Raw genomic sequence first — 72089 nt, forward strand, 5'->3', positions numbered from 1 at the left:
CAAGTCCCAGGCCGGCACCCTGGTGCGTACTGCAGGTCTTAACCTCGAAGTGCCACGGAGGAAACGAGTAACTAGAGGGTGTTGCCCCAATGAAACACCACCCAAAGGAGTGTGGTAAACTGCTAAGGCCGCCACATACACCTTTAATGTGGAGGGAGCTAACCCAGCGGAGAACCTCTCCTGCAAGAACTCCAGCACCGCGCTCGCAGGGCAGTTAACTGGATCCCACAGGCAATCTCTGTGCCATAAGGTGAAGAGTCTCCACTTCAGAGCATACAGTTTCCTCATGGAGGGAGCTCTAGAGTGTAGAATGGTCTCCACAACCTCGGTCGAGAGGCCAAGCCCACAGTTTCCACAACTCTGGGCGAGGGTGTACGAAGACACCGCCCGCCTGAGAGAGAAGGTCCTCCCTGAGCGGAATCTCCAGGGGAGAGCCGTCGAGGACAGACACGATGTCCGAGAACCAAACTCAGCCTGGTCAGAACGGGGCTACTAGCAGAAGACACAGATGTTGAATTTAATATCTCCTTCTTCGCCGACAAATGACAGGATCCACTTGCTGGCTTGGTTTCAAAGGATTTTGTCCATAAATATCCATTTTATCGAGCACATTTTGTTCTCAGACTTCTGAAGTATTCAGATATTGTTTTATGAATTGAGAAACTACCCCAAACAATTTGGTGTGTGAAATTTCAGACTGAATCACGAATCGATTCAGATGCTTTCACAAAGCCATTTGAACAATTCATTGAAAATAACCTCAGTTACCTCTGGTTTTGGAACTGAAAGTTGAGGATATCTTTTTAGTAAACTTACCTGGGTATGTCGCATAACCTCCTTTTTGGAATACCCCCCTGAAGTGGTGGTGTGTAATAATTGCAATTAATATTTTAATGTTGAAGATTAGCGAGGAGGTAGCCTGTCAATTTATTATGCTTCTCCTCCATTGTTTTCCATTCAAACTGAACGTTCGTTGTCTTCTTGTCGGTATTTCTGCTATTGTAATGAAATATTAAAGGTGGGGTACATTGTAACATGTGAGGGCAACATCGTAACATGACCAAATGACAGCTTACAATGTTATCTGATATAATAAAAAAAATATCCAAGACAAACTAAAATATTTTTTAAATAAAATACAATTATTAACATTTTCTGTTTGACAACAAACACATTGCTAAATACAGTGATACAGCATAGTTAACATAATAATAATTAATAATTTCTGAACATTGACTCTCATTATTCACCTTTTTTTCATGATTTCTCAAAACAATTCATAAAAGTATAGAATATAGCGTAGTTCTAGGGGCTCATTGTAACGCAGTGTTTCAACGCACCCCATCTGTGCAATTGGGATTTAAACCCGGCCCATGTCTTCTGCTGTTAGATCAGCATTATAGAACAGCATTATAGAACTATCTCAACCGTTAAATAACATATAAAAGATTAAAATAATATAAGATTTGTCTTATTTTAAATAAACACACAAAAAACAAAGATGAAAAATAAACTTAAGTAAGAAATGTACTTTTGCTATGGTTAAATAAATGTTCAGTGATAGATTTAGATTTTCTCTAAATAATGTTGATATGGCAGCTAGTAAATACACTACGTTTCATCATCCTGGCAAGTGTGGAAAGTTTTAAACCATGTGTGTAACAACTAACCCTACGTTAGGTTGTGGCCCGCTCTCCCCTATATAGCCTAATAATGTAATTCTACAGAAAAAAATATATACTTTTGACAAATATTCAAAACAATAACCCAACACCCAACCCAGCAGTAGTTCTTCAAAGCCACTGGTGTATGTTGATAAAATAAATGAATATGTCAGCAAAAACTGTGTAAACACATTAATCCGCAGCAATGCAGCTTAGTGAGCATCATAATTAGAACACAAATAAAATGTGAATATATATATATATATATATATATATATATATATATATATATATATATATATATATATATATATATATATATTATAAACACACAATGTTCCTTTTTGGGAGGGGGGGGGGGGTTGCAACATTATTGTGTGAATTTTTAGAAACAACAGATACAATTTGCCTGTTTTCCCATTTATCTTCACTTCACTTTATTCAGTGGTCTCCTTATTTTTGCAGACATGAGCAAAAAAAGACTATTGAGACAGAATATGCCAAAAAATCCCACTTTTTTTTCTCTGCCTCTTTATCTGTTTCTCTCTCCACCCCAAAATAAACGAGCAGTATACACTGATATTCCAGATAGTAGTTTGTGTCTGAACCTGATAAGGTGCTTTGAGAGTGTGTTCTCCATGTAGGCTACAGGTGTATGGTCTTCCCTGTTCTTCTCTTCTCCTACCCCCTCCTCTTTATCTCTGTCTCTGCTCACAGGCTGCTTGGGCCAGATAAACTCAAATCTGGGTGGAACATGAAGAATATGTGTGCATCTGCAGAAAGACATTATATACAATATGCACCCTTTGCCGTTCTACTGGTTTCAAAAAGCAACTATTTGATAAGATCAGTGCCATACTTTAAAAATCATGCTACACACATGATTAAAGGTATATTCTGAGTTCAGTACAAGTGAAGCTCAATTGATAGCATTCATAATGCTGATTGCCACAAAATAATTTCCAAAAGTCTCTAATTTTCTAAAAAAAAAAATTGTAATGATTACAAAGGGTGTTACATCTGAATATTTTCTATAAAAAGCTAGGATATGTTGGATAATATTCATTTGTTGCTTTGCCTGTTTAAGATGTGCATGATGCCTCTTGCCATTTAAAGATAATTTAGTAAAGCGATGCTATTCTGATGCTTTTGATTGGTTCTCTTGTTTGAATTTGCAGAGTCTGCCAATTACATCAATCCACATTGCCGCTGAAAACTTTAGGCTACAACCTGTCTGAGAGTTGCCACCATGGGGATTGATAAAAATGCGTTCCAGTGCTGGAAATTTAAAAATCATTTCATCCAGAAATCTGTATTTAACCTCAGAATGATCTTAAAGAAAAAAGAGGTGCTAAAGTAAGATTTTTTTGGTGGCTGTGCTTTAATATTATAATCCTAATTCAAGTGATGAAGGATTTTGAAAGTTTTACAGTAATCTGTGTTGAGTACTACTGTAAGGTTAACCCTGCCTGGTTTAAATGTTTGAAACAGTTAAAACATTTGTTAGAAATGTAGAAAAGTAATCAGTTACATAAATCTAAATCATATTACTAAAGCATTCTGCGTTAGTTCAGGCAGGCCATGGAGTCAATCTCCGCTATCAGCTGATTGGAAAAATTCCAACCCCGCCCATATCAGCTGATCCGATTCCTATGCACTCAATTGGCCACTCTCAAACAGGGCACCTTACTTAAGCATAGCTTAAGTTCAGTCTGCCTGCTTGGCTGCTTCCACTGCACGCTGCTTTGCAACCCACCTCCACCCCAGCTCCTCCTTAAACTGTGTTTAACTTAATCAATGTCATTCTGTTGTCATTGATGCATACTCTGTTCTAAATGGGGGATTTTGCTGCCCTCCCAGTTTAAAAAAATAGGAGGTTGTCCCCAGAAGGTGCTGCTATTCCGTCTTGGCTTTTCGTGGAGCTCATGAAAAGGATGGGGAATTTAGAACAGAGCCATATCGGCAAATGTACATTTTTGCAAAATATGCCAATTTAAAAAATTACTAAAATGTTTTCTATGGTGTTTTTGACTTAAGTGGACCTTACTGAACTTTAATAAAGTAATTGGAATAGTTACACTACTTATTACATTTTAAATTACATTTAAACTTCTAACCTCCAAAGTAACCTTCCCAACACTGTTGTTAACATTATTTTAGTGTAACAAAACTTTGTTGGCATGACAACATGAGGCCTAAAACCTTAAAATTACCATATACACGACAGCACAAATAATAAACTGGTATAAACAGAGGAATTTATTGCTTTTATTAAATTTCAACCTTGATATTTTTGTTTCAAAAATTGGCCCCATCATTGTAAGTGGGTTTTTTTTATGTTTTTTTTTTTTTTGTTGTTGTTGTTGCAATTATTTTTGTGGTAATCAACATTATGCCACAAATGCTTTTGGATGAAAAATGGTAATATATTAAGTGTGGTATTAAGTAAAAAAATTTATACTGCCTATCCTGTCTTTCATCTTTCATTGCAATTTTTCAACAGCTTGGGTTCTGCTGTGCCAGTCATGCATCCACAGTCCATGTTAGTGCACACAGCACCATTTGTACCAGATCTTTCTAACCTTGAGCTTGACAACATACCAATAAATGGAAAATACACCTACGTACTGGGCATAACAAGTGTCCAACTGCCACTTAATGTCAGTTTGCTAACACTCACAACAAGACAGAAAGCAACTAGGGCAAGGAATGCAAATAGAGAACGTTTCTGCTTAAGTATGTTTATGTGCGTGTACTTCTGTTATATAACACACAGTACTACACTTCATTTGAAAATATAAAGTCCTTAGATCACCTCTGAGACTCCAGGGCCTTTCATTCATTCATCTGCATGCACTTTAGTAGACTGCACTTGTAGTTTATGTACATATCATTGCACCATTCACAATGGTGTCTTTAGAAGAGACCGTGACAACTTGGTTTTGTGTGTGTGTGTGTGTGTGTGTGTGTGTGTGTGTGTGTGTGTGTGTGTGTGTGTGTGTGTGTGTGTGTGTGTGTGTGTGTGTGTGTGTGTGTGTGTGTGTGTGTGTGTGTGTGTGTGTGTGTGTGTAAGAGAGAGAGAGGTTGCATGTTGAATTCACTGATGTGGGAAACATTGCTCAGTCTCCAAAGCTTCACTCCAGTGATCCCAGCGGTGGTATGTCATGTGAACCCAGCGTCAAAGAGCAGAAAATCGAGGGAAAGAGAGAGGAGAGAACAGGACAGGATTGTCCACCGATGTGTGGGGAATGTCTATAATCTCTTAAACGCTGCCAGGCTTTTATTGTTTCTTAACCTTATGAGTAAATATCAGTGGGCTTTTTCTATTTCTACCGTAACCTTGACTGCTGTCAGGTCAGCACATCATGACTCTCTTAGTGGACACAGCCTCGCAGCGGTACACGGTTGAAACCTAGGGCAAGAGTATGCTTCACCTGTAATGTCTCTCAAAAACACTCCTGCACATAGTAAACTAGTCATTTTCTTCATTGTTTCAATGTTGTGACAAAATGAAAGTTCAATTTAATTTTGACCTTTTCAGATAGGCTAGTCGAATTCAACATAACATGAGCGCTGACCGCTAAAATGCAGATTTTACACTGAAACAACCAGTAACATCGACATCATCAAGTGCCTCACAGTGTGTCAAAAGCATTTTTATGTAGGCTATGTCTTCAAAAAAAATAAAACAAAAAAACGAATCACAACTATGAGCAAAGCTGCTTTGAGGGTGTCCATGAGTAGCCTAATGCATTTTTCAAATTCAAGGTAGGCTACTTAACAGAGCTCTTCAGCGCTGCCTCCGTTTGAATGAGCTCATTGTACAGAGCCGCCCACTGCTCATGAGAATTGATGACATGGTGTGGGACTTGGTTACTACAGCGATTACATATGCTTTAGGTTTTAGATGTTAGAATAAAGGATTGGATGCTGGAAAAACATTTCTTGAGTATGACGAGGACAGGTCAAAGTTATTTCACTGTCATAAGAACATCACATTTGTGACAATGAAGGACGTAGTAGGCTACTAGCACAAAGTTTGACACCTGCCATCTCTGGCCACATGGCGCTCAGTTTAGGATAAGCATACTTATACTGCCACCATGTGGTCGTATGCCATATTATCAACCGCCTACTTACCCATACAACTTACAAGAGCACTCTTTGAATTTGATCTGAGCGAGGAACACAACGGTGAGTTAGTGCAAGGTAACAAGACACTAAAGAGAAAGGAAGTCTGTTGGTTTGTTCTGGCCTTTTCATGAGGTAAATTGGATGTCTGTCTGACTGACCTTATCAATGGACTCTGGCCCCCAACCTCCTAACTGTTAGCATTTACTACTCAAAGGTTAATGGAAGGAGCTGGAAACAGACTGAAGGTTATGGATGGAGCTTTCAGCTTTCTGCCAGTTTAGACTTCCGACAACAAGCGGGAACTGGCACGTCCTGATGTCTCCAGCTCAGAGGAATTGCAAACTTACATAAATGAGATTTAATTGGACTCGTGAGAGGATATATCTATCTTCGGATTTGCAACAGTACAGCGGTTGCATATAAACAAATAGCCTATATGCATGGCATTTAGCATGATAGCTTTTAGAGCAGATGGAAATCTGTTTTTGTAATCCTTGCGTTTCGCAGATTACAAAAACAATTAATACATTTTTGAGTTTGCATTCTTGGTTCTTTTAATTTCACTAGATGAATTGTTGATATTTACAAACAACCTATTTTTTCTTTTATTCCAGTTTAATAGGCCTACTGTAGTTTGCTGTCAGTTCAGAAATAGAACTTTACATGAGGGAGGAAATAAACTGAAAGGGTTGAAATATTTAGGGAAGAGGAGGCCGGGATGGTTGTGACACTTTTTGTTTGAGCATCAGTAATTCAGTGGTTGTTTAAGTTGTATGTCTCACATTTTGATACATTGTAGCCACATTTGTCTGCTACAGATATAACTCACTTGGACGTGTTCTACACAATCACAGATTAGGTGAGTTAATATAAAATACAAAGAGTATGTCTCAACAGAGGATGTGATTGATAACTGAAATCATCATAGGGGTTGGTTGTAACATATTTAATTAACTATTACAACTATCCCCACCCCAAACAGCCACAACAAGGCTGACTGTGTTAGCATGTGGGTTTGAAGTTAGCAAAAATACAAACCATCAAATTAAACTAGAGAAACTTCAAGTCATGCAAGTTAAATAATTGCTGAGACATATCGCATTAATTATCGCAGGCGATACGTCCGCGATAATTAATGCGATATGTCTCAGCTTGTCAGTGAACTACGGCTCTGTGTAGTAAATGCCGCTCCATCTGAAAGCAGGTGATGGCGATTTACTACTAATCAAGGAACCGGCTTTACTGACGAGATGCGCCTAACAATGTCATGCGATATATCGCCCAGCCCTATTTCAGTGGTTTTCAATTGGGTTCAGGTCTGGAGATTGGGCTGGCCATGACAGGGTCTTGATCTGGTGGTCCTCCATCCACACCTTGATTGACCTGGCTGTGTGGCATGGAGCATTGTCCTGCTGGAAAAAACAATCCTCACTGTTGGGGAACATTGTCAGAGAAGATGGAAGCAAGTTTTCTTTCAGGACCACCTTGTACGTCGCTTGATTCATGCGTCCTTCACGAAGACAAATCTGCCCGATTCCAGCCTTGCTGAAGCATCCTCAGATCATCACCAATCCAGCAAATTGCACAGTGGGTGCGAGACACTGTGGCTTGTAGGCCTCTCCAGGTCTCCGTCTAACCATTAGACGACCAGGTGTTGGCCAAAGCTGAAAAATTGGACTCATCAGAGAAGATGACCTTACTCCAGTCCTCTACAGTCCAATCCTTATGGTCTCTTGCAAACCTCAGCCTGGCTCTTCTTTGCTTCTCATTGATGAAGAGCTTTGCACGACTTCAGCCTTGCCCCTAGGAGCCTGTTTCGAACCATCCTCGCCATACACTTCACCCCAGCTGCCGTTTGCCATTCTTTTTGTAGGTCACTTGATGTTATCCTACGGTTGTTGAGTGACATTCGAATGAGTTGGCGGTCATTCCGTTCAGTGGAGAGTCGTATTCGCCCTCTGCCGGTCTGTAGCTTTGTTGTCCCCAATGTCTGCTGCTTGACCTTGTTCTTATGAACCGCCGTCTTTGAAATTTTAAGGATGGAAGCAACCCGACGCTCACTGTATCCCTCTGCCAGTAAAGCCAGAATTGAACCCTTCTTTTCCTCACTAAAAACTTTCCTTTTCAACTCTTTTGTCATGGTCAATAGTTATTTTTCGATTCCAATTACTTTTGAGGTACTATTAGCACTGTTCTTTGCCATCCAGCTGGTTCTATTGCAAGAGGATAGTGATGACCACAGCAGTGTTTTTTTATACTTTTCCTCATTAAATAAGATTTGGTCCAGGAGATCACCTAATCAGCACCTCATTCAGTAGAATGAGGTGTGCATGTGTTGGAATTCAACAGACACTGGAATGGAATGGCTGCCATACATGTAGAGATGCTGATTTAAGAAAAAATTGCGGTGGTCTCTTAATTTTTTCCAGAGCTGTATATATATATCTCAAATTCCCTTATTAAAATAATACCCTTCCGAAAAATAAACTTCCAAGTTCAAGTGTATTTTTAAGTATACTTATGAAGTAAGTAAAATAATATCAACATACTAGTAAACTTGTAAGTGTACTATTTCAATACTACTTGTGACTAAATTGGCTTACTTTTTAGTATATAAAGTATAGTTTTAAGTGCACTAGAAGCAATAGTAGTAAACTTTAAGCGCACAACTAGTTTACACCTATGTTTCTCATGCGTACTGCATCTGTACAAGTGAACTTATAAGTTAATGAGTCTTTATAAATGTTACAAAATTGGGGCTATAATTCATTATAAGCATGGTCTTCATAGAAAGTGTTGCTGAATGTATAGTTTACTATTTCAATACTTATAACACTTTTTTTAGTTTATTCAAAGTTTAGTTACACTTTAAAGTATTCAGTAATCTCTGTAAACTATTTTAGTAGTTTTATACTGCAATGCTGTATACTTGTAGGTTTTCTTTAAGTGAACACATTATCTACAGTTTACTATTTATATATTATTTTTGCACTTTAAGTATACTACTATGTTCCTATTTAGGTATTCATTTTTATACTTGAAATATAACCTACCTTTAACTTTAACTATTTCCATTTTATAGATAGAAAACATAGATTAGAGATTGAGTGAGTCCATGAACACCCCTAAAGCTTCACTGTCATTTCCACTCATGGGTTCAACATTTCTTTCGGTAACGTTGCGTTATTTTACATTTCACATCTTCTTCTTGGGCTGAATGCAGGGAAACTAGTAAATTAATACCTAACTTTATTTTTAAATTAACACATCCATCCATAATGCCATGCAGATTTTTTCTGCACTGCACTATTCTGCCAAAGAGGGCATCTGTCACTCTGACCAAAATGAAATATCGCCATCTGCTGTCTAGTGTCACACCAGCATCTGCCCTGAACCTTGATCAAAACATAGACATACATATAACTATAATCTCACTTTCAGATTGTGAAGCCTATTTTTTTCATACTTTTATTCATTTAAAAAATATATATTTTTAAACAAACCTTTAACATGCAAATTCCTGTGCATATGCAAATATTTTTATGTAATTTATATAGGCCTAAGTGAAAACTCGACTGTTAGATCTTGTTAGATTTCAGCAGTTAGAGCATTTACTTATTGTTTTGCCATTGAAATGTCAACATTCTCTCTAAACAGATTAAGACAGAAGTTGAACTTTTGACAAGATTTTTTTGTTGTGATTGAAAATTTGACGTGAAAATATTTGTGGAAGGCGGGCAAATGGATGAAGGAAAAAGATCTAGCTTAACCCTTATGTTCTGTTCTGACTATAGGGAGCAGAGGCTGTGTCTGGCTGTCTTGTGGCCTGTAGGGCTGTACGTTTGCAAATAGTTTGTTCTCCTAGTTTGAGAGTGTGCAGTAAAAAGTACTTTTGAATTTTGATTAGTTTGCAAAATAGTGAGGTCTGACTTGGGTCATATATATATATATATATAGCTTTAGGGGTGTTCATGGACTCACTCAATCTAATCTATGTTTATATATATATATATATATATATGTGTGTGTGTGTGTGTGTGTGTGTGTGTGTGTGTGTGTGTGTGTGTGTGTGTGTGTGTGTGTGTGTGTGTGTGTGTGTGTGTGTGTGTGTGTGTGTGTGTGTGTGTGTGTGTGTGTGTGTGTGTGTGTGTGTGTGTGTGTGTGTGTGTGTGTGTGTGTGTGTGTGTGTGTGTGTTTTATTTAAAACTGCCAAAAAAACTGTCCTTAACCTGTACGTAAAAGGGCTGGCAAAATCATTTTGGACCCCTCATGTCCAAGCCACTTCCTTTTTGAACTGTTGCCGACTGGCCGACACTACAGAGCACTGAGCACCAGAACAGCAAGGCACAAGACAAGTTTCTTTCCTCAGGCCATCAACCTCATGAACAGCTATAAATGCCCCCACTGGGCAGTAAACATGTGCAATACAGAACACTATTTATATTTATACTGTATTTATTTATGCATTTAATAATGCATTTGTATATGTACATATCTGTACATACATATACACCGATCAGGCATAAAATTATAATCACCTTCCTAAAATTGTGTTGGTCCCCCTTTTGCTGCCAAAACAGCCCTGACCCATCAAGACATGGACTCCATTAGACCCCTGAAGGTGTGCTATGGTATCTGGCACCAAGATGTTAGCAGCAGATCCTTTAAGTCCTGTAAGTTGTGAGGTGGGGCCTCCATGGATCGGATTTGTTTGTTCAGCACATCCCACAGATGCTCGATTGGATTGAGATCTGGGGAATTTGGAGGCCAAGTCAAGACTTCAAACTCGTTGTTGTGCTCCTCAAACCATTCCTGAATCATTTTTGCTTTGTGGCAGGGCATTATCCACAGCCACCAGGGAATACAACAATTTAGGTAGGTGGTATGTGTCAAAGTAACATCCACATGGATGGCAGGACCCAAGGTTTCCCAGCAGAACATTGCCCAAAGTATCACACTGCCTCCGCCGGCTTGCCTTCTTCCCATAGTGCATCCTGGTGCCACGTGTTCCCCAGGTAAGCGACGCACACTTACCCGGCACGTACCACGTACACGTAAAATTTGATTAATCAGACCAGGCCGCCTTCTTCCAATGCTCCGTGGTCCAGTTCTGATGCTCACGTGCCCACTGTTGGCCCTTTCGGCGGTGGACAGGGGTCAGCCTGGGCACCCGGACTGGTCTGCGGCTATGCAGCCCCATACGCAACAAACTGCGATGCAATGTGTATTCTGACACCTTTCTATCAGAACCAGTCAATCAATTTGGCGCTTGTCAAACTCCCTCAAATCCTTACGCTTGCCCATTTTTCCTGCTTCTAACACATCAACTTTGAGGACAAAATGTTCACTTGCTGCCTAATATATCCCACCCACTAACAGGTGCTGTGATGAAGAGAAAATCAGTGTTATTCACGTCATAATGTTATGGCTGATTGGTGTATTGTCTATTTTGTATAATTTCTTTTTTTTATTCACTTATTCTGTTATTCAGTTTTGTATTATCTGTTATGTCGCTGTCATTCTGACTGTACTTTGGAAGCTTCTGTCACCGAGACAAATTCCTTGTGTAAACATATTTAGCAATAAAGCTCATTCAGTTTCTGATGTTTAAGTCACGTCCATCTCAACATGATGTGCTTTTCGAAGGCTGCTGACTAGCCCAAATGAAATGTGAAATGGTGTCACACTAATGTGAGATTGTATGACTAAGTAAATATAATCACCAAGTATGACTAAGTAATCAGACCTAGCTAATTTCTAAGAAAATGCAGTCATTAGCCTCAGAGGCATGCATATATCCAATAATATTGCAACATTTAACTTGATTTCAATTTCCATTAATTTCTAGGATTTCACATACAGCTTTAATCATACTTCAAAACGATATATATATTTATAGAACCGTTAAATGGTGCTTCCCCTTGGCTCAGAGAGGGGCGCATGTTAAAATGAGACATGACTCAGGGTCTCAGGCAGTATGAAATCCCAGCCCCCAACCAAACAGCTGCCACACTGCTGTGACAGAAACCTGTAACCCCAAAATCACATGCCCTTGTTTCCACTCTGTTTGTCATATTCCATCTTTATTGATTCATCATTTGAACACGTAAAGGCATTTAATATCTGTTCTCTACGAAGCATGAATATTAACTGGATGGGATAGAAGTGATAGGCTGACTAAATATCTCCAGCATCCTCCCTCCCTCCCTCCCTCCCTCTCCTCAAAATTCCACGCCCTAGCATATACACAGACACCAGCAGACGCAGTCTGGGTAATCACAGCAGACACGCCATCCTCCTCTCTTTCTACCAGCCAGTGGATACAGCCACTTTGTGTACTACGGTAAGTCCTTTATCCATCATAACAATCTTTCCATCTATCCATCCTCCTCTTTCTGCATGTGATTGTGGGTTTAAGGACTAACATGATGAATGCGACAACTAGAGATGGTAAATTCACATTGGCTATAGGTGCGGCAGCCAGAGAGTGAAGCGAGACAGAGGGATATAGGAAAATGAACGGCTATTTATCCAGTGAGGTAGACACTGCAGTCTAGCAGGTGAGAAAAAAAGGCAGCCTGCGTGCTAAAATGATGTAGTCATCCATAACGTGAATGAAGCAATGTGGAAAAGAACAAAGACTTAGAATTTATAAAGGAAATAGACATTCTGTGAAATGAAAGAGGGAAATGTGCTGGTAGAGACATATTAAGATGCATGGAGAGTTGGCTAGGTGGGCGGTTAGCATTGGAGCATGATACATGTCTGCCTGAACACACGTGTGCTACATGCTACCATCACACATCCCAAGAGAAAGGGGACATTTCTTCCCTCAGCATCTGGCAGACTTTGCCTTAAAACATTGCACTCTTGAAATGTAGAGATTTGACGATTTAACACATAAAATAACATATCAGTAATATTTATCAGTATTTTATAACAATAAACAATTTCATGTATAAAACGCAACAGACAAAAACATGGTCACCGCTCTTTTAAATCACATCTGTCATCTCTACTGACAGCAAACATGTCTGACAAGCCAGACCTCACAGAAATCGCCAGGTTTGACAAAACCAAGCTGAAGAAGACGGAGACAAAAGAGAAGAACCCTCTGCCCACCAAAGAGAGTGAGTGTCTGTTACATTACAGCATTACAACAGTCTGTCCAATCAGTTTGGGTGTGGTGTGGTGTACCCCCCCCCCCCCCCCCCCCACACACACACACACCTTTCTGCCTTTCTCTGCAGTGTTCTGTCTATCCTCTCTCTTTATATATTTTTGTTTTAGCCATTTGTTTCTCTCCAATCCCTGTATCCCCAGATCCATCTCTATTTTTCTTCCACTCTCACACTGCTCAGCATACAGCCTATTTTTTCAGCTCATGTCAGCAGACGACATGTCAGCATTGCAGTGCAGACCTAAGCCTGCTTGCAGAATTTCCCATGTGAATAAGCATCTTATTTGCAATAATGCCATGCTCGCACGTCTCCCTTAAGATGCTTTACTGACACAATAAAGGCATTTATCCTACCAAAGCATTAATAAACATTATTTATATTTAATCTTTCTCTGTTTTCAGCTATCGAGCAGGAGAGGAAAGGAGATGCCACCCCATGACCCAAGAGACCACGAGATGACAAGCACAAAACATGTTCTTCTGACATGGCAGATACTACAATTCCTATTTCTGTTTAAAGGTGCTATTGCCCCATGCGATGCATGGTTACCATGGCAATTGCCACTGGGGCCTATGAATGGGAGTGTGATGAAGGGGGGTGACATGAGACAGGGTTTAAAATAGATATTTTACCAAATTCTGTTTACTGCATTTGTTCTTTTGTTTTTGTTTTTTTAAAAGGGTTTCTTCATGAAATAAATACAAAATGAAATGTAAAACAAATAAAATGCCAAATATGACTCTTCTTCTTAAAAGGATTTTTCTTTAGGTGATTATTCAATGCTAATGTTGGGTTTCCATGTTTTATAGGGACTTTCCATAGACAATGATTTTTATACTGTACAAACTGTATATTCTATCCACTAACCTTAACCAAACAATCACAGAAACATGTTTGCATTTTCAAAAAATTTCATTTAATATGATTTAAAAGTTGTTTTTCTCGTGGATACCAGAATGTCACCACAAGGTCAAAGATTACTGGTATGTTGGGCAATGTAGTTTGCCAGGACCACACACACCTTTGGAGTTAATGGATTAAATTAAGCATAATTAATTTGTGCTCGTTTTAATAATTTAAATTTCGTTTTTTTTATTTTAATTAAAAACAATTATTTGGTTCTATGGGAATTGCATGTGTTTTTGTTTAAATTGAGATAAAATAAATTGATTGCAACCACTTACGATAACATTTTTTTTTAGTAAATTCAACGAATCCATTTTTTCAGTGCTGTAGCTGATTTTTTCATGCCCTGCAGGAACTAAAAGTATATCTTCCATTCACTATTCTCTGCTTTGAAAACATTCAGAGCCACTGTGCATGGGCTTACAATACCATAATGCTCTCTCTGCATGACTTGTACAGGTCACGGTAACCTAACATTATAGAAAACTCAAATGTCACCAGCAGCCAGTGAAGAACAAGGCAGAGGTGTGTGCTTGAAAGCCATGACTTGGTACTTGCAAGATATAACATAAAATGACGCTAATAAAAGGACAACCAAACATGTTTTGTGGTGTAGCCAGCAGGGGCGCTACGATAATATCATGATTAGCCTATGTCACATCTGAAGCCACTCAACTTGTTATTTCTCACGTTTTTAAGCTTTAACCCCGATTTAACATCATTAACGTTGATATGATCGACATCATGGGACATCTTAATCCAAGCAATAATTATCAAATCCAAAACTTGTTCAAATATAGTGCCGAGAAAAGTTCGTCTTCAAGTCAGGCCATGTGCTACATCGCTGGCCTATCCGATACTACGTGTATTTTACAGGGCTATTCTTGTTTTTACAGTTAACACCTGCTGATGAGGTGCTAGAGGTCGCGCCTAGATCTCCTTTGAACTCAAATCTGGTTGAGATGTTACTCAGAAGCGCGGCTGCGCTGGCGTCACTGTTCCTGCCACCCATCTACCGCACTCATAATACCACAGCGCTTCTCCAACACTTATCGTCTTTTATGACCAACTTATCTCTTTCGAAATCTGACATAACTAAAACCAATAAAGTAAACCGATAAAGACGTAAAACTCCAATAAATAGCAAACTGTTTTAACTAAGTAGTCTCTGTTGCTTACTCAAACACTTAGCTGGTCCTTTTAGTCAGTGCGGAAAGGTCGTCATTGACGTGACACCCATTTAAAACGCCTCTTCTATGATGAATGTTTTACTTTTCTTAATGTAGGGAGCCATTTTATTAACGCGTGACTATATTGTATTATCAAATATTTAACCATTTTATGAAAAGGCACATTTTGTTCAGGTAAATTGAAGTTGAATAATACAAATGTTTCGAAATGTATAAGAATGTAAACATGTTTTAAACTGCAGATTTATTTTTGTATATTAGCCTATCATCTCAGACATCCTTATTTCCTTCCTGATTCACAAAACAAGGCGAAAAGCCTTAACACAGTCAGTAGGCTAATGAACTGCACCTGAGCTTCTGAGCGGCTATCAAAATGGATCATCTCTGCAGCACGGTGAGCCCTGATGTCTGATATGGGGAATAAACGCTGTGGTGATGGTCTTCTAGCCATTTTAATGATTACTTTCCGATTAGGCTATTACTTCATTGCCCGTAGTTGTTAGCTGTGAATTAAAGCGTAGAACTGAACGATGCGTATTGCCCTCAGTTTGTTACACCATAAAACCATCCTGAGATGTCTGCGACAGAGCATTCATGGCACAATGGCTCCGTTTAGGTTAGGTCTGAGTGTATCAGATCATTGTTTAATACGGGTTTGTTTTGTAACAAGTAGGTGTGGGAATTTGGGTTTCAGGCACCTTGTAAACTTGATGATGCGATGTCCAATTAGTGGGGATTATCCTCACTTGCGCGTCCCTCCATTGTCTTCCAGCTAGCGGCATTGGTTAAGCCATTATCCGACCATCAAATAAATGTTGTTTTGAAAAGGGATTTTTGAGTGGCTAACGATTTGATTCGAAGATGTCAATACGTGGTTTCAACAATTAATCTTCCAGGAGCAACAGTATATAAAATCACATCCCCACAGCGTATTAATTCATCGCAAAAGTCATCGAAAGTAAAATGATGAAATATAATCGTTCTCGTGATTATCCTTTTGTTTACATTGCTCAGCTGTTGATCCCCTAGTGACAAATAATAACTCGGTGTGAATTAGCTTATCGGTTTTGAATTTGTCTTACATGACACATGATTGAATTGTGTAAACTCATCAGCACTAAATAATGAATAAAAACTGATTTGTTTCCCCTATGAAAAAAAAGAGAAACGTATTTACTTCAAGCATATGACGAGACCTTTTTTGAAGAACAAATATGCATTGTCAACTTAACTTATGCATCCGCTAGCTACATCAATAAATAGGCTACATCCATTCATTATTATTATTCGTTTTAGCCTACTTTTCAGACTAATGTTGTTGTAATTACACTCTACACATGTATCGAACTACGTTTCCAGACATGTTTCACACCAGAGCGGTTCCCAGGGGATCAGCTGGTCTTCTATTAACACTAGAGTGTCAGAGGCGTAGACGTGTTACATGTTATTTGCATGGCCCTTAGCGAACGGAGCCGAATGATTTTATGACTTTCTCTATACAATGTAGAGCAACCCCTTACATTTCAGTGTCATTTCCCGGTGAAAAACTTTCCCAAAACGTAAAAAGTCTCAAAGAAAATCTCCAAAAAGTCAAGAAGTCAAACTAAATCAACAAAAATGTTAAATGATGAATAAATAGACTGTATATTTTGCATGCCCTATGTATATTTTTATTGCGTATAGAATAGCCTACACTAGGATTATTTATAAACTAATAAATACTTTTATTTAAGGAGGAGTATAAAATAGCTATTTTTATGCAAACATGCACGTCCAGATACGGAATCAACAACCAGCGCGCATGAATACACACCTTCAATGGACAATCTACAGTCAGTGGACAGTCTAATGAATGGATATTAGCTGAACAGTTTAATGGCTTTGGACAGTTCAATTCAAGGTGTATGATAAATAGGCCTATATACACAAATGGTAGCACATTAAAGTTGAAAAAAATAATAATAACTGTAAATAAATAAATAAAATAAATGTAGGCTTGTCTAGGAACAATCTGAAACAACCCTCAGCATGAACGATAGCTTAATGAAAGATGGGCTGAGGGGCTTATAGTGAAAAGTGCTAATGCTTTGAAGTGCAGTTAAGGCCGCACAATTCCAGTGACGACCTCGACGTCTTTTCACAGCGAATTGTCAAAGTTGGCGACAGGTATAAATGCCTTGCTCATTAAAGCTCTCAGTCACTTGTCTTCTGTCTCTTCCTGTGTATCCATCTCAGTGTTTGTGCTTTGCATCTCCACAAGAAGGGAGCATCGAGGTCGCTCACGCAGCAATGAACCCTTGCCAGCTTTTTGCGTCGTTGGTGATGTCTATGTGCTGTCACATTCTGTCGACAACAGCATGGTACAGACATTTTACAGAACCTACAAAATATGTTATCATACTTCATATTTTTTGTTTGTCACTATTTATTAACAAACCTTGCGTTAACCCCATGCTTTTGTTTCTTCTCTTTTTCTAGGTCGGTGAATAACTTCCTGATGACAGGACCAAAGGTAGCCTAATTTAAATGTTTACGTCTAGCACTTGTACAGCAATATTTCATTTTATTTTATGGGATATTTTATTATTTATTCTTGAACTAATATGTCTGAACGTACAGTGTTTAATTAATGCTCATCCCCCAGGCTTACCTCACATACACCAGCAGTGTGCAGGCAGGGGCTCAGAGTGGTATTGAAGAGTGCAAACATCAGTTCGCATGGGACAGGTGGAAGTGTCCGGAAAGCGCACTGCAGTTATCTACACATAACGGCCTGCGGAGTGGTAAGCACTATACTGTCAAAATTAGATGCGATGCATTCTGGTTTATTTTTTCACCCTTAAAATATGTTCTAAAGAACCTTACTTTAAAAATGTATTATTTTTTTATATGCATATGTCTTTATTTTTAATAGCGACCAGAGAGACCGCTTTTGTGCATGCCATAAGTGCTGCAGGAGTTATGTACACTTTGACAAAGAACTGCAGCATGGGGGACTTCGATAACTGTGGATGTGACGACTCCAAAATAGGAAAAATGGGTAAGACATTTTTATTATTATTATTATTATTATTATTATTATTATTATTATTATTATTATTATTATTATTATTATTAACGATACTCATGTAGGCCTATAATTAAAACGAAATTCATATTTTCAGACCAATAACACTATATGTTACCATTTTCTTTTTTCAAAGGTGGTCGTGGTTGGGTTTGGGGAGGCTGCAGTGACAATGTTGACTTTGGAGAACGAATCGGTAAACAATTCGTGGATGCACTGGAAAATGGGCACGACTCTCGCGCTGCAGTCAACCTGCACAACAACGAGGCTGGTCGACTGGTGAGTAGCTATAATTCTATTCTGCAAACAATTAATCTGCTTTCTCTGCTCAAAAGAAACACTTTATATATTGCAGCATGTGGTTGCATATATGGCTTATGTGAAACTGTTTGTACATGCATTTCAGGCTGTGAAAGCAACACTCAAAAGGACCTGTAAGTGTCATGGTGTGTCTGGAAGCTGCAGTATTCAGACATGTTGGATGCAGCTGGCTGACTTCAGAGATATCGGCACCTATCTGAAAATCAAGCATGATCAAGCACAGAAGCTGGAGACGGACAAAATTCGGATGAGGGCAGGTAACAGCGCGGATAATCGTGGCGCAATCGCGGACACGTTCAGCTCCGTTGCGCGCACAGAACTCATTTATTTGGAAGATTCTCCAGACTACTGCGTGAAAAACCTCAGCCTGGGACTACATGGAACAGAAGGCAGGGAATGTCTACAAAGTGGGAAGAATCTTTCACAGTGGGAGAAGAGAAGCTGCAGGCGGCTCTGCCACGAATGTGGTCTGAAAGTAGAAGAGAGGAGGATGGAGACTGTGAGCAGCTGTAACTGTAAATTTCACTGGTGTTGCACAGTCAAATGCGAAACGTGCACTCAGACTGTGACCAAATATTTTTGCGCAAAAAGACACAAAAACCGTCGGCCGCACAACCATTCACGCAAAAGACAACATGCGCGTAATGGGAGATGAAGTCGTCCTCTTTGTAATATATTAAGTTGTATATTTCCAATGTAAATATATTTTATGAGATTTTAAGATGCTGCTTTTTCACTTATGCCAACTGTATATTATGCAAATTGCTATAAGGAAAAATGTCGGTTCGAACACCTAAGACACAAGGGCTTCCTCTTTCCCACTGTCAACTGATTGATTTCATAAGTTCTAATTTCATGTAGACCATTTGTTCATTATTTGCACTTTTCGTTGTCGACATTAGATCACAGATTCATTTAGTTACAAATATGATTGTTTTGAATATTTGCACCGGTTGTTTTTTTTTTCTCTCTCACACACAGATCACTTGACAGTGTGTAATGTTTCACAAAGGAGCTTGAAGTGATCAACTTATTTGAGGCAATTATTTTTTTAACTATCACATGGTAATTATTTTTAAACTATCACATTCTGTTTATATATATTTATATATTTATATTAAATTTACTTATTTTGTCGTGGGAAGCAAAATTAAATATTTAAAACAAAATGACAGTCTCCGAGTGTGGATTTTTTTGCGCAGTTTGACAACTGGTTCAAATGTTTATTGGTGTATGTTTATCACTCCCAATCCCACTTGAATTATGCATCAGCCCCAACGACGTCGAGACGCGGAGAGCCCGCGGAGAGAGAATAATCTCTCGTGTATTGACGTCCTTTGAAGTTCATTGGAGGCGTTTCCCTGACCTGGCTGGTTACTGTGGACCAATAGCTTGATACCTAACAAAAGGTATTTTGCCCAGGCCCCCACGGAGAGGAGTATAAAATACATGACGGTACATCACTTTCTCAAATTGCCTGCTTTATCAGTTTGGATCTAAGATAATGGCTTACGTTTTCCTTTGGGCATTTTTATTCTTAATTTGCTACAAAACTCTCCCTGGGCACACGTGGTGAGGATGCATTAGTGAATTATTATCAGTTGCTGTAGGCTAATGTAAACATAATTTCTCCTGTTAACATAACGCGTATTTTTTTTCTCCATAGGGCAATGAACAATTTGCTGATGACTGGACCAAAGGTAATTTATATTCTTAGCTTTGAAGCCATTTAAAACGAAATAAAATACATTAATACATCAAAGTTTTCAATATCTTTCTTATATTTTCTTCCTAGGCTTATCTTACCTATGCAAGTAGTGTGCGGGTCGGTGCTCAGAGCGGGATACATGAATGTAAACATCAATTTGCTTGGGACAGGTGGAACTGTCCGGAAAGCGCGCTGCAACTTTCCACACATAAAGGCTTTAGGAGTGGTAAGATATGGTCATAAATGTGAGTTTATCCATTTTTCAATGTTTACAAAGTTTGAAAAAAATACTACATTTGTATGCCCTTACTTCTGTAGCAACGAGAGAGACGTCATTTGTCCATGCAATAAGCGCAGCCGGGGTTATGCACACTTTAACCAGAAACTGCAGTCTCGGAGATTTGGACGACTGCGGATGTGACAGTTCGAGGAACGGCAAACTCGGTAAGAACATTAAAGATAAAGTCATAAACGAATGCATAGGCTAATAAACTAAAGACAATCTACTATAGCCTACTATGTGCATCCAAAAAAAAATGCAATGAAGTAGGCCTATTTGTATTCAATGGGATAAACACTATTTCAGGGGGTCGTGGCTGGCTTTGGGGAGGATGCAGCGACAACGTGGATTTTGGAGAGAGAATTTCTAAACAATACATGGATGCGCTTGAGACTGGACAAGACTCCCGAGCTGCTGTTAATCTTCATAATAATGAAGCTGGGCGTTTGGTAAGTTGAGAAATACCTGTCATTTGTCAAAGTTTTATAAATTACTGACAGATAAAAAAAAAACACCTGGGATAAAATTACTCTGAAAAACAATATTAAAAATAATATCATAGGGCCTACAACTAGGGCCGCGAAAAGAGAAACTCAAATGTACCTTTTGTGCAAGACGATCCTCAAATAATAGTGACAAAAACATTAGGCTTCGTATAACATATACACCTTCGTTTGGGGTTCGTCTCTCGCAAATAGCCTAGATTTTTAATTAGGCCTCCTAGTGGATGACCGTTAACTGTTTTAAAGATAATTAGCCTACACACACACACACACCATTTGTGTTGCATAAATCTATTTAAAGGTGATGATTCTATTTAGCGATCGAGCTCTGTTGCTATAGCCTAGCTACCCCAGGAAAAGGCAAATTCTGTTCGCGACTGTAGCCTATGTGCTTGGCAATCTAACTTTTGAGGTTACTGAACCGTTATTTGATTTTTTTTTTAAATACCTATATAGTTTATAGCCTAGGCCTATTTTTGTGTAGCCTAAATTATACACACTTTTAAGATCTGTAAAATAACAATAGGCTCATTTTGTTCTAGGCTGTAAAGGCGACCATGAAGAGGATCTGTAGGTGCCATGGCATGTCAGAAAGTTGCACAATGCAAACGTGCTGGATGCAGCTTTCTGATTTCCGTGAGATTGGCAATTACCTGAAAGTAAAGCACGACCAGGCCCAGAAGCTCGAAATGGACAAGAGACGAATGCGCGCGGGAAACACCGCGGACAACCGCGTGGCCATAGCAGACGCTTTCCGCTCCATCGCCCGGACAGAGCTCATATATCTGGAGGATTCGCCGGATTATTGCGCCAAGAACCTGAGCCTCGGGTTTCCTGGCACAGAGGGTCGGGAGTGCCTGCATCATGGAGAAAGTCTCACTCAGTGGGAAAAGCGAAGCTGCCGCAGACTGTGCCATGAGTGCGGTCTGCGTGTGGAGGAGAGGCGCACGGAGGTAGTGAGCAGCTGCAACTGCAAGTTCCACTGGTGCTGCACAGTAAAGTGCGAGAACTGCTCTCAGATCACTGTCAAACACGTTTGCACCCGGAGACACGGAAGCCACGGCCACCAAAGACGCAGACCTCGAGGACCAAAATAAACCACCCACTAATCGATTTTCTACGGAGAACACCTCCACCTGCACTTTTCCCTATATCTGTACATAGACCTATATATATATTAAGGTATTATAATAAAACTAAGCAACTGAAATGTCTTGTGGTCTCGTTATTTCTTAATAGTCATGAACCTATAAGTCCAGTTGATATTTTTGTATGCTGAACCAAACAAACAGGGATGTCCTATGGAATTTTTTAAAAATGAATAGCCTACATTGTAATTGACCTTATGGAATTGAAAGTAGCCTACGCAGCATTAATTGGTGATGAGGTAAGAAATGCAAAACATAGTTTTGATCAATGTACATAATGTAGGGCTATAAAAAAAATGGCATAGGCTATGCTCTAGCCTAATGGTGGTGCTTGAAATAGACTAACTGCTCATTTTGTTTCTATGAAAGCCTAACAACAATGTCACGGTTTTTATCTAGTTATCAACTTAAAATAGTCAAATACAACTTCTCTTTTTGCTCAAGGCAGATTTCACATTTTCAACTGCAGTGTCTAGTGTTTAGACTGTAGGGCTCATTAACATTAATCATGTTCCCTGCGTTCACCCAAAGTGATCTGCTTATCAAAACGCGTTGGGTGAAAGTTGAGAATTACAACCACGTATAGCCACCAGCTAAGAGACGTTTCTTCCAAAACAAGGTTACAAACCGATATTTTCCTCGCGGTGTCTGCCAAATAAACGTCTTAATTGTAATTAGGCATTGCTCAGAATGTCGGGCGACGAATTACATATTTTCTAAAAGTGATGATATTAATGATCACTTATGATGGTTGCGAAGTGATCATATTTAGCCTATTGATCAGGTCATTCGAGAGCTTTATCCCAGACACGCGCCTTCAGAAAAACACCCTTGAAATGATGGGGTCTCAATTACCACCACAGTATGGCGTTGTTTTAATGAATACTCTTGAAGGGATTAATTTTGTGACACACTTGGCACATCGCCCTATAGGCACCTCTATTGCACTTTGATATGCGGACAGTAGGCCGCTAGGCTATAGGCTACGGACAGTATGCTGCCCCGGTAACAAAAGTGTAGACAAAGCCCGTAGGAAACATGACACTGCTGGAAGGTGTTTGGCATGTTAATCCGCGTTGCCGCAGTGTTGGTGTAGGCCTACATAATCACACCTGCGGAAGTCACTGCAATGCATGTAAATAAATCAAAGGATCTTAATTCCATTATTAGTCACGTTACGAGGACGAGAACACATTTAAATTGTAAAACCGGCCTAACATTGTGTGTCAACAAAGTAATTTGTGATTATGTTTTACCCCATTTGATGTTATGGCCTAATCATGACATTTGTTTTTATACAGTTTATCAGCAGATTTCTCACTTAGCCTATTACTTAATGCATAGTCAGTTTACTCAGTGGGACATGCCATAAATCTGCCAAACTGTCTGGCCTGATGAATGATGGGATATTGGCTCAAGTGGGGGTCTTGACTCGGAGGACAGGGGGTGGGAATCTCAGAATATATTATGTCACAGTGGCTTCATTTGCTTCCCTTTTCTACTTCCATGTTAAAAGACAAACATTATTTGACTTTAATTAGTCGATACAAAAAGTAGGCTATATACTTGACTAAATGAAATAGCTCACAAATTTGCTTCAAATAAACAAATAAAAAACATAGTGGAAAAAAATACAGAGACATTTTACTCAAAGTTCTCTAATCAACAGAAACTGGCTGGCTATTTGCCTTTCAGGATGCTATGCTCTTTCCCAGGCCACCCTGCTGAGCTCTGATGAATAAGGAACAAAGTGCCCATCCCCTCAAATACAGTACCATGTTGTTGTCATCTCGGCCATGACCCCCGTTCCCATCCCCTCCTTATCTCTTATTTTACTGACCTTTCATATGGATAGAATCAGGTTGTAATCTCAGTGTAGCCCTTTGGTTTACCCACTTCAAAACCCCAGCACTAACAGTGATCCCAGTCTGTTCTACTCCACAAAAGACCTATTTCCTTTTAGCTTAAGGATTCCACTTGTGCATGACAAAGACCAGGAATGCACAGTGTCTTCATCAGAAGAACTGCCACACTCTCCATCAAGCTAAGTACTGACTCCCTGACTTGTTATTCATTAGAGGTGTCTGGTACTTGTTTATTGGTTTTCTTTTCCATGACAGATCAATATGACTGATATCCTAGTGCATCCTACTGAGATCTTTTGGGTCTTGGGTTTCTTAAATATCCACATCTTGCTTTATGTACACTGCCGTTCAAAAGTTTACGATAATTTTTAATGTTTTAGAAGAAGTCTCTTATGCTCACAAAGATTAAAAATACAAAATATTGTGTATAATATAAATACAAAAACAGTAATGTAAAATATATATATATTTTTTTAAATAACTGTTTTCTATTTGAATATATTTCAAATTGTAATATATTTCTGAAATGCAAAGCCGAATTTCCAGCATCATTGCTCTTGTCATCAGTGTCATATGATCCTTCTAATATGATGATTTGCTGCTCAAGAAACATTTATGATTATTATCTATGTTGAAAACAGTTGTGTAAAACATTTTTATAGGTTTATTTAGGATTGAATAGAAAGTTCAAAAGAACAATATTTATCTGAAATAGAAAGCTTTTGCAACATTGTACTACCATTCAAAAGTTTTGGGTCAGTAAGAATTTTTTTTATTATTATTATTATTATTTTGTAAAAGAACTTAAAGAAATTAAAGGATTAGGTCACTTCAAAATTAAAATTTCCTAATATTTTACTCACCCCCATCTCATCCAAGATGTTCATGTATTTTGAGGAAGTTTTTAGAGGAAAACATTCCAGGGTTTTTCTCCATATTATAGACTTCCATGGCAACCAAAATGTTGAAGGTCCAAATCAATGCCGTTTCAAAAGGCTTTGAAGGGCTTCAGAGGCTCGGCGTGATCCCAGATGAGGAATAGGATCTTATCTAGCGAAATCATCTGTCATTTTCTAAAAAAAAAAAGAAACATTTATATACTTTTTAACCTAAATTGCTCATCTTGCGCTGCTCTGCGACGTGCCACAGATTACACAATCCCGTCGGAAAGGTCATGCTAGACGTAGGCGTTACAGAATAAATACATTTATTCAGCAAGGATGCATTAAATTGATCAAAAGTTACTGTAAAGACATGTATATGATTCTATTTAACATAAATTGTTATTTTGAACTTTATTCATCAAAGACTCCTCAATATTCAAATAGAAATACTTTTTTTTTTTTCATTTTAATAATATTTCACAATATTACTGTTTTTTTTTTTTTTTTTTTAATCAAATAAATGCAGCCTTGGTGAGCATAAGAGACTTATTCTAAAAACACTGAAAATCCTACTGATCAAAAACTTTTAAACGACAGTGTATACAGCTACCTATAAGTGTGGCAAAATAGTAAAGCACATTACAGTGTTAAACCAACCAAGCAAGTACCTAGAAAAAAATAATATCAAGAATTCATTTAGCACTTATGACTAACCGGTTGACCATAAATGCTTAAACATCCTGCAGTGAAAGTTCCTTCTGCTTTTTATTTGTTAAAAAAGCTTGTCTGTAAGGGCAGAACCAAAATATTCATCCAAAACATAGACCTCTATATAAACTAAATAAATATTAAGTTGTAAATGTGTTCAGTATTCTGCAACAAAGATTTTCTAGACTATTTTAAATATAAATTGAACAGGATATATTAAAATATAGAGCAAGGCTTCAGCAGGCTTATAGGCCTATTATGATACTAAGCGGGACAGAGGGTGCCTGAGCCCTCCCCAGCTCTACACAATTTTAAATGTATGGTGAGAAATAATTTGAAGCCATTGGGGCAGATTTCAGACTGCCCTGCTTATTTTCATGTTACCTTATATGTAAACCTCACTACAAACACACAACATTCTGAGGCAATACATACTACATTCAGGCAATATCATTCTATGCATGCGTGTCATGTGCTGTCAATCAACACTATAGAGCACCACCCTATGAATAACTCACACTTGACCTCTGCCAAAAGTGTGACTGCATGTGTTCAGCGATTCGAATATAAAGCTTACATACATCAGGAGACACGCTCTATGCAAAGCACCCTGGGGAAGAAACTTCTTCATTCTTGCAGTCCTGCTGGCCTGCGGTTGACTGATGAGTGCCATCACATCGCACCTTGATGTTAGATTGCATACTGTTCTGTTCCCAAAAGGGATGTTTCCTGTTTCTGTTTGGAAAATGCAATGCAAAACATGGGGCACTGGGGATGTGCTGATCAATGAAATGCGTTGCACTTTTCATATCTTATGTTGTCTGCATGTTTATTTGCGGTCATGGCCTAGTTATTTGCTGTTCTAAGAATATGTGAGAAACTTATGAAGCGATTTATAATTAGTTGACTTTTGTAATGCTTGTAACCAACACATGCATCCACTTTGCCCATAACTAAACATGCACAATAGATTTAACACAGTATGTTTTTGATGCATTTAAGTTAGAGAGCCTCAAAAGTGCAATTATCTTCAAGAATACAGTCATGCTTTGTAAACCTACGCTTTGAATTTCACATCTTTGGTGATGAGGCACTTCCTCTATACAAAGTTACAGGAAACAGAAAGAGCTGAGAGCCAGCTATTCTACGTCAACATTATTATCACACTCAGTCAGACCAACTAGCCACAAGCAAGCCTTGCAACGCTGTATACTTTACAGCCATCTATAGAGTCTAATATAAAAACTCAACAGCAAGAAGCATCTGCAACTGTAGAACAGACTATTTTCACTAAACTGGAAAAACAATTATTCCAATCACAATGAGTTTTGAAAGTCCACCGACCAAATCAGAGGTGATGGGTTGGAACTCTGGAAACTTGGCTGACTATCTCAAAAAAGTGAGTACATCCTATTGTTCTTCTGGCAAAAGATGCATTTATTAAAGGGAAGTATATTGAAATCAGTTGTCAACATTATAAAGTGCATGTAACCCTCATGTTTTTAATAATAACGAGGCCTCTAGCAGACCCTGAATGCTCTTTGGGAGGGTAATCTTTGTAGATCTTTTTTATACAATTGCACTGTTGTTCTTCAGTTGCAGTGCTTGAAGCATGGCTGATAGATTGTCATTTGCCACGCAATGTGGTTTTCAAGCATGTCTATTTGAGAGCTGTGTAATGCTTCTGATAACCATAGCTAATTTATAGCCTTATCTTGCAATCATTTTGTCAAAAAAGTGTATTACGTATTCAGTTTATAAAACTCATACAGTTTATAGTCAATAAAGTGTTTTTAAAAAGTATATAACTGAGTTTAACTGCAAAGTGTGACAGTTTTCAGCCATCACACTTTTTTTTCTATTTTCAGATGAAACTGCTAGGGTGTGATAGGGTGGTGAAGAAAAGCAATATTAGTGGTGCAAGATTCTTGGTGAGTCTTTATGTGACAAATATACTACAACTCATACATTATTTCAATTTAAACTGTACTGCATGTAATTGTAATGCATATAATCATTATTAAACAAAATACAGTTTTGCGGAAAGGTTAGGCACGTTAGACTCTTAAAAAAAAGTTTAAAGGTGGTTATTTATCATTTGCTATAGTGTGCCAATATAGAAATATACTTTCACATTTTCAATGTATTTTCAAAATGAATGTCCAAACATTAATGTTGCCTTGAATAATCCAGTGAGATTTCTGTACGCACAAGAAGTACAACAACAGGCAGCATGGTCCACACAGAGATCAGATCTCACCATCAAGTCCATATGAAATTACATGAAGAGACAGATTAAATCCACAAGAACTGTGGAAACTTCTCCAAGCATTTTGGAAAAACCTGCCTGCAAAGATATCTTAAAAACTGTGCGCAGGTGTCCATGATAAATAAATAAAAACTATTTATGACTATTTTTTCAAACATCCCCATGTTGTAATTTTTCACAACTGCCTAAAACGTTTCACAATTCTGAAGTTTTGCAGATAGATTTATCTTTCTCTTAGATAGCAGAGAATTTAGTCTTTCTCTTTTTTATGTCTATTCATGTAATCCCAGATGGACACAATTATAAATTTTTGTGTGGGCCAAACCATCTGTTGATGGACTCCTTGTGCATACAAAATCTTGCTCGATTATTACAATTAATGGCATAAGTAATGTTTGGAAACATAAACGGATTTCCTGCTGGCACATTAAAGAAAAAGACTCAATCTTTAAAAATTAAAAAAAAATGGGGAAAAATCCAACATGCCTAAGACTTCTGCACAGTACTGTATAATATGCTCCAAAATGTGCTTAAACATGAACAATTAATACAGAACAAATAATTCCTGTTTCTATCTTGTTCTAGAATATGACTGATAAGGACATTAGGAAGTTTCCCACACCACATATCCCGTAAGTTTTAAGCTCAACAACAAGAACAAAAATCTCATAGATGACAAAATGAATAAATTAAACATATTGGCTAGGGATAAAGGGGATGCGTCTTCTGGCCCTGTTTTTTCTGATTTAGCAGACACTTTTATCAAAGGTTTAAGACGTAGGCCTAGCCTACCCTTACGGAAAAGAAGTATACTTCAAGTTAATTTTGTGGAGTATACTTAAGTAATGTTCAAGTATATTTTAAGTATAATTTATGTTGTAATTCTTCTAATATCAATGTACTATAGTAAACTTTTAGTAAATAAAGTATACATTTAAGTGTACTATAAGTATAACAGTAACCTTAAAGTGCACAAATATGTTTCTCATTTTTACTGCATCTATACTACAAGTGAGCGTATAAGTATACTAGTAGTTTACTATTTTATTACTTGTAGTAAATTTTAGTTTATGAAAGTAAACATTGAAGTATAATCTCAGTAAACTACTAGTTTAGTAGTTTAATACTGCAAGTATAATTACAAGTTATAGTAAACTTATCATCATACTTATCTATGATAAGTTTATATTATCTTTGCACTTTAAGTATACTACTATGTTGGTATACATATGTAGGTATAGGCCTATTCATTTTCTATACTTGAAATATGCCTTTAATTGTAGTTTAACTCTTTCCATTAAAAAACATTGTATTAAAGCTTCATGCATTTTTTTTTTATCAACACTTGAATGTGGTTAAGTTTCATAAAAAAGCGTAGAAAATAGCATTTTTATCAAAGACTACACCGGATGCTATTCAGAAAGATGATCAAAACATAGAGTAGATCAAGTCCATCAACACCCCCAAAGATTCACAGTTGTCAGGGATGGGCAGAAATTCAGATACATGTATTTAAAATACGTAAGTGAATTAAAAATACTATTTTGAATTTTAAAGCCTTTGGAAAAAAAATCTAATGTAATTTGTATTTAAATACATTTAAGATGAGTAAAATACTTTGAGCCAGTCGACCTCTTTATCAAGGTGCTGTTTTCATGCATCAACTAGTTCAGACCTTTTTTTACAGTCTATGGTTCAGACCAGACACGCCCCTCCCCCCAACCCCAAAATTCGGGCACGTGAGCCGTACCGCGATTAATTCAATAAAGATGCTAGGGACCGTTATTTGGAAAAATTGTCATCCTTTCAGAACATAGATCCATATGAGCTGACTGAGGTAAGTTGGAGCGCTGACCCCGCATTGCTACACTCTAAAAAAAAAAAGGTTCTATATTGCACCAAAATGGTTCTTGGCTCGTAATCATAGGGGAACCTTTTTTAGTGCTATATAGCACCAATTTTGGTGCTTCAGTGGTTCTTCAGCGGTTCTTCAGAGGTTCTTCAGCGGTTCTTCAGAGGTTCTTCACCGGTTCTTTGACTAAGGTGCTATATAGCACCTCTGAAGAACCGCTGAAGAACCACTAAAGCACCAAAATTGGTGCTATATAGCACTAAAAAAGGTTCCCCTATGATTACGAGACTTTTTTTTAGAGTGTACCTCCATTCTCATACCTCGACATTGTCAACTATCTTATTTATGGTATAAGCGCATATACAAATTAACAATTTAAAAACTATTAATCTCTTGAAGCCCTCAGATATTTCACCAATGGCTGGGTACAGGATTTATTTACGTTACATTCCGACCGAAGGACTGCGACAACACAGTAGTTTCAGCAAAGGTGGGCTTGCTGCAATGATAATGCTGTCATGTTAACTCAGGGGTAGGCAAGTTCAGTCCTAGAGAGCCGCTGTCCTGCAGAGTTTAGCTCCAACCCTAATTAAACACACCTGAACCAGCTCATCAGTGTCTTCAGGATTACTAAAGCTACAGGCAGGTGAGGGTTTTTCAGGGTTGGAGTCAAACTCTGCAGGACAGCGGCTCTCTAGGACCGAACTTGCCTACCCCTGTGTTAACTGTAGCTATAATTCATTAATGATTAAGTATGGCTTTTTAAATTATTTAATACCCTTTTCTAAAAATAAGATCTGTGTTCAACAAAGAGTTATGACCCTTACACGTTTTGTCTATCAAGATAATTTTTACAAATTAATCCAAAATGTATAAATTTTGAAGCTAAAATAAAGCCGTCAGATATAAAATGCTAACGGACTACAGCACACCATGGTCGCGGATCAACGTCATCATCAAGCTTCCTCAATCTTTATTTAAAAAACATGCTCGCTCATTGTGATCTGCGCTGTGTATGAACACTTATCCACTTTTTCATGAGAAATATTGCCCATTCGTTTTTTCCAAAAATGTTAGAAACTAATTTTGTTTATGCGTGCCTCTCTGAGATTTATCTTTTGTTAATGTTTTTTTCAGACAATATGATTATCACTGTGATAACAGTAAATTACATGAAACACAACCCAGTCTCTTTTTGTTAAATGCAAGTTTATGTTTGATCAATAATACAAAAGTATAAGTAAAATGTATAATAAGCTATACATTAAATAAAGCAAACAATTCAGTCAAACATTCAAAGTCAGTGCTAGTCGGCTAACTTGCAACGGTAACGTACAGTTATAGCCTAAAAATAAACAAGTAATGAAACTTCACTTTGCCCTCAGCCTAAATGATTTGCCAGGGAACAAATTATAGATCCATGAGAGCAAATATGGGCCGTTAAATCTCCACAAGACGAATTATAGCTGGAGACGCCACAGAGACATGCCGAGGAAAGTCTACTCTCGCCGGGTAAACAAGCGCGGAGCGCCGCTGACCCACTGGAGCTCACAACTCCCAAAACACCAGATAAAATGTTAAAATAGGCACTCTTCTTATAAATAAACCACAGATTTGAGCTTTAAACAACTACATTATCGACTGAAAAAGTCTTAAAACTACGTTTTGTCACACATTAACAGTCATTTTAACACAAAAAGACGTGTAAACACAGCCCATGTCAGCCATTTCTCAACGAGACGAACATGTGAAGAGAGTAAACTCCAAATGTTCAAGCATTTATTCACGCCACATAAGTTCTTCATAAGGCTGAAACGCGGGCTAGTGAGAGATTGCCTGTTTGTCACGATGACGTCTAAAGTCCCCGCCAAAGGATGTAGTCCCTTTTAGCAACTTGTTAGCAACCACCGTTTTTAAGACACAATTAAGTTTTAAATAATCACAAGCAGGTTTTAACTAATGTGTTTTATGTCATAGATCAAAACGTGAAAATATTTAGAGGCTTTGTTAACCACAGACCTTATTTCAGGCAATTTAGCAAAAACCCATTCAAAAAACCCATAGACTTTAGGGCGAGGGAACCGGAAGGGCTAAAATGCTAACTCACTTCCGCGTTTTGGCCTACAAAGTGACGTCATAACTTCGGCACTCTATAACTGCCGCAAAAGGAAATTCAAATTCACATGTTGGCAGGCAGATTTTGCGTGTGCTCGCTCCAAGACGGAGTGGAACGCTGGCAAATAGACCAATACTTTTGACTTAAAGGCCTTTTTAATGCGGCAAGCGGTGGAATCAGCACACAGTTGCCTCTTTCTCTTTAGCTTTGTGCAGTTGAAGCCTGGTTTATACTTTCGCAATTTGCATGGCTCTACGCCGCGAACCTTGCCCGCGCTCCTCAGTAAACCTACAAGGCTTTTATGCTTGACGTGCTCTCGGTTGTATAATTCTGTGAAACGACTCTGAGTAATTGTTCTCCAAACCTTTCAAAAGTAGCGATGAGAGGAAGTAGTTTGCCAAATAATTGGTCAAACAATCATCTCGTGAGAAGTTTGTGAATAAATGGATTTCTTATCCATATAAACTGAATAGGTTGTGGGTCATTTCTAAGTTGCACACATCTAAATGCCTTTTGGCATTCAGAATAGGCCCAGATAGATTTCAGCCTAATAGGGATACCTGCTCTAAATCGCCAATTTCACATGTATTTTGTGTATTTCCAAAATACTGTATTTGTATTTTTAAAAAAAATTTCCACACAGCATTTTGTATTTAAATAAATTTTTCCACACAATATTTTGTATTTTAAATACATTTCCATGTATTTATGCTCATCTCTGACAGACATTTCATTCTGTAACGTTATGCAGTTATGATTTATATGCTGTTCAATGTTTGATAATCGCGTTATTTTACATTTGCGTAAGCAATCTTCTATCACGTGTTTCTGCTTCTTCTTCACCTGTATATTCAGTACTCTTTCAGAAGATGTCTCATAGCGCCCCTTACAGTATAACAGTGAAAACATGGATAGCTGGAAAATTCAGTCAGGAGGGGAAAGAGTAAAGTAGATTTGATGTAAATGTCTGTGCACACTATAGTGGACTAGCCTACACAAAAATTCACATACTCAGAATTAGGAACAAATCTGTTTTCTTTATGAATCAATATATTTTAAACAATGTAAGTTTATAAGACAGTATGTAAAACTATGTGAAAAAAAAGTATTTTATAGGCGTATCAATCAAAAGATTAAACACAACTACAAGCCAAGTATATTTAGAATACCTATTTATACTTTTAAGTATTTTTTGATCAAAAGATCGAGCACAAGTATAAGCCAAATATACTTTGGCTTTTACATTTACATTTATGCATTTGGCAGACGCTTTTATCCAAAGTGACTTACATTGCATTCAAGGTACACATTTTTTTACACATTTTTTTTACACATACACATTTACACATACACATTTTTTTCACACGCTTTTCTGTCAGTATATATCAACTATAATTAAGTGCAATTTTAAGTATATTTCTGAGAAGAAAAAAATAGACTGAAAGTTTAAAAGAAGTATACTAATAGCACACTTGAATAAACTTCCTTTTCGCAAGGGTACTTTTTTTCATCAGTTCATGCATTCCCTGGGAATTGAACACATGACCTTGGCATTGGAAGCCTACTGTTGGAATGCTCTACTGTTTGAGCTACAGAAACACTCATATAGATTAGTGTCGAATCAAGACACTAAAAAGCCTGCAGATTGAAAGTCACATATGGTACAAAGTGACCATTTACATAATGTATCTCTAATTTAAACTCGTCTCCAAATGCTGATGAAAAAATATGTAAAATGTATATTCAAAATATATTTACCTACAAACTAAAATGAATGTTTGAGCTGTTTTAACTGAAAGCAATTTGCTCTGTGCCATAGATTTGTCTCAAGATGGACATCAGTAATGTTTTTTTCTAAGGCACTTTAATAAAAGCTACTTAAACGCCATAACTGAACTAAGGCATAAACCTGGCTTAATCTAAGCTCTCCCTTACGAAACAAAAAATATATTGCAATATACTAGAATTTATATTGCAATACATCAGAAAATATATTTCAATGTCAGAAACTTCCTCATATATTTGAAAATATATAGCAATATATGGATGGACAACCTATTGCTATATATTGATTCATATATTAAAATACATTGATATACAAACAAAACTTTTTTTTGAGTCCACTTTTTATTCCCCCACATGACATTTCATCCTCAAAATTTTATTCCTCCGCATGATATTTCATTCTCAACATTTTATTCTTCCACATGACATTTCATCATCAACATGACATTTCAGTCCTCCGGTCACTGTCCCTTCAGTCTCACCTTCTCTCTGTGTGTGGTTGTGTTGGAGGCGTGGTTTCTGATTGCTGAACACTTTGATCACTTCCACCTGCTGCACTCATCACCGGGGCTATTTATACGTGTCTCACTCAGCCTTGTTATCAGATTGTTTTAGTTTGTCTGGAGGTGCCTGTCTGTTTCGCGTTTTGGTCGTGGCTCTTCGTTCTGCCTGGCTTTGCCTGCTTCATTCGTCTGTGCTTTGTCCAGCGATCTGTCCTAACTCTACTGTGAACCTGAGTATAATAAATACCTGTTGTAGAACTCGCTATTGGATCTTCTGCCTTTTTCCTGTCACCAGACGTAACATTCAGCTGCTGCTTTTGAAATAAACCTCATTCACTTACTGTGAACTATATTGATGTCTTATTCAATCTATTATATTTTAAAATAGGATATGACAGACATTGTACATTAGATTATTTCATATTTACCATGTATACAATATATAATATGATAATTATATATATATATTATGTAATATAAATCAATATATTTAAGACATATGTTCCCATATAAATCTGATTATATTATCTTGTACATTGAGGTATATTATCACATATAATTTTACATATATATATATTCAATGGCTCTTCCAATATATAATTTCATATAATGATGGATATATTTCAATATACATAATATATTAAATAGTATAATATATATTTATTCAATATATGGAAACGGCAATAATTGCAGTATTGTCCCATATATTGCAATATATAACTTACATATATAATATATTATATAACATATGATATATTACTATGTAAATCTCACAATTTAAGGAGACACATGAAATCTATTGTCACGTAATATATTGAGAAATATATTTTTGTTGTGTAAGCCCTGTCTGTGAAACCGGGCCATAGTCTGATAAACTGGTATTGATCATTGCTATATATTTCTTTACTTTTGTCTTACTATTTTAAAGATTTATCACAAAGATCTGCAAGGATATTAACCAGAATAACAAACAAAAGAAGACTCCGTTTCATAGGTAAGCAACATCAGTACTTCAAATTTACACTATTATTTTTAATACAAAACAATTTTATTTATTTGTTTTTACATGTTTGAGAGTTTGTCATTTTAAAACTTTGTCTTAACTAGACCAGGTCATCAGATGTCTCCAAACCAAGGTAACTAACTCTTGTGCAGCTACATAAACAACTGTGGTTATACTTAACCCATTACACGCACAACCTAAATGTTTTTATATTTTCATTGAAAAAAAAAAAGCAGAACCTAGTACAGGAGGTTGGGATTCGGATGAATTTGTAAGTCGCTATGTTATACTTTTTAAAAGTCTTCCCACCGCCATTTTTGGACATTATAAAATGCAAAAAGTGCATTTATTTTTTCCAGGACCATGAAGAAAGTGACAATGACTATGAGGAGCCAGATAGCAATATGTGTGAAGACAATTACATATGCGCAGCATCACACGAGGGTGTGGATTCTGATGATGACTATGAAGCACCGCCTAGTGAAATACCCTCTGAAGTACCGACTCACTTTCGTGTTGCCAAGCCTCTGGGTGATGGTGATTATTTAGGTAATTCATAATGCGAACACAAATCACTACTATGCACATGAACCATTTGAACAAAAAAAAAAAAAGAAGATTCACTCACTCATTCTATTCCGTGGCTCTGTGTAGACAGCGGCCCACGTGGTTCTGCAAGACCACCCCAAGACAACAGGTCAGCATCTATTCCCAGAGGTCTTCTGAATGTAAGTAAAAATCTTTGCACTATCTCAAACTCTTCTTAATGTAAATGCTGTAATGTCATGCATGAGTAAAGCCTTTCTTTACTTTCAGATATCTAAGCCTCCATCACGACCGGATCCCTCTCCACACAGGCCTTTCATTCCCCCCAATCAATGTGAGCGAGTTCAATTTCAAATTCCTTTAATATGAAAGCATGATGTCTGAATGTTCTGCAAATTGTATCCACAGCCAAACCTGGTCCGACTGTGCCGAGGGTAGATCGCAGTAAGAAACCTGGCTCATTTGCTCCGTCAAAAAAAGATACTGGCAAATCAGGTACCGTTCAGTTTCACTTAAATTTCTTTTTTAAAATCCTCAGTATTGTATGATAGTCACATTTACTTTAACTTAAATATTTTCATTTTTGTCCTTACAGCAAAACACATCCTACCAATGGCTTCTAAATTAGCAACATTTCCCACACAAAGGTAGGTATATTTACCAACAACTTGCATTTGTTAATGTAGTCAGAGATCAGTAGCGCCCACATAATTTTTTTTTTTTTTTTCAATCTTCATCAAAGATTTGACATGCAACAGAGGGAAGAGCTTCCTCCTCCACCACCAGTAAATGTGATGATGGGGCAGGTTAGTGAAACCACTACCTATAATCATGACAGCAGACATCTTACAAACCCACAAACTATCTGCAAACATGCAGTTAGACTTGACAACCACAAGATGGCACTGTTGTGCTTTGTTTGACACTGAAGCTAAACAAAGGAAATAAAAGCCCAGTCTTGTGCATCGTTTCCCATCACAGAAACAACTAAATGTGTTTCCTACTGTAATAATGAGTATTACTAGACCACACTGTAAAGGGTAAATTTTTGTTATGCACCCAGGACATGGATCCACAGTGGTATGTGGGACAAATGACACGAGCAGAGGCTGAAGTCTCACTCAGACGAGTGAATCAAGTGAGTTCCGCCACTTAAGTAATAGAATGTTTAAGATTTATCTCAAATGTATCCCGTCCTTCAAATAATTCTCAAAAAATGTGGATAAGCTTTTGTGAGAGAATTAATTGGAATTCTTTACATTTAAATTCAGATCTTTGCTCTGTATATGAGAAAAAGGGAAAAATAGAGAAAGGAAATGTATGAAGACATAATGAGTGATGGACATTGTCATTTTTTAGGATGGCACTTTCTTGGTGAGAGACAGCTCAAAGGGCTGCACAGAGCAGCCATTCACACTCATGGTGCTGCACCAGCAAAAAGTGTACAATATCCAGATCCGTTTCCTTGGAAACAGTGATGGATATTCCCTGGGCACAGGCCTAAATGGCATTGAGGTAATGTATCTGTTGATTCTGACAGAAATGTTTATCATGAATGGTGCCCTGATTAACCCTATAAAGCCTGACATAAAATGATCGTCATTTAAAAAGAAAAGTGGAACAGGTTGAATATGTTTTTTTTGTTTTGAGTCATTTTGATACATCAGGCCTTTATGGCTCATATAGAATAATAAGTAGGAGAACATGGAGCTCATAATCTGGGGGCACCTTGATTTTATTCAAAGGCCTAAAGTAAGCAAAACATGCAATTTGGTGCCATTGCTGATTTTATATGGCCAAATATGAAAGATGCGGATGAAATTATGATAGCTTGTAATGTAAATCAATTAATAACAGCATACTTCCATAAAATTAATATAAATACCAATTCTCTCCCAATAATGTCTTAGTAAGATTATACCTAAATTAGTGCTGTCAACGTTAACGCATGCGATTAATTTAAAAATACTTAACGAGTTAAAACAATTTAACGCAAATAAATTACAAAAGTATGTGAAGCTGCGTAATTATTGTCATGCAGTTCGATTTTAGAAGTCTGCAGTTTATCACACTGAGCATCTCCATGTGTTCCTGTTCAGTATCGCAGCTTGACTAGTCTAAAATGAAAACAAGCTCTTTGCTGTTGCTCTGTACACATACTATACAATGTGAATTCTGTAAAATGTTTATGGGTGCTTTGGTGTGCATAAATTTATTATATAATTATATTCGACTGGTTATTTTGGTGTCCTTTTTGAGTCTCCAAGGGTTCTTGAAGTGAGAATCGCCAATCTGATTGTTTACTTTGCTGGATATAGCTAATTATGACAAAAATAATGTGTTAAACAAGATCTAATGGTGTATGCTTGATTTCACTATAAATGTGCAAGTAATCGTGATTAATCACACAACAAATGTGTGATTAATCTGATTAAAAATTGTAATTGATTGAAAGCACTAATATAAATGCTTTTAAATAGTTTTATGAACAAATCTCTATTATTGTGGGGGCAAAACATAATGCAATACAATGATGATTGAGAAATGTACAAATAAACATTCCTCAAATGTATCATTTGATTTAATTTATACTACCAAGTTATTCTTCAGTACAGATTTCACAGCAAAAAGACACCACACCCTGAAGGGGAACATTTTTAGGCCTACGTTTACACAACAATGTACTAAAGACTGAAAGGTTTTTCCTTTGCGTTTTTGAAAAATTGTGAGTACAGACAGCAACATTGTCAAAACGATCCCTGTTCACACGGATCCATGAAAACAACTAAAAACGTTGTATTATGCTGCCAGGCCAGTAGTTGGCAATGTGCCTTTGTAAAGAAACAATTCATGCATATAGACTGAACACATATTACACATGCACATGTTGTCATCGTTTTTCACAAATTCACATTTTTGTAATTTACAAGGGCTGAATCTGAAATAGTCCCCAAACCTTCAATCACTATTCCCTATGTTAGTCCACTAATACAGTTCACTTGAAGAAGTGAAGTGAATGAAAACGAGTGAGCAAATTCGGACAGTCGTTGAGTGTACATCGGCTGTACACTCATTATTGCGGTGCAATGTGGGATAGAACGAGTGCACTCGATAACGTCAACTATGGTTTCGAACACTACCGCAATGCGATTTAGATTCAGCCACAGAGATGATAATTGACCCTTTTCACATTTCCGGGTTTCTCAGAAGCTGAAGTCATCATAGCTGAGTAAACACATTGAATATATATTTTTGTGTTCCCATTTGCTCAAATAGCAAAAGAAAAACTCCACAATGGTGCTTTCACAACTTTCAAAAAGATGCAAAAATAGAACATTTTTAAAAAATTGAGAATGTTTTTAGTTGAAAATGGTGTTGTGTAGTCTCCCCTTTAGATTTACATGAAAAGGTCTAAAAAGTATGCTGAAAAAGTTATGATAGGAAAGTATAAACTATCAATCAGAGGATAGAAGGCATGTAGAATGTGAACAGTTTTTAACAAAGTTTTGTTCATATTGAGTATATCAAGTATATAGGCTTCATAGGGTTAAATAAAAACCCACAGTAACTGTAAAGAGTGAAGACTGTGTATTAGATTATATGCCGTTGTGACTTGTATTGGTTCAGTGAGATTCCCTCAATCAATCAACTACATGTGTGTCACAGAATTTCTCCAGTGTCATGGACATGATCGCGCACCACTCACAGACCCCACTGATTCTGATAGACGGACTGGAGCGTGGAGCTGGACCTCAGCGGCAGTGCTGTCTTATGCACCCAGCAGGTTTCTGACCCATAGAACAATCTTAATAATAATACCCAGTTAGCATCATAATTCTGACTGGGTTCCAGTGTCAAAAAGACTTCAATGGAATTCAGACACTGTCTGGATAATGAGCATTCATAAGGTTGGCATTCAACGCCATGATATGTAAGCTAAGCACTCATCTCTCCTTCAGAAAAATAACAAAGTACATGACTAAATTGATAAATCATATTTAGTTTGATTCAATCAGACAGGACTTTTAATGAAACATTGAAAAGTTAAATTGAGAGGCATTTTTACACTCAACTTTAGATAGTGGCAACTTTACTTAGCAACTCACTGTACATTTGTTTGTTTTAACTTAAATATTTCTAATGCTTTTGATGTTTGATCTTAATGTTGCCTGCTGTACTGTTTAAGTGTATTGTAATAAACTTCACCTTATAAGTGTACTTCTTTGAGTTACATATTTAGTCTTTCATCGTCTGTGCACGGCTTAACCACGTTGGGGTTTCCACATCAGTCTGGAGGCACGCCATTTTTTTCGGGTGTGTGAAGCACACGGTCAGGTTACACTGCAGCAGCTGGGTCTTCACTGAAAACAAAGGGTGTAGTGGTTGAACATACAGCAAGAAGAACACAAGAAGAGACCCTCTCATTCCATTTTGACTGACTGAAACATAACCAGCACAAACAGGTTATGTTTACTGTAATCAAAGTATATAAATAGAAGGATTCTGTTATGTATTATGCAAAGGTTACTGTTAACGTACATCCAAAAGAAAAATATATTCGTTCATTATTATTTTACAGTAATCAATCTAAAATACGGCTGTGACAAGGCTCGATAATCCACAAAAAGAGCCGACAACACAGATGGAGGTAACTGTCGAAATATACAAAGATGCTTAACAGGATAGCTCGGCAATAGATGCAGCCAACATTTTTTCTTGCCAAACTTCATGACTCTATGACATAATAAAAATAATTATCGATAGGCCTGGAGGATTTGGGGGATGTTCTAGGTGCTGATATATTTGTGTTAGCACTGACAGCGGGTACAGATTAACGTCTTAGCTCTGGCTTCTCACTAACTGCCACCCCTGGCGCATTTTCTTCTGAATGTGTTCATGCAATACCCATTTGAAAGCCAGAACAATTTCTGCCAGCACTCTAAAAAGAGGAACTATTAAACTGCCAGTACAATTCAGAATTGTCAAAACCTGTGTGGAGATGACTTTCCAAATTGTACATTATTATTACATTTAATAAGGTTAAATATTAAAGAAAGTAAGGCTGGGACTATTAGGTCCAACTGTCACGGAATTGAAATGCAAGCACTCATCTCTCCTTCAGAAAAATAATGACATACATGACTAAATTAATAAATCATATTTAGCTTGATTCAATCAGACAGGACTGTCTACACTTTTTTAATTAAAGGTACATTTTAAACACTTTCAATGTTAAAATCAAGAGGCATTTTTACACTCGTTAGCTAGTGGCAAATTTACTTAGCAACTCACTGTACAAATATCTGTTTTAACTTAAATATTTCTAATGCTTTTGATGTTTGATCTTAATATTGCCTATAAAATTGGGCTGTTTAAGTATATTATTCTAGTAAACTCCACCTATCAAGTGTACTTCTTTGAGTTAGTCTTCCATCGTCTGTGCACGGCCTAAACACGTTGGGGTTTTATTAACTGCCAGTACATTTCAGAATTGTCAAAACATGGGTGTGTGGCGAGATTACTTTCTAAACTGAACATTATTATTACATTTCATAAGGTTAAATATTAAATAAAGTAAAGCTGGGACTATTAGGTCCAACTGTCACTAACAGTTACTGAATTATGCTAACAAAACAAAAAAACACTTCTAACATACAGTAGTTTACCTTCCAATCGGTCCATAAATTCTGACATCAAATCCAACTGCTTCAAGATAAAATCTAGGCCAGCAGAGGCTCCGTGTTCACTGTTCTCAGTGGCATTTCCCTCAGACTCCATCTGTAAATCCATTACATACAGAAGTAAGATAATGATACCATATTATCATTTATAAGGCCTATAATCATCTATAACTGTCTTAAAGGAATAACACATACGAATATCTAAAAATGGAACATTCATCCCTTCTTAGAAAAACTGCATTTTTCAACACATTTTACATACCTCATGAAGCTCAGAAAGGGATTTGTAAAACGGTTAAGCAAATTGTTCCAAATGTGCAGAAAAAAAATCAGCACATAAAAATAATATGAGCAGAACATTCAGAAGCCCCCCATTTTGCATTTTAACAACATTAGATTAATCAGATTCACAATCCGCATGTTTGCTTTGTTGATATTTTTTTATTAATTTGTGTGAGTGCAAATAACAATGTCAAATCACAAATATATAGCAACATCGAATAACTCTGGCTAATCTAAAGCATAAACTTTATCAGTATTAACAACATCAGATGTCTCTGTTCTAAACTGCAACTTGAATCTATTCTTGGGGGATATTGTGTTCTTGAGCATCAGGGTGACATTTTTTATCCTGTCCATCTGTGGGACCACAGATGACATCATTACACTTGAGGAACTCAATCTCCAGACTCTTGAGGGATTCAGCCAGATCTGGACTGGTGCGGAGTACAACCATATCATAGGCCATCCAAGACAAATTCACTGAGGACGAAGAAAATGGTTATTGACACTGAAATGTTCCTTCCCAGCACTTATTGCGCTATTAGTTTGCTAGTCTACCTGAAATATTTTCCATTTGTTCAGTCATCTTCTCCAAATGTTGGTTCAGTTGTAAACTCTCACGACCGAAGTCCTCACGTAACTGCACACTCGAAAAATCTTCAGACATCTAAAAACCAGCAAACTCCGTAACTCCCGCTGGATTGTTGTTAGGCTACTTAACCTCTCATGTTAAATTAGTTTCATTTTCATGATGGCTTAAATAAGAGCAAGTTGTAAACGTAGGCCTAAATTACACCATCAGTTAGTTTTTCGTTAACGTTACCCGTTTTCTCCTGTCATTCAAATAGGCTTCATCAGGGCCCAAGAAATAGTGCTTTAAATTACGCTAATAAATGAATATATATTTAGTGTAGGTAGAAAGTCACAACGTAAGCAGATTACCTTGGTAATGTAAGTTAGCGACCTAACGTTACAGACAATCCTTAATGTTTCTTGTTGCGATAACGTTGACAATTCGCTTGAGGAGGAATGCACGCGACACGCAGATTTAACGGCTCTCTCTCTCTCGCTCGCGCGCGCGCGTGCACGCTCACATAACTTGTGTGTTTTGTAATCCATAGTAGGCTAATCAACGCGAACATAAATTTCGCTTTCTTTGGAAGCCTCATCTTAAAAACAAGGATTCAGCTATTAATTTACGCCACGTCGTCCCGGCGTAGATTAATAAATAAATAAATACAATTTGCACTTATTTGAAACAACAATATTTTGTTTCTACACTTTGTTTTTTTGTTGTTGTTTTTTTACTCGATATAATAAAATGTTACCAACACTTTTAAAGAAGATGTAGTTTACAAAGAAGAATTGTACGATGACGGTGAATGACTGTAAACAACACCATTCTACTTTAAAATAAAAGCTGCAATTGAAAACTTTTTCATGAATAAATTAATTATAAAATGGGGGAAAAGCGCTTGCTCCATATAAAATATAGGCTATATATTTAAAAAGTTATGAGATTTTTTTCCTAGAGAGTTTTAGGTTGTTACAGAAAATTCCAGTGTGTCAGGCTAAACTCTGAATGCCTTCAGGTGATGGTGGTGCTGCCGGTTTGTGTGAAGAGGAGTGGACATGGGCTGTGTCAGGAAGAGCCTAAACACGTGGAAGCTTTCATGGAAGGTGGGGCTGAGGCGGTGCTATATATGCATAAATAAAACAGGTGCAACAGGTGACAATGTTGATACAGCAGAAGAAAGCACAAGCTTTGAGAGAAGACACAAGCAGACGACGCAGGAGCTCCTGAATATATTCCTAGACCATAAGGTAAAAAAAAGAAAGAAGAACAGGTCTTCAGAGAGAGAGAGAGAGAGAGGAACAGGTCAGCAGAGAGAGAGAGAATAAGAAAAAAAACCAGACTTTTTTAATCCCAAGCGGAGCAGCATCAGGATCACAGAGCAATGACATCCTATGAATCTCAAGGTCAGTCTCCGACGAGATGTGGGCCTCAGTTCCCTAGCTTGGGACAGGAACCTCCAGAATTGAGTCTGTACAGCGACAGCTACTATCCCCCTCCATCACTGCCGAGTCCACAGCGAGCGAACCCTTCCTCATATGAACTTGGAGACTATGCTGCCTCATCGCCTAACCCCTACCTGTGGTTCAACAGCCCAGGGATGAACAGCGCTCCTTATCTGGGTGGAGCGCCTGGCCCTGCAGGACCTCCTTTTGTTCCCCAGCACTACGGCATGCAAAGGCCCTATTTGGGACCTGGGGGACCAGGTGTTCCTGCTGGTGATCTGAGCTGGTTCTCCATGCCCTCTCAAGAGGATCTTATGAAGCTGGTCAGGCCACCTTATTCATACTCTGCTCTTATTGCAATGGCCATTCATGGTGCACCAGATCGCCGCCTCACTCTAAGTCAGATTTATCAGTATGTTGCAGACAACTTCCCTTTTTATAACAAGAGCAAAGCGGGATGGCAGAACTCTATTCGTCACAACCTCTCACTGAACGACTGTTTCAAAAAGGTTCCACGAGATGAAGATGATCCAGGTGAGTGTGGTTTTTTGATTATTTATGAATTAAGTCAAGATCAAAACTCTTTAAAAACATATAATATTTAATTATTATTTTAACATTACAAATTATTATTTGTCATTTAAATATTACTTTTAGAAATATAACATATATATATATATATATATATATATATATATATATATATATATATATATATATATATATATATATATATATATATATATATATATACATATTTTTTTAATAATTAATGTTAATAGACTGTATACATTTTTTCATATAAATGTATTTAATGATATTAAACCGTATTTAATCATATAAACTGTATTTAATGTGACATTTCTTTCTCATTTTAAAGGTAAGGGCAATTACTGGACCTTAGATCCAAACTGTGAAAAAATGTTTGACAACGGCAACTTCAGACGCAAGAGGAAGCGAAAGTCTGACAGTCTCCCAGAGAAGAGCGGCTCTGGAGGGAATCTGAGCTCTGAGTCAGGAGACAGTAACGGCAGGGGCAGCCCGAAAAATCAATCCATTGACATTTCCACTTCGCCTGAAAAGGGCCCTTCACCCACATCCACGGGTCCGTCGCCATGCTTGAGCAACTTCCTGACTGAGATGTCTGGGGTCACGGCTGGTTCACTTGACATGGAAGGAGATCCCCTGAGTCGTCCCTTTACGCTCAGTCTGCCAGTGGACGGAGCACAGAGAGCCTCGCAATCCGCAGGTTTTAGCGCCTACTCTCCCAGCTCTGCAGTGTCCGAGTGGGCATCACCTCTGCCTCCACCGCCACCCATTTCCCCATCACCTTCCCACTCCACTTTAGGCTACAACGGGCCTACTCTCAGTCAGTTTAATGGGCATTTCTACCCTGGTTTGAGCTCGACGGGTATTCTTTACCCCCGGGAGGGCACAGAGGTGTAGGAGGGGAAGTGGGTGACAGCGAGAACAGACTAGCTGAATGATCAATTCATGCTACAGACTCTGGGGGCAAGGAAAGAAAACTGTTGTTTTCCTGAAACTATACACTGCTGTTGGCCTAACTGAACTCCTCTGAGTTCTGTGGGCACAAGATACGAATGAATTCCCACAGGAATGGCCTAGTCAGCATGAGATATGACAGGCTGACTCTAGCAAAGGCCCCTGTTATCAGCAGCTCCGACCTGAGGTCAGCTGCTGACATCAAGCCATTCTACACACCTAATTCTTTCTTAACTCATATTACTGAAACTGAATCCAAGCAACTGTAATGGAACCGAAAAGATGAATCACGTCTTTTGTGGGCAGAGAAACTCCAGTGAAAATACATATGGTGAAGCAGATTTTATCTGCTGCATGCTGGTATTGTAATATGATACTTGTCAGTCTTTGTATTTTAACTTGAAAATGTGTTTTGTTTATAGTTGTAAAGTTGGGTTTGTGTGAATGTTTGAGTATATTTTATTTTATTATTTTATTTTAATATGAGTTTGTTAAGGGTGTATATTGATTCTTTTGAATAAAAAAATATTTAAAATAAAATTGACTTGGATATTATTCAATTGAATGATGTTATTAAACAAACAAACAGAAAAATCCCTTTTAATTTTATTAAAAGTAACTTTGACTTGGATTTAGTGTCCATGGAAGAATGATGACCTTGAAAAAAATAGAACTTGTTTCACCAGGTCACTCTTAACTGTCATCACTTTTCCCTCCTCCCTCTTGAGACTTTCACTTTGTATGTAGGCGACTGCTGATCCCACAGTTTTTGACAGTGCTTCAATTATGCTTAAAATTTGTCAGCATTTGTATTTATGTGATAATGACATGGGAGATAATATGTTTATCTGATTTTTGATTTGAGATTAATATGATTTTTTTTTGTTTAGTTAACAGAACATTTTATACAGCCAGACTGTTGACTGATGGTTAACAGATTCCTGATTCCCGGTTCCATTTATGTGGAGACAGACACAAATGGAAAGCTCGTTATTCTTATAGTAACTTCAAATGTATTCAGATTTATTTTGTCATAAAATATTTAAACCTCTCAACAAACAAAATTAGCCATGTTTAAAATAGTAAAACAATTGATATACTGTTTAAACCTAAAATAAAAGTATTTGGACACTTTTTGATTTGTCAAACGTAAAGGTGATTAATATGTGATTACTCTGCTACGGTCGATGCAAGATTATAATGTGATTTTTCTTAAGAATGCAAAACTCAGTGAACTTGTGCTTAAATAAAATGAGCGACAGCTTAAGTGATTATCAAGGGAGCGCTCTTTGCAAGCTTTTGTATGTATCGTTTTTACTATTTGAATAAAAGTTTTTTTTTTCATGCTGCTAAAAAAGACCAACAGTCATGTACACACTGCCAAGTTTTCTAAGTGACAACTGCATTTCAACATGGGAATGAATCCATTAAAATGATCTCCTGAAAGTGATAACCATGGTAGTGATAGCAATGGATGGGACAATTTAAATCTAATATGTCAAATAGATTTGTGCATTTTATTATTTAATTTCATTACTGACTTTTGACTTGACCCTTTTAAAATATGTTTATTGAATTGAGAAATGTTGAAAGGCTATATGTTTTGATGTATTATATTAGAATGAATAAATAATTAAATAAGTTACATATAGGCTTAAGTATTTGTAAGTAATCTTCCCAGCACTAGATATACGTCACAATAGGAAAGAAAAAAACTATCACAACTTCTGTTTTAATGCCGACTTTAAAGGGAACGTGTAGTTTTTGCCATGGTACCAAGTATTATGCAAATATATTTTGGTATTTCAATTACTCTTAATGTTGATAAGACTAAAGAAATTACAAAAAAATTGCACTTGACAACCTAAATAACCTTTTTCTATTATTACATTAAATATGTGTAGTACAAATGTTTAATATTTAAAAAATATTTTATATTTAATTAAAATATTTATATTTTAAAACAAAAAAGATACAACAAATGAAATTAAGCAAAGAAAATGAAGTAGGCCTAATTTTACAACCTAGAGTTTAATACAATTTATGCATCTTAGCTTTCCTTATCAGCTAAAATACTATGAATGCTTAATAAGCCAGAAACTACGAATATATAAACAAAACATGATACTAGAAAACCTTTGTTTCAGACAAAATGAACTCTGTTTCTTGAGACTTGACTATGTTTGTCCAGTCTACGGCCCAGAGCAATTTCTAGAGCAATAGTGGTGTGTGAATGCATATGTGTTTGTACTGTCAAGCTATCCATAAAAATAAAATCATAAAATGTCTCCATGATGGAGAACTTTGTTTGGTAACTTTCACCAAGTTGCTAAGGTCACCAACAGTAAATCAGTTATCTCGACAGAAGTAAATTATTTTGGTTGTTTCTGACAGTCTGTAGCTGACTTAAGGGTACCTTTAAAGGTACACATTTACCACGAAGGCCTCAGCTCAGATCATATAACAACTGTTTTGCATAACAGCTCACAACACACCCAAGGAGATCACGGAATTCCATTTTTTAAGAATTAATCAAAACTGGATTTCAACATTTTCCTTCTTACATTCTTTTTAAAGTGCGTGAGTAGAAGCTTAAATACACAGAGAATGAGCCCTCAAGCAAATTCATGCCTAAAGGGATTTCCTCTTCAGATGGGGAAATTGATATAGTATTAAATCTGTGGATTTATTACTAAGGCCATTCCTTAGTTAATTTAACATGCAAAACACATACCATTGTTCAGCACATCAAAGAATCATTTGCACTATTGGATTTATCTGTGAGATGAGCTATGATAAAATCCTGTTGGCCTGTGAACTATAAATGTTTCTAGGAAAAAAGTGAAAGACAAACATTATACGCATGCATAGAAACCGCAGATGAAAGTTATAACAGAATATTATTCTGCTGATGGTATATTTGCATACGACATGTATCTTTGCTTATTTTACCATTGTTTTTATGCAGTAGTGCATTTATTCCTCTGCATATCATATATATTTCCATGCCAGTCAAGTACCAGACTAAAAGCAGCTGTGGCAGGTGAAAGTAGGGAAGAAGAACTTGTTCTTCTTTGTACCGTCTGCTTCAAATGTGCCAAAAGAAACAGAAGGAACACTCAGTCGAACAAAACCTGACAATAAAGCAAATTTAAGGAAAGTTGGCTTTTGGTTGAAAACTCTACACCCTCTCACTAAACTGTAATGATGCAAATTACCAACTGCTTATTTTACCAGTGGGAATGCACTGTGCTTTCTTTTTGGCCTGTCTATAATGGCATTTTGAGAATTGTACACATAATTTACAAAATCCATGACCTCTCCATGGAAATTGAAATACACCTTCAAATTAAAATGAAATTAATATGTAGAATTATATTCTCTATTAAACCGTTTAGGCCTTTATATGAAAAGCTCTTCTGAGGATGCAGTTACTAGCTGTCTACATTTACATTTATTAATTTAACAGACACAAAGCAATTTACAAATCAAAAATGTCTGTCCCATCATAAGCACCTATATCTGTTATACTTTTATATAAAATATTATAAAGTTGTCTCATCCTCCCTTATTTTATAGTGAGCTGATTTAGTTTTTATTAAGGCGAGACACGGCAGGTGAAAACATCGTTTTTTCATGCAGTGGTCAATTTTGAGATTTTGGGCCAATTTGCTCCCTTAACATGTAAGCTTTCATGTCAAAATAAAAAAAAAGTCAACATTACACATTAAGGTGGTTATTTCATTATATTTTGTCACCGTGCGCCTTTAGATTTCTACCCGAAATCATCAAACGTTATTCTAGCGCGATCTCTCGTGCCGTCTCCATTCACAGAAACATGTCATGCTTGGTATCATTGTAAAGCTCTCAGTCACACACACACCGCTGGCTAATCCAAATATGGACATTTCCTTTGTAGAACTAACCAACCGCGAAAGTTTGCAGCCAAAAACCACATCTGATTGGTCGATGTGAATTTCTCACGCGCTGCCGATTGCTTGTGTATTCTCTGCTTGAGAAAAAGTGCAGACAACGCTGAAATCGGCTCATAAACACTCACAGAAAAGACCAAGTAGCAAGAGCTAGTAAAAAGAAAGTAAACAACAACAGATTAGACGACGAAACCCAGTCAGAATTAGATTCAAATAGTTATAGATGGACCAATACAACAAACAGGGACAGTTCATCTGCAGTTTTTGTGACTGGTGTTTGTTAAGGTAGTTCTCTTAAGGTAGTTCTCTAATAGCTATTGCTAGTAATAATTTATTCATTTATCAATTTCCACGTGTTTTAAATATTATACACTACTGATATTAATTAACTGAATATATATTTTGTTTGTAGGTTGGGGGTTTTATAGAAATGTATGCAGTTATACAGTATAAAACTTTAAAGGCCGTTTTCTCAAAATGAGTTTTTTCTCACACTCAGAGTCAGATATATCCACTTCAGTAGCACCTACAAGCACCAACTTTTGCAGTCTTATACTGAACTATATTCTGAAGGCTTTTACAGAGGGATTTGTTGATATATCATTCCTATCCTGAGTTATAGGTCCTTTAACTCCAAAAAACATGGCGAAAATTGATTTTTTAAGGCTATTGTCAGTATTCTCTAATTTACTAAAGCACAAAATAAGATATCCAGAATCCCCTCTGTAAAAGCCCTCTCATCTAACATGTCAACAAATAGAACCAAGAATTTTAAACATGGTCCTTTCCAATTTCCAGATTTTGTTTTTGGAAAAGTATGCAAATGAGCGTATATTTAAGTATATAAGGCCTCATTTGCATATTAAAACATTAATTTACACAAAACGTGTAATACATTTTTTTCTTATGTTTATGCCAGTAATAAACTGGAGAAGTTTCACAGTGATATCTTGTAATTAAAAAAAAATCCCTATTCACCTGTAGTGTCTCGCCTTAAAGTGGAAAATGGATTCAAATGAAAATATGAATGATATGAATTCAAATGACATTTGAAAACATGTCACGCAACAAGCACGCCAAATGAGGAGATTGCAGTGAATGCTCTTTATTTCAGTCGGAGACAATATACAAGAAGGCAGATGACAAAGGTGAGTAGAAAGCAATAATATAACCGTTCACAATTACAATATTTTCTTGCCCATCATCTTAATTGAACAAATGATAGCGTGCAAAGTATGCGTGGTCATACTCAAGCGAAACAAGACAATGAAGGGGGAAGAGAATGGGTATATATACAGTCCATGATTATACCCATAATCATGTGTTAAACTATTAGGGACAGGTGATTGTCATTAGTATTCTGGTGAATATGACTGAGATGGAAGTGAAGAACCAGGCAGTGGTGTGACAGTAACAGACCGCCTCTTCCTCATGGTTCAGTGTGGGCTGCATGGAAGGCTGTTAATAAGGCCAGATTCAGGATGCAGTCTCAAGCCACCCAAGATCTTCCCTCAGGTCCAAATCCTTCCTAGTCAATCAAGTACTTGAGACAGCCTCCTCTGTGCCAGGATTCCAAGATGTCCTTAACCTCATAAATGGATTCCCCATTATCCAAGGCTCTGTGGAAGAAACAGAGAGGTGAAATGATTTGAGAAATGAAACATGGAAGGTAGAATGAATTTTGTAATGTGCTGAAAGCTGTAGTCGGTATGTGATGGGATGGATTCTATCAGTGATGAGGAACGGACCAATAAACCGGGGACTTCTTTGACGGGAGCTGCAGTCACATGTTTCTTGTCAAGTGTGGATGGATCTTCGGGTATCAGCCTGACTCGGTGTGATGGAGGAGTGCTGAATCCCAAACCTTCTTGCTCTGGGTGAAACCAGTGGTTAATGGCTGGAACTTTGGATGGCTCACTGGTCCAGGGGAAGAGGGGAGGTTGATAGCCAAGTATGCACTGAAAAGTTGTTAACACCATGGTGGTCTGTTTGAGGAAATTATGTGCATACTATGGTTCTGCTGGTCATGGCAGTAAGTGCCGCAAGTAGCGCCCAACCTCTTGTATCTTGTTCTCTGTTTGTCCATTTGACTGGGATGGTAATCTGAGGATACACTGACGGTCACAGCTAAATTTCTGAATACGTGTTGGAAAAGAAGCTCTGCAGTCTGTAATGTAGTGGGTAAGCCCTACAGCGGTATCGGTTTACAGGCCTTAGGAAATCTGTCCACTACAACCAAGATCGTTGTGCATCCATCTGATGGCGGTATGAACATAATGAAATCCACTCCTAGGTGTGACCAATGACGTTGTGGAATCGGAAGAGGTAGGAGCATGCCGGATGGTAAATGACGAGGATTCTTGGCCATGGTGCAGACAGGACAGAACCTGATGAACTGGACCACTTCTGGGCAAACTTGCTGCCCCAAGTACCGGTTTGAGAGTCTCCAGGGTGACCAGTACTAGGTGAAGAGTGAAGGGATTCTAGGAGGTCCTTTCATAATGATGTGGGATCTTACTGTATGTCCACCTGGGTGAACATCCTGTTAGGGCTGGCTCTTGGATGGTGGCCTGAGAAATCCTCTCATCCAGGGTCCATTAGATAGGACAGACGAACACAGAAGAAGTTAAGATCAGTGGTAGCGGTCCCTCACATTGATCTTGAACTGAACTTGAATGAGAGGGCATCTGCCTTGGTGTTACGGGACCCTGGACGATAGGAGACAGAAAAATTAAAGCAGGTGAAAAAAGGGCCCACCTGGCCTGTTATAGGTTCGCAGTTTTCAGATACTCCAGATTTTTATGGTCCGTGATCACAGCGAAAGCATGACGGGCAATCTCTAGCCAGTGTCGCTACTCCTCCAGGGCTAAATTTATAGCTAGCAGTTCTGTGTCAGTTTCTCTTGGCTGGGTACAGCTTCCAAGGAAAGAAAGCACATGGAAGGAGATTAGAGGAAGCTTGATAATAATAATTAGTTATATTTCTATAGCGCTTTTCTTGGTACTCAAATCGCTTTACATATAGAATACAAAATTACGATATTTGCTTCATCTGAGGATTTTTTCCAGAAATAAAATGCATAATTCTCTCGTCTCAGGGGGACATAAGGGGGGAAAGTACGATAATTTGAATATACTACCGGGTTTCTACTGATACAAAGCTTAAATGCTAAATCACTGAAGTAACCCTTTAATGAATCTATGATAAAAATTGGCAAAACCTAGGAACCTCTGAAGCTCATTCATGGTTTGTGGAAGAGGCCATGATCATACTGTATACACCTTCCCTGGATCCATCTGCACACCCTGAGGGCAAATGATGCAACCCAGAAAATGCACGGTTGGTGAAAAGAGCAACAATCAGTGATCACAAAGACACTGCAAAAATTGGCGAACATGCCAATGGTGCTCAGAGAGAGAAGAGTAAATCTGAATTTATATAATATAAATTAGCACAAAATTAGATAAATCATCTCTGAAAATTTCATTCCCGAAGCCCTGGAACACTGAAAGCACATTGGTCAGACAATATGGCATAACTCAATATTCGTAGTGCCCATTTTTCTACGCGTCACCCTTGTAGATGTAAATGAGATGTTAGGCACTACAAAGATCGAATTTGGTGAACCAGGCCGCTCCCCACAACATCTCTAGGGCTGCAGGAACAAGAGGAAGAGGATAGCGGTAATTGAGCACTTGATAGTCAATGCACAGATGTAAACCCCCAACCTTCTTGGCCAGGAAGAACAAACTTGAGGGTGTTGGAGAAGTGGATGGGCAAATGTTTCTCTGGTGGAGAGCTTTCTTAATATAATCCATTGCCTTCTGTTCCAGACGAGATAGGGTATAGATACGTCCATGAGGAAGTTTAGCGCTCAGCAGAAGGTCAATAGTACAGTTCCACAGACAGTGAGGTGGTAGTGCAGAGGCTTCTAGAGAGGAGAAGAGGGAGTGAAAATCCTGATATTACAAAGAAATGTGGGAGTTAAGATGTGTGGCTGGACTCTCAACCTTAGAGAAGAAGTTTGCACACTGGAAATGTAATACTGTCACTATAACAACCCTGGCTTCATTGAAGAATTTCCCCGGTGTTCCAGGAGAGGTGAGGAGAATGCTGAACTAAATCAAGGTCTGCCTAGGATGATGGAGGCTGTGGTCGATGGGAGTACATAGAAGATGATTATCATCATTGTGGCAAGCCCCCACGTGCAACTCTAATGGTGGTGATTGATGGGTGATTTGTTCCTTATCCAGGGGCTGTCCCACAACTGAATGGTCAACGGATTGTTCAAGGTGATGGGCTGGAGGCGTAATCTCTCACAGAGCTCCAGTGAAATCCCAACCCTAAGTCAAAGAGGGCGTCTACAAGATAAGAGAAGCAGTAACAGGCATATGAAGAGGAGAACTCAGAGGCAGTTTAAACGGAACTCACCTTGACTCAGGGCGACCAGACACTCAGCTAGTTGGTGCTGGGAGGAAGCACAGTACAAGCAAAGCTTGTCCAGAAGCAGATAAGTGTGAATAATCTACTTGTATGGGATCTTCAGGGCCATCAATGGGTGATCAAAAGACGAATCAATGTTAACTGGAGAGGGTTCCTAGCTGCTAGTGATGTTACGTCTGACACCGACGCTCCAAAGCTTGCTTCAAACTCGAACGGTCCTTGCAATGAACCACTGCTTCAGAGCTTGTATCATTACGTCACTAGTCACGTGAAAATGACTTCTGAAGCAAACACACTGGTTCACTCCTGTAGTGAACCACCTGACTGCTTTGACAGCCCAATCCAGTTTTGAAACATGGCGACTGAATTTCTTATAAAAGTGAAGCCAAACCATGGCAACACCGTGGGTTGTAGTAGTCTGTGTTTGGATTGCCGTTATTGTTGAGGAGAGTGGATTGAGTTTATTTCAGTGTCGTCCTCTGCCACTTTTTTATTATTTTTTATTATTATTATTAATTAGAGACCATATGAACATTGTTACATAAAAACAAGCATCAGAGACAGAAACCCTCTGCTACATTATACAAGTACAATAATTTACATAAGCACATCCTTTTCAACATACAAAAATATCAGTCTCACCAGTTAACAAGTTATATTGAGTTCTGAGTTCTATTTTAATAGAAACCATTAGAATTTCTGTGATGGTTTCCATTTTTTTTTAAGCTGGTCTGATCTTCTGTCTTTGTCTAAAGAAATAATTACATACACACACGCACACACACACACACATCATGCTTAATGTTTTATTATCAAGGTGAACACATGAAATTCATCAGTATCTGTAAAATTCACCTACATAAATGAGTTTCACAGCACTAACACTGTTTCAGCTTTGATCGCCTCGGTAAACACTTAATAAACGGCGCGTTAACATATAAGCCTTGCATTTTATGGTTGTCAGCGTTGTTGCATTACATTTACTTCACCAGGAGATGGTGCTGCAATTTCTATCTGAATGAAGCTTCGAGTAATGAACCATTTTCGACACAATTGTATCAGAAAGCAATAATGCTTCGAAACGCTTCATTTGGCCATCACTACTAGCTGCAGCTTGCCAAACGGGTTGCAACAAGGATTGGATGTTGAATGAACCTTTCCAAATCCATGGCGGCGCCCCTAACTGGGTACAAAGATGAGTATTTACTAGGGATGCTACAATTGTCAATATAATATCGAACCGTCTGGTACGACATCCGCGGTTCAATACGAGCTTGTGAATCGGTTTTGCATTTATTTAATTAATTTAATTAAGAGACAAGAAACCAGGGAAAACGCTCAGAAATGCAGTGATACAACTAACAAGCTAACCAGGCTTACATAGGGTGAGGTGAACAAAGTAATGAGACACAGGTGGATGTAATCAGGGATAATGAGTCCGGGCAAAGAGTATTATGGGTAATGTAGTCTTTGATGAAATGACAGTCCGGGGTGGCGTGCCCTCTGGTGGTAATCACAGGGCTCTCTCACTGGTGATTGTGACAGCAACAGAGTTACACCAAAGTGCTGTACAATAAGACAAAGTGCATATAAACAAAAGCATAAAAAAGAAACAAGGCAGATACACAATATAAACACTTTTGACCCGATACAATCTAAATAAATAATATAAAATCTACCAATAATCGATCTAATCAAAAGCCAGAGAGAACAGATGAGATTAACGAGCCGATTTAAAACTGGCTAATGAAGGAGCAGACCTCACATTGAAGGGCAGACTGTTCCAGAGTTTAGGTGCTGCAGCAGAGAAGGCCCGACCACCTTTAGTTTTACAACAAAAACGTGGGACAGTTAAAAGAAGCTGATTACATGACCTAAGAGTTCTTTAGGGAGTTTAAGGAATCAGAAGGTCACTAATGTATTTTGGTGCAACACCAGATAGAGCCTTGTACACAAATACTGCAACTTTAAAATCAATTCTGAACTTAGTTGGAAGCCAATGTAAAGTCGCTAAAACGGGAGAGATGTGATCTCTCTTTTTGGTGCTGGTAAGAAGTCTCAGTGCAGCATTTTGGACAATTTGCAGGCGAGAGAAAGTAGTTTGAGGCAGGCCACAGTACAGAGAATTACAGTAGTCCAGACGTGATGTTATGAAGGCGTGGATTGCGGTCTCTAAGTCTTTTGGAGACAAAAACTGTTTTAATTTCACAATTGATATCAAATGAAAGAAACTGCCCTTTACTACTGAACTGATTTGTTTTTCAAAGTTTAGTAACGAATAATGACGTAACCCCCAGATTCCTTACAATAGGTTAGGTTGAACAGTGGCGGAGATAGAACCTAATTTAATGAAGTAGAAAGCAATAGTATAACACAGTTCACTCACAATAACAATAGGTTCTTGGGCTTATCTTAAGTGAAGAAGATGATAGCATCCACAGCATGAGGGTCATACTCAAATGAGACAAGACATTGTGGGTGCAAAGAGAATGGGTATATATATATATATATATATATATATATATATATATATATATATATATATATATATATATATATATATATATATATAATCTTTTTGACCAGATTTGATTAGCTACGTTCAATATCCACTCCCCAACCACACTCTTTCCTGTAGCCTTGGGGCAGAATTATTTCTCAACAGTATAATGTGATTAAAATCTATAAATCTTCTGTCACACCTGCTGCCTGTTGTGTGGCACACACCTGTCTCTCAAACGGAATCTACCAAAACAATGTGTTCAAGATGCTGCTGCTGTATTTCAGGAACAGATTTTATGACATATTACCAGCAAATAACAGCCAGTACTGCCATTACTGACTTCCAGGAAAACGCCAGTCATGGTCCTGACTTGTCTTTTTATTTATATTATGTAAATAATAATTATGAAAAAGGAACAACAGTCCTAATAATGTTTGATGCAATGTTTTTTTGGACATGTGTTTTCTTCAACAAGCATTATAATAATTTTTATATGAATATAATGGGACATGAATGGTTATCCAGGGGGTCTGCACTAGGGGGGCTCCACAGAGTTACTGCATGGGGGCCACAATTTATTATTTGATTTTTGTCAAAAACTAAATAAAATAAAATATTAAGTATACATAACTTTAACCAAAGCTAAAGTTAAGAAGTTTGTCCTTGTTAAATATGCTTAATCATTCTTAAAGCCATAACAGAAAAGCTAAAGAAATCTTTGAACAAAACCAAAAATAGTCTGTTTTGGGGTAAAATTCATAGTATTTCCTTTCAGTGTTAGTGTGGGTGAGGGTTAAGTGAAGGATGACAATAAGTAGAGAGCATTCCAGCTGGTTCTGTGTAGTGTTGATAGAGTAAACTCTAAACAGACATGAACAAATCCATCAGGACTATGACGTGTTTTGGAGGAAGGGGCCGGTGAACTGAAATTGAACTGTTAAAAGGTGATGACAGAACTGATAAGCTTCAAGCTTTAAGGCTGTTGGTTTTTCAGTGTCAATAAATTGTATTTGAAATAATAATGAGGAACACAGTGCACTAAATGAGAACAACCTCCCTAAAGGGCAATGCACCCTCCTGCCAACTACTACAACGCCAAAACCAAAACAGCAAGCACGCGCTGCACTGTTATTAGCTAAACAGTATTGACTGATTAGTGATGTTTAGTAAACTCAGCATGAAGTTGTCAGGCAGAGAGATGAAGCTCTGATTCACTGAATCAGGCAGGAGAAAGACCATCCAGTTCCAGGTCATTGTTGTGTGTAAATACTCTAACACACTTCAGGTGCATGCTAAGGAGACAGGATGAAAAGGCTGTCCTTGAATTATTAGCACACATACACACAACTAACCTTTTACAAAGTCATGTTAACGTTCTTCTGACCTGACTAAATTTGAATGACAATGACTTACTCATTCCTTTGCTTTCTCTCTCTCTTCCTCTCTCTCTCTCTCTCTCTCTCTCTCTCTCTCTCTCTCTCTCTCTCTCTCGCTCGCTATATCATGCACACATCCACATAATTAACAATCCTTGTTAAAACACCTATTTAAAATAGTACAGCATCTGAAGAATGTAACATGCAAAAGCTTTTTTTTAAAGACAGAAGAAGTATTTTATTAATGAATTTAATCAAAAATGTTAATAGACTGTAATACATTTTGAAACATTTACCATTTAAAATAGAAAACATGTAATTACATAATATCATTAATAGAATATTATATGTAATTAATATAATTTCAAAATTCATTTTAAACTGTTCATATTTGATTCAGTTCAACTTTGATACCTACTACTTTTAAACTCAATCGTTGTTCCATGAATTTAGACAATCATTCTAAGAAAGACAAGCAATCCAGTTCTTCTGAACACTGACTAAAACAGGAAATCAGGTACCATTTCTATCTTCTTGGTCCTTAAAGGAAGAAAAAAAATCCAATTAATAACAGAAGAAACCAGATCCATTGAATGAATCCAACAAGATGTTCTTCACGAGGAAGTAAAACGGAACAGAAGACTTGTTAGTCCATATCTACAGTCCGAAGTCAAATTCCTTCACCACATGAAAGCATTCATCCTTTTGGATTGCTCCAAATGCAAACTATCCTCTGTATATCTGGGAAGCACAGTGCTCTAAATGAACTGACAAGTACCAGGGCTTATATAGAATATTTAGTGAAAATAGTGTTGAGAGACAACAAACACTTTAGTGTAATGAACTGTTCTGTGTTATTTCCCCTTAAAATATTTGACATGTCAACACGACAAAAACAAAACTCCATGAGTGTTAAGAGGCATTTGGCTCCAAATCTGCTGGCTGCTGGTTTCAAACATCATGGTTGTTTATTAGTTTCAACAGCTAACAGTTGAGATGTTTCATAAGCAAATACAATGTCCCACAGATGCCTAACCACATCCTTGACAATCAGGCTTATGGTTGATGTTGGATCTTCAAACCCAGATATTCATCTAATCGTTTGGTCTGATCATTGCAGGGCGTATGTGTACGTGAATGACACATACAGCAAGCCAATGTGACATCCTTGTTGTATGTCTTTTGCTCCCCCTAGTGGTTAAAAGAATGCAGTGCCTGTGTAATTCAGTCATTGCTCAAAAGAGGGTGGGTCAATAAAAATCTGTAGCATTATGGTAAAACAGACTTGCCTTATCTAGGATTATAAGTGTTTCCTGATATCTTGTCACTGTAAATATTCAAATAAATGGTGTATCAACAAGATGTGTCAGCTAAATTCTCATTCGCTTTGTCATGTTTTTGGATACTTGAGAGGAAACTTCCTGTTTACGTCAACAAAAAGGGAACAGACACCGAGCAGCACTTTGTTCACACTATTAGCATAGCTAATGTGTGACTCTCGGAAGGAAGTACGCAAACTGCTTTTTGCAGGCTTTAATCATGGGTGCTCGTTCCACATAAAGGATACTACTTTTAAATGTATGTCAATGGAAATAAATGCTTTTTGCTCTCAAAATGGCTGAATTTGAAATTGCTCCTATACCCTAATTCACTATTCCCTACTTTAGTCCAGTAATAGTCCACTTGAAAACAAGTCAAGGAGTGAATGAAAACAAGTTAGCAAATTCGCACACTGAGTGTGGCAGCATTTTCTGGCAAGACGCTGGAATTCATTCGACGTGACACTCACAGTGCATGGGTAGCCTATTCTGAAGTGTGCACACTACTGAAGTGCATTATGGGATTGAATAAGTACGCTCAATAATCACTGCAAATGGCTGTTCCCTCAAGTGAAGGGTATGGGGGCAATTTTGGAGCCCCTGGTTCCGACAAGCACATAAAAAACTCTAAACGCTTAAGAAAGCACAGAATGAATAGATTTTTTTGTTGTTTTATCAATATTATCAGGAAAAAAGTACATGATTAGGATTCACTTGACCATAAAATGTGTTTGTAGCAATGGGATTTAACTCGCCTTGCGTGAATTTCAATTAAATTAAATTAATTAAATTAACCAAGCCATCAGGAGAAAGTCTAACATACTGACTGAGATAGATAAAATTAAGCCATTTTAGAAACAGATCTGTTCATAAATACCGATTTACTATTTAACAAGTATTTTACATCCAAATGGGAAAATACAAAGCATTTCTTGCAATTACTAAATAAATACATCAAGAAAAATTGCTAAAAAATGTAGAACACATTGATTGAAATATAACATTAAACCTAACCTATTAAAAGACACCTTACATCATGGTACGTCTTCACCCATATGTGACCTTTAAATGATCCAACAACATCATGAGTCCAGAAGCATGTATGCACTGATGCATGCTCTTCATCAGGCTGGTATCTTCACTCTAGTGCACTTACTTAGCCTAAGGTAAGATGTGGCCCCCACACGCGGCATTCATCAGCATACACCAACATGTCTGCACAGTGATGGGGCTGAAAAGGACTTTCCTATGGAAATAAATTGTGTGCTTCTCCTAGACACTGGATGTCAAATAGATTCATGCTGTTGGGCTGTCTCTGAGCCCTCTTCCCTTGTTTACACTCACAATTTACATTAGGCATGCAATGTGTGACTGGAAATAAAGATAAATTAGCTTCCTGAAAAAAAATATGATTTTCATGCCCAGCAACTAATGCCTGTAATTTTATTGTGTGCCATTTATTCGACTACTTTATATGGTCACAAATATAAATTTCTCATACAGTAGCTAAGTATACAGACAAATTAATAAAATAATAAGCCAAAAAATGCATCAGTAGGTTGAGAATAGTGGATGACAACAAAAGAGCTATTAAAATATGAGTGTCATCAGTAAGACTGCAAATTCCAGGTGTTTAATACATTTCACTATCAGCTTAACCAAAAATAGGCATTCTAAACAAGTATAAGCACTATAGGGTGCTATACACTGCCTCATTATAAGGCTATGGAGTATTGCAAAAGCATTATTCATTAGTCATGGGTAATGCAACATATTATTGCCATTACAACTGAAAGGATTTGAAAGCAGTGAAATATATAGCAAGAGAGAGACCCCGAGAACTGCAGTATTACACCAGGGAGAAAATAGTATATTAAACATGTCAACATGTTAACCTTGACTTGTGGTTGCCAAGCTACGGTCTCGTACTCCAGTAACCTGGTCTGTGGCATACTGTTTAAGGGATAGGAAACAGCTAGTATGTGGAGAATACAGATGTACATGTAAATAAAGCTGGTGTGCTTGATAGCGAGGGGAAAAGCAAGGGGGAATAGGGAAAGAGTGTTTTTGTATGCAGGTGGTTGCACTGTAAGAAAATGATTATGTATTGTATATGTATACATAATTTGGTGGATAAGTAATTAATTGATAAGTAATTTATAACCACTGCAAAACAAAGGAAGCCCACTATTTAAAGAAATATATTAAATAAACAATATATTTAAGTAAACTGTAAATTGATATTGTTAATAGCAGAAAGCAAATCTAGTTCACTTGGATGTTCTAAAATGAAAGCTTTGCACTGTGTCGGTCAATTACATGTTCACCAGAGAGAGAAATAAATGAGATGTATGCAGGCATCTCCTATACAGCACTAATGAATGTGTCAATATATGCCCACAGTAGAGTTCTGCTGCATTCATCCTTTACAGCTGCTTAACATCACACATTACCAGCAAACTGATGCTGAAATCCCACAGCTCTTGTTTCCTCACTTATAAACTTGCTGATGTTTTATTCATTTCATTCTCTCTGTAGGCAAATTCCTTTTTTGGGGGGCATTACAAAGAATTTCAAGCCTTTAGCCAACTGTCTGCTCTAAAGGCAAGTCATATGACTAAATATGTTTTAAAAGTTTAGAGGTTCTTATGTGTGTGATTGCAATCCTCAGCATATTATGTCTACACTGATTTGGTTTTAACTATATAGTATTAGGCACAAACAAAAAGTAAAGCGAATGGAAGGATAAAGGAGAAAAAACTCTCGGGGGAAATTAGTTTTGAAATGTTCATTGAACATGTCCAGAGATAATAATACATAAGGGGAGGGGTTGTTTGTTTGCACTGATGCAAAATTACACTTACCTCTCCTCGTAGAATGTGGATTTGAGGACGTCTCCTCATCAGCTTCTCTGATTAATCCTGATTGGCCAGTTCAGCTCTTCTGTCACTATGTGCTTGTGTGACGTTGATATCGGTTTATTGTTTATTTATTAAGGATGTGTGTCAACTGCTATGAAAAGAAAGAAAAGAGTCAGGTCCACAACTGAAATGGACATCTAAATATAAAATATTTACTAAATAGCTCACCCTCCCAAAGCCATGTCTGTTCTTACACAATTCCAGTGGATGTAAGCAGATTATCCTAACCTCTAGAATATCATTTATTTATTTATTTTTCTTCAACATATAATGGAATTTTATTTAGTCTTTTGATTTAGGTCCCTTGGGGATGAGTCTGGCATAGACCAAATCCTGCTAATGCCATGTACTCATCCACATCACCCCTATGGTTGGCATGCAGACAAGGAACACTCTCTTTCCTTGCTGAAAACCGAACACTAGAGTATGTCCTGCCCACAAGAGAGTACATGAGAGCGACAGAGTGTGAGAGACAGAGTAATAAAAAAATAGAGAGAGAGAGAGAGAGAGAGAGAGAGAGAGAGAGAGAGAGAGAGAGAGAGAGAGAGAGAGAGAGAGAGAGAGAGAGAGAGAGAGAGAGAGAGCATTGAAAGACAAAAAGGGAAAAAGGAGATAGGCACAGAATCTGCACATCCTCACAACCAGCACACATTTAACGTTCACATTCGGACTCAAGACTGAACTAGGAAGCAAAAAAGGTGAGTACAGAAAAATGTGCATGCATGAATGAGTGACCATTTCATGTCTGTTAAATGAGATAGCTATACAATTAATAAAAAGGTTTTTTGCAGGATTATTAATAATCATTTCCCACGGTAGCCTACTTCGAGTTGCTCTTTAGATTATAGATTCTTAAAATCAAAATATTGGTTTCCTTGTTCTTTATAAAGCATGATCACATATAGATGATTTTGCAAAAAAATTGAAAATAAAAAGTTAAAGCCAAAATGTCAATTATGTTGTCATTTACTCATCCTCATGTCATTCCAAACCTTTATGACTTTCTTTCTTTGGTGGAACATAAAAGAAAATATATATAGAGAAATATCTGAGTTTTTTTTTTTTGTCCATACAGTATTAGGTGGTCTTAACTATATATACTTATAGTTAATTTAACATTTAAATTAGTAATTTTATACAATGCACTTTTTGTGTACATGTTTTTACATTGTACTTACATTAAAACATTACCTGCATGTAATTAGGCAACATCTGTAATTAATTGGTTCCATTTATAATTACACATGTTGACACTTCCCTTATACCTAACCCTACCCTTAAAGTTACCCATACCACCACACCTGTCCCTAACTTTACCCGTATCCCAACTCAATATCAGCGAAAGTGTTTTGCAATACAATTGTACTTTTTTTATGTAAGTAGTAGTTCAGGCCACCTAATATAAAGTGGGACCCAGAAATGGATGCATACAGATTTGGAACAACATAAGGGTGAGTAAATAATGACATAATTGTCATGGGTGAATTACCCCTTTAAAAAGATTCTTCTGTGACTTCTGGGTCTTATTGGAGTCTTTATTTGAAGAGTGTAGGTCAGGATAATGAAAATTGAAAGAACCGTGCAGAAAATCAGGCTGGCTGAGCTGATATATTATAGTAATATGCATGTAAATGGCCGGCTGGTGGATTTATCTGAATGAATGCAAGTCATGTGATGACAAATGAGGTCATGAAGCATGTAGGAAGTCCTTTCAATCTTCACTTTCATGTATGAACTGCACTGCCATGCGGCTTTGTAATTATAAAACTGCCTGAGTGATCTACTAAAGTGGATGTGGAGACCATTACTAGACCGGGCATGTGAAGGTCTCCACAAAAATGGAAAGAGGACAGATTAAGGCAACATGAATTAAAGAGAGTAGTGGTGGAGGAGGAGAGAAGGAAGTAGGCGTGTTGATAATCTGTCAACTGGATTGACCAAGGTGAGAAGAACTAACTATTCATGTGCTAAGGTGATTGGTGGCAGTGACCTGATTTTCAGCCATAAAACTCTTGGGCTCTAGGGTCGATCTGGGCATAAGTCATTGGCTCAGACAACATGCTGGTCTAAGTTATTCTGCTGGCACTCAATAGTCCACCAGTCCACGCTTGATGTCTGCAGGTCTAATGGGGAGGATGACACAGGCCGTTCTTTCATCTAGGACACACCTGATGCCTCTCACTCAAAGCTCCATGCTATTATCCTTGCAAATAAGCCAGCAAAGGCTGGGAGCTTTTTAAACAGGTCATATGAAAACAATGGCATCACCGGCGGTGTCAGTTCCTGAACTGCAGAGGCGTCATTTGAGAAAGTTTCCTTTTTCAGAAAACGTCTGATTTGCACCAGAAGATAAACATTAATCCAGGAAGGAAATCAGGCCTCCCTGTAGGAAGAGAGCAGAGGTTATATAATTGAGCTTACTGGGGCGTCACCTGTGTGTCTCTGTGCTGTCAAACATTCCTTTAGCCGTCGGTTTGAATCCAGCGCCTCTGTTTACAATGTTGTGTGGGCTTAGAGCCTGAGGATGCCGAGAGGAGTCCACTTTAATCATAGCGAGCCGGTCAAACCGCAGGGGTATGATTAAAGCAGGTCCGCTGTGCTTCTCCGGCAGCTTTCCATCTGACAAAAATATAAACGGAAGACTGCCTAACTAAAAGGGACAAGACTTTGATGGACACACATGAGAAAAAAAGAATGCTGTCAAATTGATATGTTACTTGAGAAGTAACCCAAGGTTGGTTATTTACAAAGTTCAAAGTTGTTCATAGTGCTAAATAATGAAGCCATACCCAGGCCCAAACAGAATGCGTTTCATTTTGTAATGTTTTAGCATTTTTTGCACTCATTTTGCAGCAAAAATTGATTTCTATGGAACTGATTGAATGTCCATGGATGCATCTGAATATGTCTACTTCCTTACTATATAGTAAGTCAAGTCAAGTCAACTTTATTTATATAAACGCTTTGTACAATGCCGATTGTTTCAAAGCAGCTTGCTAAACAGGAAAATAATGCAACAGAATTTGATTCGGCCGTACAGCCGCTTCGGAGAAAACAGTGATGTCATCAGCTCAGTTCAATTATCATACAGTGACAATGTGGGCAGATCAGTAAATTAGTTTACTAATTAGATTTTTTGGGATATTTAGTTGAAAATTTGGTGTCCCGAACTGAGCAAGCCAAGCCAAAGGCGACAGTGGCAAGGAAACCAAAACTCCATCAGGTGGCCTAATGGAGAAAAATAAACCTTGGGAGAAACCAGGCTCAGTCGGGGTGCCAGTTCTCCTCTGGCCAATTAACAAACAGCGTATGATTATTATTCTGGCAACTTTACAGGTCAGGGGTCATAATAGATCGGGATATTCAAAAGATCGGAAGGCAACACGCCAGAGCAAGTACGCGAGCTGCCACCAGGGGAAAAATGTAATGGCGGTCTGTTTTTTTTCCATACAATAAAAAAACATGAACAGTAAACATTTCCTTTGTAATCACTTTTATTTTAAATAAAAAACTATAATTTATTAGTTTTTGATAGAAACGTAGAAGAAGACAACAGCTGTCTTCTACGCACGGCTCTTCTTTTATGCACTGCAGGCTAGGCTATATGTGTGCCAACTCGTTTAATTCATTCCATATATATATATTATAAATATGTTTAACTGGCTGAAATCAGGGAAACTGTCAAGTGGGACGTCTTATGATAAAGTTGTTAGTCACGAAGGAGGAGAGGGACCAAGAGAGAGTGAGGATTTGGAGGCAACAGAGACGGAGAGAATAGAGAAAGAAAATGAGCGGGAGTCAGAAGATGCGCCGGAGGAAACCGAAGAGGAGGGAAAGAGATGGCAAAAAAGCGGTGATGAGGGTGAACACCAGACGGGGGAAAAAGAAGGAACTTTGTTGATATTGTTATTGTCATGCGTGTTCTGGTTATTTGCGCATTATTAAACATGAGTCTTTATATGGCTTTGTTGCATTTTTTTTTTGAAGTGGGGATTGGGGGTGTGCCAACCCGGTTGGGACATAGAAGGGGTTGCGCAGGAAAAAAAGTTTGGGAACCGCTGCTATAGAGCATCATTTTTTTAACAGTCACAAAGTAAGTACTTAAGCTGTACTGGCTAGTATGAAAGTTGTCTTGGACTGATACTGACACCTAAGTTGTGTCCTAAATGTGGCACTATACACTATGTACTCAAATGTGTATTGTATTGATTTAATAAGGTTATTTTGTCATTTGGCCAGAGGAGAACTCCCCGATTGAGCCTGGTTTCTCCCAAGGTTTTTTTTCTTTTTTTCTCTCCATCATGCCATCTGATGGAGTTTTGGTTTCTTGCCACTGTCGCCTTTGGCTTGGATGCTCAGTTGGGGACACTAAATATTCAAATAAACTTTCAACTAAATTATTGATCTGCCCGCATTGTCACTATATGATCATTGAAATGAGCTAGATGACATCACCGTTTTCTCCAGAGAGGCTGTACAGCCGAATCAAAATCTGTAGCATTATTTTCCTGTTTAACACTGTGAAGCTGCTTTGAAACAATTGGCATTGTAAAAAGCGCTATATAAATAAAGGTGTCTTGTCTTGTCTTTTATTCAGTATCAGTGTGATAGCTCCTCCTCCTCTGCTACGTGATTAAAGCTGTGACAGTTTAGTGTATGAAGTGTCGGACATTCCACGCTTTGTTTTTTCAGACAATTAAGTGCATCAGTTTTTAAAATGTATTTGTTTTCTTTTTGGAATTTTCAGTGAGAACACACTACATTACAAAACAAATAGTGCATAAGTACACAAACTGGGACACACCTCTAGTTTTGTGGTTAAAGCATTACTGAAAAGCATAAGTTGTGTTAACGATTCCATTGAAGAAATTTGCTATCACAGTCAGCCTTGATTCATTTATGGCAGCAGCTATTGACACTGAGTGTAAATATACTGTTGTAACAAATATAAATGGCAACAGATAGCATTACACTAAATGCAACCATTGACAGAATTTAAATAAAAGTAATATGCCATTTGTACTACAGGTAGAAAGTAGTGGGCGGAGTTATTCAAAATAGCCTGTCAACTAGGCTGGCCATCTGCACTTAGTATAAATAGACAGTGCCTTCATTTATTTCGCAAACAAATGATCTAATATACGGCAAAAAAAATATGTTTTCAGATATATTTTTTATATTCACTTATGACCTTTAGCCTAAATATATTCTGGACAGGTTAGTTTTATTAATTTTTTATATATGTTATACAATTATTTATTTTTGGTCATGGGTGGTTAGAATCAAGTATATTTTATTAATGCACACATAAGGTGCGCTGGGTAAAACTTTGTGACTTATGTGTGTTCCAGATCTGCGGAACATTTTGTGTTGCACAAATTCTGTGTGGGCCAGTCTTTGAGCTCTGGTGTTAGCCCAAGTTTGGCAATAGAAAAAGCAGTGAAAATCCCTGCGATGGAACAATAAACACTCTCTCCAGAGCAATCTTAAAAGAATGTATGGATAAGCGAGATGAAAAGATGGAGAGAAAACAGCATGACAAGAGGCAGAGATAGAAATGAGAAATAAAACGACATAGATCGTATCACAGACACTTCAAAAGTAACAGAATACAGAAAAACAAAATAGATGAAAGACACAGACGTGAAATGTGATGTGAATTTCTAATGAGGAACAAGGGAAAAAATTGCATTGTGATTGAAACTGTAAGGGAGGCAGTTGAGTGAAAGGAAGAGAGAATGTCACAAGCCACATGACATTGTTAATGACATTGATTTATAGGGAGCCAAGCAATGAAAGAGATTCATCTATAAAACTACAGGTGCTATCACAGGCATCTGACACAGCTGTGCACATGTATGAGAGAGAGAGAGAGAGAGAGAGAGAGAGAGAGAGAGAGAGAGAGAGAGAGAGAGAGAGAGAGAGAGAGAGAGAGAGAGAGAGAGAGGAGAGAGAGAGAGAGAGAGAGATACTGGAGGGTGGTTGGGGGAATGGGGGAGGTAGAGAGAGGGGATATTCTCAGAGCCAGTCAAGTGACGAGTGTGAGGGAAGCCATGCTTGGACGAAGGAGACGCAGTGCATGCTGAGACCAAGAAACAATAAGAGATTTTAATGAAAGAAAACATAAGAAGACCCAAGATAAAAGAAAACAGTCATTTAAGGATTTTGAAAACATCTTTATCAACCTGAATCAATTTTACAGGTACACCAACAGAGAAAGAGACCAAGAAGAAGAGTGAAGGGTAAAGTCACAATGATTTGCATCTCATATCTCTACAGGTAACTGCTGTCATTGTGATGTTCATGCAGCATGACAGAGAGTAGATGGGGACAGCTGACGAATGGAGGGGTGAGGTGGAGAAAGGGAATAATTGAAGATGGGAAAGAGCAACAATATGTCGTGGGAATGATGAGATGAGTGGCATGCCAAAGAAGACGGAACACTGTTAGCATTCTGGAGAATATTTGATAGTTTTTGCATCTGGATCTTTTGCATTTGTGATTTTAAATTAATGCAATAGTGAGTGCTAGTGGAAAAGCTGGAGAAAAAAAATTTATACATGTGAAATTCTTGACACATGATAATCTCAAGAATTGTACTTTCTCACACCTCAGGGTGCAAAAGGTCTATTTTATGTGACTCGTTTAGTAGACGTGCTGACATTTTGACAGATTGCTCTAATCTAAAAAAAATCCATTGAGAAAAAGAGAGAGACACTTAGAATGAAAGAAACAGAGAGAAAGAGAGCGAGAGAAATGGTTGGTGGGGGCTGATCTGTGGTACAATGGTCCAGCGCCTTTCATTATGGACTACTTCTTGATCAGGTCCCATGACAATAACTGCAGTGGTTATTGCTGGTGTTTTGAGGCAAGCATGTCAGCTTCACAAGCTTAAAGAGAAAGGGTGACTGGGAAGTTGTGCATTAAATAAAATAGTACATTAATGAAAGGTTGGTGGTGGTGCAATTGTGTGCGGGCAGAGAGGACTGCTGCCATCTTGTGGTAAGGTTCTGGGACATTAAAGTATAGATGGTTGATGGGTATTAATGAGGGTAAACAGGACCAGTGTCCTGGGACCTTGAGCTGAGAGACACCTGAAAACAATGCAATGCAAATGGGAAATTAATACTCGCAGTGATTGGATGTGTACATTTTAACTAATTATAATTGCATTCGACGATATTAATACCTTTAATAATTATATGTTGATTATCGTATTAATTAATACTGCAGAAAGATTACAGAAAGGGTTCTCACAATCACTGAAAATCTGGAATTTTTAAACACGCCGGGAAAAGAATATGTTGAATATGTTTTCGTCAATTAAATGTTTAATTCATTAGCAAACTGTTTTGTTGAGTTACTTTTTTAAAAGTTGCTTTAATAAATCAAAAACGAATGAAAAGGTCATGAAGAAATGGTGATTAATTTGTCAAAAACAATAGGAACCCTTGCAGACTGATAAGATAAAGCTGCAGTTCTTAGTTTTCCAGGCATAATTTTAATTTAAAATCTCAATTATAGCAAAGTGGAATACAAAGGCACAATTCAATCTTATTCTCTAATTTGTATAATCCCTGGAGATGACAAGAAAGGGTGCGACACAGCAACTGGTCATAATCCGTTCTTGATGGAGACGATTTTAACAAAACTTTTTTCTTAAATTCTCTTCACAGCCACTGCTCATCTTTATCACGTTATCACAGAATGCTGCTCTATCTTCTGTTCTGGATGAGTCTATTTCTGTTGATTACAAACGGGTGAGTGAAGAGATAAACATCTGACGCATTGAGACTATGAATCACGGGCTATCCACATAGGCCATAACATTTCTCCCTGTCTCGCAGTGAAAGAGGATTCTATGGGAATCAGTATGGCGAGTGGAACGATTCACAACTGCAGCCCACCATACAGAAGCTGATGAAAGGCTACAATCGATACCTAAGGCCAAACTTTAACGGTGAGGGCCAACTGCAGTTGATTAAATATAGATTGAGAAATAAAAGATGAATAATACAAACACATCTCTTTGTTCCCACAGAGGGGCCTGTTAAAATTGGAATGAGTTTGGATATTGCCAGCATTGATGCCATCTCTGAGATTAACATGGTACTACTCATGTTTATAATCTCACCTGTAAACTTTCTTTGAGACTAATGGGATTCTTTTCTGTTCACATACTGATAGGACTATACAGCCACTATTTTCCTAAGACAACGATGGCAGGATTCCCGACTGATATTCCCTGGAAATGAAAGTTTGAGTCTGGATGGACGGCTGGTTTCTTTGCTGTGGATCCCCGATACGTTCATCCCTGATTCTAAGCGTTCCTTCCTCCATGATGTGACTGTGGAAAACCGTCTGATCCGCATCTTCAGCAATGGCACTGTGCTCTACGCTCTCCGGTAAACACCTGAATCTGAATTTACAGCTTCTTACCAAAGGCTGAACAGCTGCACCAGGCAGCTGTATGTGCGTCTGGGGAACCTTCCTCCTGAAATGGTTCAATCAATATTCCTCCTTGTCTCCACAGCATAACAGCAACCATCGCCTGTAACATGGACCTCACCAAGTATCCTATGGATAGACAAGAGTGTACTTTGCAATTAGAAAGCTGTAAGTGTTTCCACTCTCAAACAAATCAAATGTAAATGATTTCTACGCATATTTTATTGATTATTCAAGAGCATGCTGTACAAACCCTTAAACCTTTATGTGTGTGCATGCATGTTCAGGGGGCTATAATTTACAGGATGTGGTGTTTTACTGGACCCGAGGGAATGACTCAGTGAAGGGGTTAGATACACTGCGTCTGGCCCAGTACAGTATAGAGAGCTACTACACAACCGTATCTGAAGCCGTGTATGAAACAGGTATAAACATCTAATTTCACTATGAATATTTTGGCCATTTACATTTTGTTTTACTGAAAAGTACCAGCCAGTCATCCTTATGTTTATACATTTAACAGACATCTTTCTCCTAAGCGGCTTACGGCGCAATCATGGTTTACAGTGTCCCAAAAAAGAATTTGGACACTTGAGCCTGACTTAAAGATGCATGAATGTCTTTGCATTAGATAACACAAAATCATCCAAATGGTTTTATTTTTATTTATTTTTCAAAGAAAATAGAACAAGCAAATATTTCAAGCAAAATATTGCACAAAGAGAGGTTTTAGGTTTCAAATGATACAGAAAAAGGATAGCATATTTTGTCTGCAGATGCCATTTAGTTTGATATTTTGATATTTAGTGGACTAAAATTCATATTATTTTTGGTACCACTGTACATTTAATCAGTTCATGTATTCCTCAGTAATTGAATTCATGGCATTAATGTTGCTAGCGCTGCTAGAAACGGTCTACACTATAAAAAATATCTAGTTAATATCAGAAATACACCATACAAATACAGTGTCAATGTGCCTCATTTATGAAACAAACGTGCGACAGAAAACTGGGCGTACAGCCGTTTTCACGTGAAACTTGGCATCTATTTTATGGATGTGAGCGGTGGTGGCTACTATCAATTCTCACGTCCGGTCTCAGCTTGAGTACACAAGTTTTTGAGTTAACGCGAACTTGCATGCAGCATAGTATGGAGAATTGTAATTTTCCCGACAGTGTCCGAAAACCGAAGCTCATTAATCGATCATTAACCATTAAGCAACAGATTAGATTTTCAAATTAAAATTAAATCACAATAGATGTTTGTGACCCATTAAAAATACCACAAATGTTTTTCTTCCAGGGGTTTAGCTTTACAAGCGCAAATAGCAGCATAAACAACAGAACATGAGGATTCACACATCGTCACATACACATCTGCAGCGTGTGAACAGAGAAAAACAGAATACAATTAACTGTATAAAAGGAATCAAATAAATTACTAATGCATTGTATTTGTTTTCTTTATATGTGTTTATTTTATTAAATCCAACTGATGGTGCATGCAGGCGCCTCACCACACACAGTGCCGCACACACAAAATATCAGTTCTAGCATTGCTAACTTGACATTTCAGCCATTTATCATCAAACTAAAATGCAGTCAACCAAACATCAAAGTTACACTGCACTGTCTTAAATGGTCCACTGTAAAATCAACATGCCCAGCGCCCAAACAAACACATTTTTCTGCATGTGAAGGATAATGTTTTACGTGGATATTGGCCTACTGAATAAAAGTTTAGCAACCAAATGTTACATGGCAAATATAGAAACATATTTGGATTTTTGAATGAGAAAGGTGAGCCCAGTGCCGTTTCAGTTTAACTTTAAATAAATACATTTTGGCTTGATGTTTGTTTGTTGTTTATAATGAATGTCACTATAGCCTACTTTGTGTTTGATTTTATAGTTTAATATATAAATAATAGCTAGGCCTACTTATTTGTCATCCTTGTTCTGAATACTGTTAAATTTAAAGGGTTAGTTCACCCAAAAATGTTAATTCTGTTATTAATTACTCACCCT

General features: G+C 37.6%; 6 protein-coding genes across 8 annotated transcripts in view; 5 read left to right on the plus strand and 1 right to left on the minus strand.

Annotated features, from left to right (window-relative positions):
- Nucleotides 1-17313: 17313 nt before the first annotated feature.
- On the plus strand, nt 17314-19118 carry wnt8a (wingless-type MMTV integration site family, member 8a; the record flags this gene model as incomplete). Its single annotated transcript, XM_079839262.1, has 6 exons — nt 17314-17435; nt 17554-17587; nt 17720-17858; nt 17990-18115; nt 18279-18421; nt 18549-19118. Exons 1-6 carry the CDS (start codon nt 17365-17367, stop codon nt 19116-19118), a joined length of 1083 nt encoding a protein of 360 aa, XP_079695388.1. The 5' UTR covers nt 17314-17364.
- An 849-nt stretch (nt 19119-19967) lies between these two features.
- wnt8-2 (protein Wnt-8a ORF2) lies at nt 19968-22051 on the plus strand (the record flags this gene model as incomplete). The annotated part of the gene is made up of 6 exons (XM_079839920.1): nt 19968-20035; nt 20130-20163; nt 20259-20397; nt 20490-20615; nt 20758-20900; nt 21497-22051. 6 exons carry the CDS (start codon nt 19968-19970, stop codon nt 22049-22051), a joined length of 1065 nt encoding a protein of 354 aa, XP_079696046.1.
- A 4665-nt stretch (nt 22052-26716) lies between these two features.
- Nucleotides 26717-39863, plus strand: lcp2b (lymphocyte cytosolic protein 2b). Of its 2 annotated transcripts, none has more exons than XM_079838250.1 (15): nt 26717-26958; nt 27428-27490; nt 28414-28460; nt 35013-35078; nt 35192-35220; nt 35324-35358; nt 35447-35636; nt 35742-35815; nt 35904-35967; nt 36042-36128; nt 36229-36280; nt 36376-36439; nt 36697-36771; nt 36993-37148; nt 39300-39863. In XM_079838250.1, the coding sequence occupies exons 1-15, from the start codon at nt 26881-26883 to the stop codon at nt 39423-39425; spliced, it is 1206 nt and encodes a 401-aa protein (XP_079694376.1). In that variant the 5' UTR covers nt 26717-26880; the 3' UTR covers nt 39426-39863. The 2 variants fall into 2 exon arrangements, with proteins under 2 accessions (XP_079694376.1, XP_079694375.1); XM_079838249.1 differs by having other exon boundaries at nt 26723-26958; nt 35321-35358.
- On the minus strand, nt 39640-42664 carry syce3 (synaptonemal complex central element protein 3). Of its 2 annotated transcripts, XM_079838251.1 has the most exons (4): nt 42539-42664; nt 42155-42263; nt 41300-42076; nt 39640-39994 (listed from the first exon to the last, which is right to left on the minus strand). In XM_079838251.1, exons 2-3 carry the CDS (start codon nt 42261-42263, stop codon nt 41895-41897), a joined length of 291 nt encoding a protein of 96 aa, XP_079694377.1. In that variant the 5' UTR covers nt 42539-42664; the 3' UTR covers nt 39640-39994; nt 41300-41894. The 2 variants fall into 2 exon arrangements, 1 of the variants encoding a protein (XP_079694377.1); XR_013818110.1 differs by lacking the exon at nt 42155-42263 and having other exon boundaries at nt 39859-39994; nt 41300-41411; nt 42539-42662.
- A 659-nt stretch (nt 42665-43323) lies between these two features.
- On the plus strand, nt 43324-46569 carry foxi3b (forkhead box I3b). The gene is made up of 2 exons (XM_079838177.1): nt 43324-44149; nt 44496-46569. Exons 1-2 carry the CDS (start codon nt 43555-43557, stop codon nt 45059-45061), a joined length of 1161 nt encoding a protein of 386 aa, XP_079694303.1. The 5' UTR covers nt 43324-43554; the 3' UTR covers nt 45062-46569.
- A 21066-nt stretch (nt 46570-67635) lies between these two features.
- The window catches only part of gabrp (gamma-aminobutyric acid type A receptor subunit pi), a 6914-nt gene continuing 2460 nt past the window's right edge, over nt 67636-72089 (plus strand). The window contains exons 1-7 of the mRNA XM_079838447.1: nt 67636-67891; nt 69289-69372; nt 69460-69572; nt 69654-69721; nt 69800-70017; nt 70146-70228; nt 70348-70485. Coding sequence (XP_079694573.1) covers nt 67866-67891; nt 69289-69372; nt 69460-69572; nt 69654-69721; nt 69800-70017; nt 70146-70228; nt 70348-70485 — 730 coding nt within the window. The 5' untranslated portion in view covers nt 67636-67865. The remainder of the gene's footprint in view (nt 67892-69288; nt 69373-69459; nt 69573-69653; nt 69722-69799; nt 70018-70145; nt 70229-70347; nt 70486-72089) is intronic.

Source organism: Gobio gobio (genome assembly GCF_949357685.1).
Source record: "Gobio gobio genome assembly, chromosome: 16".
Classification (NCBI taxonomy): Eukaryota; Metazoa; Chordata; class Actinopteri; order Cypriniformes; family Gobionidae; genus Gobio; species Gobio gobio.

What these genes read in the sequence shown, in the direction of transcription:
- lcp2b (XM_079838249.1), top strand. Translation starts at nt 26,881, where the DNA reads ATGAGTTTTGAAAGTCCACCGACCAAATCAGAGGTGATGGGTTGGAAC. An exon ending in GTTGGGATTCGGATGAATTT is followed by an intron (nt 35,359 to 35,446) that starts GTAAGTCGCTAT and finishes TATTTTTTCCAG; the next exon opens with GACCATGAAGAAAGTGACAA. An exon ending in GGGTGATGGTGATTATTTAG is followed by an intron (nt 35,637 to 35,741) that starts GTAATTCATAAT and finishes GGCTCTGTGTAG; the next exon opens with ACAGCGGCCCACGTGGTTCT.
- foxi3b (XM_079838177.1), top strand. Translation starts at nt 43,555, where the DNA reads ATGACATCCTATGAATCTCAAGGTCAGTCTCCGACGAGATGTGGGCCT. An exon ending in ACGAGATGAAGATGATCCAG is followed by an intron (nt 44,150 to 44,495) that starts GTGAGTGTGGTT and finishes CTCATTTTAAAG; the next exon opens with GTAAGGGCAATTACTGGACC.
- syce3 (XM_079838251.1), bottom strand. Translation starts at nt 42,263, where the DNA reads ATGTCTGAAGATTTTTCGAGTGTGCAGTTACGTGAGGACTTCGGTCGT. An exon ending in ACAAATGGAAAATATTTCAG is followed by an intron (nt 42,077 to 42,154) that starts GTAGACTAGCAA and finishes CTTCGTCCTCAG; the next exon opens with TGAATTTGTCTTGGATGGCC.